We start from the raw sequence: 68637 nt of genomic DNA, 5'->3' as shown, positions 1-68637 counted from the left end.
ATCTGTGATTCCATGGAAAGAAAAACAAACAAACAAAACCCACAAAGAGGTAGCACCCTTGCACTGCTGCATCAAACTCTTTCTTTAAGTAAAAAGAAAAAAAAATTGTGTATTTTTCCCCCATTGCTGAGTAACTGGAAAAGAGATTCAAGTGTGAGAAAAGAAAATTGACTTGGAAGATGACAGGAGAACCAGAATAAAGACAGAAAATCACAGACACTGACTGCCTTGAGAAGATTGTCATGCAGTAGTTCTAGCATTTTCATCAGTCATCTAATATGCCCACTATGTTCATCCCAAATCCATGAGGAAATCTTGTTGGAATCTGTCCCAGAAAAGCTATCCTGATAAAGTTCATCTCTGTGCAGTGTAAGTTCCAAAATAATTCTGGAAAAATCTAATATTATGGATTTGTTTTTGTGTTATGGATTACTCCCAAATTATTTTGCAAGCATCTATCTGTGATTGTATCAGCCCTCACTGAAACCCCAAGAGGAAATGCCAAGAGGGGCTAGAGCTAATTCTTTGTATTATTTTCCTCAAGCAAATGAGCTGTGTTTCTTAAAGCAGTATATGCATATCTCGTGCTTGCACAGGCCTCCCACTATAACACAGCTCTGAAAGTTTGCTGGAACACAGTACTCACAGTGTTGCATTCATGTACAGCACTGAAGACCTAAAGAAGAGTATGAGAGCTTTATATACCTCACAGATTCAGTTCCTTTTGGTTTTCCCTTTCATGAATTTTTCCTTCAGCCTTTAGAATGATTAGTTATTTTTAGTCCATCCATAGTCACTGTTGCCCAAACTTCTGATTTTATCATAAATTTATGATATTGGGTCATTTTAAAGCACCAGATACTGGAATCAAGAACATGAGATTCCTGGCTTCTGTCAAAAAACCCAAACACTTAATCTGTAAGGAAGCAGCAAAAAGAAGCAACCCTATCTAAAGACCAAAAGGCAAATGCAATAGTCAGTGTTGGGACACAATGACTTTCAGGCCTTTAATGTTTATCTCTGAAGGCCAGCAGTTAGTAACTTCTGTGTTGATAAAGATCATATATAAAACTCATGATTCTTAAGCATTTAGTTAAAACTTCCTGTTCCCCTAACTAGAAGTTGGGCTCAATAAGCTCCTAGAAGTGGAAACTCCAAAAGACCTTCAGGTAGAAAGAGACAAGTTACTCTACAGGTGAGACCTGCCTCCCCACACCCATGTCATCCCCAAATTACCTCCTCTCTGTGCAATCACTGAGGGAGGGAGGGCCCATGCTTGAGCTGGGTGCAGTTATCCACCTCTTTGTGTATGGAGACAGGGTCAGCATTTGCTGGCAAACTGGTTGCTGAGTCTTTTTCGGGGGCTCTCACATCCCCCAGGCAGTGGCCAACCCCCTTAACACCTGCCTCTCTTCAGGGACCCTTCAGGGGTCTTTCACCCTTTGCTCTGGATACTTGGCAGAGCAACCAGCTTCACTGCCTACAACAGACGATGTAAATGCAAACAATCAGGACAAATCCATGTGTTCAGACATGCACCAAAATGACCCACTCAGTTATCAGTGCAGGTAGTGAATTGAACTCATCTAAGTTATCATTTGATTACATGAGATGAAGATTAAATGCTGCCCCTCTTTATGTGAAAAGCATATTGGAAATCTTATTTTACTTTACAGTGTAACACAGCAATTAAGGCATCTTGAATTTCAGTTCTGAATATTTTGCTAAAAATAACCATGTAAAAAGAAAATACTATTGTAATATTATTTTTTTATTGATGCTTACAAAATCTAATGCTTACGAAATACAGGTCCCCGATGCTCATATGCTGATTATTAAAACAAATGACTTAAACTTATTTCAAGTCTGACTCAGAAAAAAATGGCTATGAGACTTGTGACAGATATTGCAAGACTTTTGTACCTTAATCAAGACAGGCTATCATCGTCTTCACTTTCTCTTAAGTCTTGAGATTGATCTATTTTTGAACATCATAAGGAGAAAGAATGAAAGAGTCAAATGGAATAATAAATTACCTGGGTTTAGTCTATTTTGCTGTGCTTTTTTTTATATCCTGAAATTGACTTCCCCTGTTTTGAACCTACATCTGAACAACAGCTATTTAACTTAACTTTACTGGCAGGTGATTATTTCTTACAAAACTTAAATATGTAATGGAAGTTTTCCTTAAAATTATAGAACCATCAAGGTTTCTTATTTGCTTTACAGGAAGCAAGGAAAACTTTGTTGTGAAATGCCATAATACATCAGCAGAAGTCCACCAAAATTCCACTGAAAACAGTAAAAATCAGGTGACGAGCTAAATCATACTATTTTCACTTAGATTTCTTGGCATTTTGGGGAACGGTTCAATCAAATTTTCACTATTAATAAAAAGAGGGGCCAGGAGCAATTATTCTTTTTAAATTTAACCACCATCTTCAAGTAAATACAACCACCTTATTACATAACAGGGATGGCTATCTGACTGCATAAAATAGTTATAAAAACATCAGCCCTCCCCCTTAACAAGTGATCCCCTTCCTTTGAACAGTTAACCTGCAATGACAGGAAAGATCAATAATGAGAAAGCTGTGGGGATCTGCAGACCTATCAAACTGGCCCTCCTCTGAAATTAACCCATGGGACTGAAGCCACCTTAATGCTCCTTTCTGGTTAGAAAATTAAATTATGACTGAGAGAAGACTTTGGTATGCCTATTCCTATTGTCTCTGTCTCTTTCAAAGTGTAAAAATCAGAAGAACCCAAACCCTGGGGACTGGAGCACACAATTGAAAGTGGCAGGTACAGCAATTTAATAAGTATCTATTGGTAGAGCCACAGTAATTGTGTTCACACTTGTCCTCTCTAGTTGTAAGGTAAAACGCATTAAGTGAATCTCATTCTGCTGGAATGTATTCTAGTTTGTTTTCCTTCACAACACAAAACAGTCTCTTGGGAATCAATTGGTGGGGGGTTAAACTGTTTCAGATTGAGGATGGTGTTAACTCTATTCCTCTTTCATGGCTGAGCCCCCAGCAGCTAGCAATTATATAACAATTTGTATTTGTAGTCTGGATTCACTTTCTACAAATTCAGTGAGCTGAAATAGCCCAGCAGAGTTTTAAGAGAGAGAAAAGTGGTGTGGGTCTGGACCGACTGGGGGAGCTAACAGCAACCTTGCAAGGTTCCCCTATGTAGTCACAGGAAGTGCAAGAGACCACTTCAGATTTTGGCTCCCTGACTCTCAATATGCTTAAGTGAAGGCTATAAGGAACACAAAGTGAGGAGAAAAAAGCTGCCCACAGAACATTTCCAATCAGCTGTTTTAAGATATTCCCACTCAGTATGCTTGATTGCTGGAAATGTAAGTGCTAAAGTCTCAATTTTGCCAAGATTTACCTCAGCTTTGTGAATTGACTTCCCAAAACCAGAACTAACATCAGCATGACAATGCTGATGACCATCATGCTTGCTTCACTTCATAGACGATCTGAGCCTCAGCCTCTGTGCACCCTAGTTTACCATCTTAGGGCGCTGAGCTACATGGGAACTCCCTGTACAAAGGGAACTGTTAACCCCAACCAATGCTGATGACTGCAAATCATCACTGCAAATTTTGACTCTGATCTTACCACAAGATCTATGGAGAGCTGCTACCTCATCTTTCACAGAGCACCTCTGACTTCAGTAAGGCTTGACACAGACACAGAAGTCATCTCACTCAGAGCTCACACAAGGCTTCATCACCACAAAACTAAAGCACACCTACTATACCTTCAAAAACAAGTGCTTAGATTTCTTCAAGAACAAAACAAAAAAATCCAGCAAACCCAAACTGGCCTGCAAGTAGTGAAGTTAATGAAACCTTACTTCTGTAACATGCACTTTGAGCGTGGTAAGTTAAATCCCAAACCATGCACCCTCCACCAGGCTGGTGACAGTACTGGCTGTCCCTGGTTGGGCTATTGGGTGATCAGAGTTGTCACCTGACTGCTGCCAAACAGGATGGAGGAGGCCCAACCTCATTTCCCTTTACAAGTACACTCAGGTTTTTTCTGCTCTGATTTAGAAAGCATGAACAAAGATGTTAAACACGTAAAATTTTGCAGTTGGTAAAAAAAAAGGGACAACATTACTGCCAGTATGAAAGGGAAATTAACAGTGTGATCACCTGAAAATGCTAAGGATAGGGTAAGCAAAGTCAGCTACATTTCACTACAGCTAGTTGTGTCCTGAATTTGATAACAACTTCATGGACAGTACTAATAAAATAATTAAGTTAGCAAGAAATATTAAAGACTAAGCAAAATCTCAACCCTTAATGCTTCCTAAATACTGTAATGACACATGGTTAGGAGTCAATATGATGACAGAACTGCATTGACAGTCTGAATGTAAAGACACGATGGTAAGCAAGGACAGGAAATCATGTTGTTCTACTAATACGCACTTAAAAGAAAACTTGACAGTGGAAAACAAAATATACACCAGAGCAGTTTGTAGAACAGACAAGCTTTATTTCACACATTCTTTTGTGCTTCAGTGTTAGAAGACCATCATCAGTTCTCAGGGTGAGGGGGCTATGGATTCCCTCATTTTTCATATTGCTACAGTTTACATCTTGAGACTGATACTGTTAATAGTGAAGAATTAGCAAACCCTGGCTTTGGAATGAAAACAGATGTTAAAGGCCTTTTTCCTCTTTCCCTAATGTATAGTCAGAGGCTACAATAGCTAGCAAAAAAATATGAAATATTGTGTTTGTTGCTGCATAAGATAAAAATTTAATATTTACTGAGAAACTCCAGGCTATCATAAGATGGTGCGGTTAGCCACAGGCTGCTGAAGTTTGAAATAAGACAGTTCAATATAAGACATAAAAAGACTTGAGAAGTGAGCAATAAAACTGTAGTTCCTAAATCCTAGGAAGCCAGCAAAAACCCAGCTGTCCAGCACAAAGGGACTAGATGACTCTTGAGTCTCCTATGAGAAGCTACAAAGGAAGTCATGCTGGGAAAGCATGCTGTGGGCTGAGATACTTGCCAGCCAAGCTTTGCCCAATTCAATATTTTACAGCAGGAAGTTTCTCTTTCCCTGAAATTTACTACTTTTTTTTTCTCCTACTCTGCAGTAAATAGCAAAAGTATAAGCAACATGCATAAAAGAAAGACTGGCAACACCTAAGTGGCCCCCTATTCTCCAGCTCGCTATAAATAACTACATAACTGATACTGTATTTGTTCTTAGGGCTGAGGCTGAGCCTCCAACATTTATTAGCTGAATTTTCAATGTTGTTGTTCTCGTCAGATGATTCAAAACCAAAAATGAAGGCTAAAAAAACAGAGCAACAGCGAGATGTTCAGCCTAACAACTGAATGGTGAGATCCTTGGTAACAGCCATCCATTCAAGGCATCCAGCACCTCCTCCAGTTGACCATCTTGCCTTTTCTTTTATATCCTCCATGCTATATACACCGTTCCTCTGTATTTCCAATTTGTAAATTTCTGAGGTCCCAGCACACCCTGTTAAGTGAAATAACATTTTGCTGCCCATCAAACCAATGAGACTGAACACCTGGTGTAAAACTTTCCAGTGGTAGCATTCCTGTTACCTCTGTCTGAACTGTTGCCTTCCCACTAATTACACTCCTCGTCACGAGCCAGCAGCCGACAGCTTTTTTTCTGAGAATCTCCAAACATCAGGAGGTTGTTCCAGTCTCAGGATGAATAAGAAGGTAAGCCCAAATCTCCTACCTTCAGCATTGATCACTTAAATCTATTTTGTGTGATTGTACATAATCTTCCTATTCTGATATGCAATACATTTTAAAGCCTGATAGATATGTTCATCTTTCACTGTTCTTCACAATGTCGAAACCTTCACTGCACTGAGATAGGGCTTAATTTTCTGTCTAGGTTATAATCAGTTTAGATGTGTGCTCTTCTATCAATGTTGTTCATTAACTTAAATGCCTACTCGCTTGAGCTTGACTCCACCCTGCCTTACTGGTTGCTCATAACCCTCTCTTGCATTTGCTTTTCCTAGGTTAATCAGACAAATACTCCCAGCATACTCTTGTAGATAAGCTTTGTTCATGTCCAGTAACCCTCCCAGATGTATTTCTGTACAAGTTCCTCTTTCTTGGACATGATTTATCATTATTGGACACAGTAATGTCTCACCAGTAATCCAGAAGCTTGACTGTATGGATACCACAGTTACATTTGTTTTTCACAACCACATTAAACTGGCAGCTTCCTTTCACTGTTGACTAATAAACCCAGGTATTTCCCCATTACTCTGATGGAGGGTTCCTGGACTTACACTACAAATAGTTATTAATCCATACATGCAGTATCTTGCATTTTGTGCTATTACATGTTCTTGTAGGCTCATTTCCATTACTTGAAGGTCTCGAGTCACCAACAGAAATTAGATTATTCATTGAAACTATTACTCAATTCTGACTAGACTGGCCAGGCTCTGCAGCGTTTACAAAGGGTTTCTGACAGTCTTGTACAAATTCTGTGTACCTCCTTGGTACTGAGTATACTTAAATCGCTCAGACGTGTGTGCTTTCCAGTTTGCTGGTTTTTAACTGCACGGGCATTGCAAGAAGCCAGCAAATAATCTTCTTTCTTCTAGACAGACCTAAACTATGGGCATCCTACTAACATATGTTTGTTTTAAAGCTTTGCAGTTAAGAAAAAAATAATCAAAAATCAAAAATAGACAGAAGAAAAGCCGAACAGAATGCCCAAGCAAAACATTGGAAAGCTTAAAATACTGCACATGGCAAGCATTTAACCAAAAGACTTGGACAGAGGTCAAATGTGCTCAAAAAAAGCCAGAAATATATTTGCCACTGTTAGATTTGGAAACATGAAAACAAGCCAACAAGGAAGCAGAACTAGACTTGCCTGGAAAGCAGGCCGATACCATGGGCCTTACTTCAGATGAAGATATGACAGCACAAAGGGAAGAACAGCACAGTCAGAAATGCAGCACCAGGAGCAAGCTCCTTTTCCAACAGCTTTCGGAAAGCATCTGAATAGCTGACTAACCGTTCTGGCTGACCCTTAAGCCCTTAGTGGAAAGCAAGTCTTTACTCCCTGTATCAAATCATTCCAAGTAGTGATGTTCGAGAAAAAAAAAAACAATAAAAAAAGAAAAGTTAAGGATCTGTCTCATAGCAGAAAGACAATCGTACAAGTGTGAGCATCTTTCCAGAGCGATACTGGTTCCCATGAGGAACTGTGAATGCCATCTCATCAACCATTTTCATTTTCCTTACTGTTTTGATTGAGCGCTTTTCCCAAACTGTACCACCACCTCTCCTGTGCCCCCTCTCTCCGTCAGAAGGGGACGAGAAGGCAGACACCGACTAGCAACAAACACCTCTGGCCATCCCTTACAGGCACGGCCCCGCGTGCCGACCGCAGTGCGTCCACATGATCCAAGGCGCACTGGATCGCTGCAGTGGATTTTATGGATCCCATTTGCTTTTATACCCACGAGCAGGATTCACACGGTGGCCGCGGGCACGTCTGGACAGCCGCCAGGTCGAAAACTGCACGAACTTACCGCGCCGCAGCCGCCTCCCTCCCCCAGCACACAGGGAAGCGGAACCGTGGGAGCGCCAGCCCGCGCTGCCATTGGCTCGTCCCGCCCCCGCGCGTGACCGCCGGTTGGCCCTTCCCGCTTGGAGAGGCCCGCGCGGCGGCGGAGCCGGGCCGAGCACGAGGGGCGGGTCGCCGGTCGCAGTGTCTCCAGGGCGACGGTGCCGGACGAGGGACGGGACGGGAGGGGAAGGGACGGGACACAGACAGCACCAGCACCAGCACCACCGGCATCACGTGCGACCGCCGCGCCCGGGGGGAGCACGGGGCCCACGCGCCACGTGACGAGGCAGTGCCCGCCCCCCTCCTCCTCCTCCTCCTCCCCGCTCTTTCTTCCCCCGTCCCGCCCCGTTGGCTGTTGCCGTGGCGACACGGGAAGGAGGAGGCGGGGCCGCCGCCCCACCCCGGCCGCGCCGCAGCCCGTGAGCGCGGCCCCGCCGCCGGCAGCGCCGCCCAGGAGCCGCCGCGGCGGCCGGGAGCATCCGCCGGGCGGGAGCGGAGCGGAGGCGGCTGCGGCGGCGGCGGCGGGCACAGGGCGGGGCGGCCGATGGCGGGGGGGTGAGGAGGGGCCGTCGGCAGGTGCGAGTCGGGCGGGCGGTCCGCGCTGACAGGAGGATGCGCGAGTACAAGGTGGTGGTGCTGGGCTCGGGCGGGGTGGGGAAGTCGGCGCTCACGGTGCAGTTCGTGACCGGCACCTTCATCGAGAAGTACGACCCCACCATCGAGGACTTCTACCGCAAGGAGATCGAGGTGGACGCCTCCCCCTCCGTCCTGGAGATCCTGGACACGGCGGGCACCGAGCAGTTCGCTTCCATGCGGGACCTCTACATCAAGAACGGGCAGGGCTTCATCCTCGTCTACAGCCTGGTCAACCAGCAGAGCTTCCAGGACATCCGACCCATGCGCGACCAGATCATCCGCGTCAAGAGGTGACTTGCCCGGCGGCCGCTCCTCCGGCGGCCGCGCCCGACGCCCACCTGCGGCCCGGCCCGCCCCGCCGGGGCCTGCTGGCCGCCCGCCCCCCCCTCCGTCCCCTCCTCCCCCGCCCCGGTGCCCGGATCTCCGGCCTGAGGGCTGCCCACGCCCGCTCAGGTGCTTGCCCCGCGGCTCCCTTCCTTCGCCCGCCTCCCTCCTGCCTTCCCCCGGGCGGCAGGACGAGCCCCCATCCCGCCGCCCCCTCCGGTGCCGCGCCCGCAGCCCCAGGCTCCCCGTGGGCGGGCGCCGGCCCGGGGGCGGCAAAGCGGGAGCAGGGGCCGGGGCTCCGGCGGCTTCCGCCGTTTGCCCTCCCCCCGTTCGCGTGTGCGGGGAGTTCGGAGTGCTCCCCTGTGAAATGCGGCGGAGAAGCTGGGCAGAGGCTGGAACTGGGGGGGCGGAAAAGCAGTTCCCCGAATGTTGTGTCGGGTCAGCCCTGGAGTGCACTTCCTTGGGGGACGTGCCGTGGCCGATGTGTAAGGGGAGTACCTGGATGCTTTCGTGCGGCAGACAAGAGATCTGCCTGTTCGCATACCTGCATAGGTATTTCCGTGAACTTCCCACTCTTAAAAGTGCAGGGCGCCAGCCTCTTTCTCAGTGCAAGTGCCGGCTGTGAGCTTTAGGCCTCATGTATGCTGGTGTTTCCCTTAAATTTCCCACGGTCTCGTTGCCAGCCGCTCTATTAGGAGCAAACCCACGGTGGTGAAACACTGGTGCCTACTGCCAGTTTGTTTTTCTGATCGCTGCGTTGTTTAGATGTACATCAGTCAGTCAGATGTCAGCGGCTGAAATGCAGCCGATCGCGCTAAAATAAGGGTAAATGCACCATTTGAAATCATAGCAACCGTTTGAACCATAGCATAGATGAGAAAATGCCGCTGGCCAGATCGTCGCAGACAGAGATCTGTTATTGCCCGTGGAGAGAGGTTGTAATTATATCGCAGAACTGGTTGTAGCTTTGGCTTGGACATCTGAAAGGGAAGCCCTTGTAAATAACTTAGTTGGACCACAGCCGTTGGATTTGCATCTTAATGCAGAGTAGAGCATAAAAGGGGATGATGATGATGATAATAATGGCTAATTGTATGGTCGGGTATGGTCTGTTCACAGAAACTGCCATTCCAGACCAAGGCCTGGGGAAGATGTATTTTGAAATTGGGGAGGAGAGTGAGTAGGGGAAAGGGGAGGGAGGAAGCAAAGCACTGCTATTTTTAAAGACTTGCAACTTTTTCATAGTGGGTATTTCTTAATGTATGTCCAAACTTTTTCAGTTAGGCGATTTCTAAAGACCAATGTAATGGAGTTATTTTGAATTCATTTTGAAAAATCCATTTTCAATGTCGTTGCCGTCCTTACACTGCACATACCTTACAGAAGAACATTTTTTGTTTAAGTATTAGGGTAGACTTTATTCATTAATAAATGCTTTTGGTTTTCCTATATTGAGTCAGCAATATAAATTCATTTAGTCTCTGAATATATATGTGTAGCTTTTGCAGCTTGCATTGTACCTTGCAGTGGAGCATCTGCATTCAGACCCCAGCTGACAAGCTGTAGATAGGTGAAGCAGAATAGAAAGCAAGTTTTACTTCCATAGTTACATTGACTCAGCATTGATGAGAGTGGGTCTAAATGCTGCTCTTATTTTCCTTCTGCAGCTCTTTCACTCAACACTTCAGCTTTAGGCTTTTGGTTAGTTACTTTGTGAAACATATGAGCAACATTGTAATCCTAAATTTCACTTATGCAACTTAATTTAAAAGGCCCTGAAATCCTGAAAGTTTTAGCAAATCCAGATAATTTTAGTTGAGTTGTAGTTGAAAGGAGTCATGGCTAGGCTTCGCGAATGAAGATTTGGGAAAGGCTCTACCCACATTTGTTACAAACACACTAGTGGCTAATAAGGCCAATACAAGATAGACATGTCCAATTGCAAAAGGCTCAGCAGAAAGACTCCTTAGGTGGTATATTCTGCAAGACAGTGTTCTTTCTGCGTTGCCTTTTCTCCTCGAGAGTGATCCTGCGTGCGTTCTCAAAGGAAGCAGCAGCGTTATAGATGGTGTGTCTCCAGGCCTCCCAATTGGAGGCCAGAGTACACCACTTATGTTGATCAATATGGCCAAGGCTGAGATGTTGTTTCAGGGAGTCCTTGTATCTTTTCTTTGGGGCTCCTCTCATGCGGTAGCCAGTGGCAAGTTCACCATAAAGTTGAAAGGAGTATGGTGTATTAAAAAGATGTAGTTTCAGCAAGGGTACCAGATTTTTACTTGTTAACTTCCCTTATATTTGTGGGTTGTGGTGGTGGTGTTACGTTTGGAAAGTTAACTTCACAGGCAGTGTAAGACCTACTGTGGTATAGACTTAAGCTTGCATACTTTTTACCAGTTAAACTTGAAAAATGCATATTTACAGATAAAATATGTATTTGCACAAGGGCTCTCAAATTGTAATTTACGGTTGCACAAATGCATTTAATCCGTTGTCCTAATCATTTAATCATAGTCCTGTTTACTTAGGGATTTTCGATGACATGTACCTGAAAATGACAACTTATATGCTATTCTTGATACAAACCCATGATCTAAAGATCTCTGAACTTTCATTGTACTTGAAAACCAATTGGCCAAGTCTCTAACTGGTAGGTATTTCTGCATTTTACATGTTGTCCTTGCTATTTTGTTTTATTTTTGGATGAAAGAATCCCTGTGTTAATACATAATTAGAGAGTAATTTTAATTACTCTCTCAAGAAGTAGAAAAGCCAGGTGAAAGTCCCTCTTCAGGTTAAGAGATGCACGCTTGAGTCTTCTACTTCCCTTGTCTAACCACCACATACCAGGCCAGCCAAGCTAAGCGAGTCCTTTTCTCCACCTGATGAAGCTGAGTGACCTTAGAGGAATGAATGACATGTTTATGAATGAAAGAGGGGAAACAAGTGGACCTTCACTTAGCTCTGAAGCGTAGTGGTTAGAAGAGATTGAGATCAGTCTTGCCACTATAGTTTCTGTTCTCATTAAATGGCTGTTTAATATTAGTGCATAAATAGGCTTAGAAACAGGTCTGAAATCCAGGTCTCCCAGCTTGTAGAGAATGCTCCTAATGGCAAAACTATAAAGTTGAGCTTCCTTGTGTAGTGTATGTAGGCCTTGCATCCCTTTCAGTTGTGGTGCACAGCTTTATCAAGAGTGGAGGATGCCTCCATAGCTTTTAAACAGGTAATTAAAATTCTTTCATGGGAAATGTTTTAAATGTAAACAATATTCCTCTTTTCAAAGTAAAACATTTTTGTCTAGATCTTTCTAAGAGTGAGTCTGAGTGCTTTAACCATCAGTAAGGGAGCCGTGTCAGTTCTGAGTGGATAGGTGCACCCCCAGCAGCTCTGCCTAGACAGAAGATGAGGAGGAGGGAAAGATTTCAGAAGTGCACACTGTACTCTGGGACAGAGTTTCCTGCTGCGCAGAGTGCTGCTGCTGTTGGATGAAGAATCACAGTGGTGCAAAATCACAGCTGCCTCTCTTCTTCCTGCAGATGCTGTGTCTTAGAGCAGTACCTACCCAAGGAGTGGCTTGGCAGTTGCTTGTGCTGTACAAAGCAGTCACTTCTGCAATCAGCTGTTCTTGCAGTGCCTGCAACTGGCCCTGCTTGTCTGGAACTTGTGCGTTAGAATCAGTATGTGGGGGACAGGAAGCTGGTGGTGCCCTAGGTGAGTGAAGCTGTGGATACCTTGTGTTGCTGGATAAGGAGTGTAATCACAAGGTAGGAGGACAGAGGGATTGTGTCCTAATGTAGATCGGTGGGTTGTGCAGAATGAGGCCAAAGGTGTATGTGCATATAAGTATATACCTTTATATATATAAGTACATATTTAGGAACTTGGGGGTGCCTCCATGCTTCTTTGATACTGTTATCCCTAATGATGATAGCTAAGCAAACAGTTTGGGAGGTCTTATTCACTGTACAATTGGGTGCTTATCTGAAATACATTGTTCCAACCCCATTTCAGGCACCTAATACCAGGTTCTGGACCCTTCTTGTGCCAAATATGTCCATTAAGCATTGTTTCTTCTGATTCTTCCATATGCTGAGGATTTGTACTACTGGGAAGATGGAGTGTACATAAGCATAATATTTTTATGTGGTAGCTTTGAAGCCTACTTACTTCCTGTATTTAACTACTGCTTTATTTCCTCCTGGTGAGGTAATACACAATGTGTGTTACCTGTACACTGGTAGGTGCTGCAGCTCTGGGACCCTTCTTAGATTTACAAGCTTGGCAGCAAAGAACTGTCTCGTTTATGCCGCAGACAGAACTCCCTATAGTTTCAGAATGAGCTGTTTTCTGGAGAAACCTTTTATTTGTGAGAGTGAGGCTAAATTGGATGAGTGGGCCTGTGCCAATGAAGGTCTGCAGTGAAGGAAGAACAGAAGCTGTGAAAAGAAGCAGATTGGAAGTGGTACACCCTAGTTAGATATCAAGGTTCAGAAGTAAGTAGTGAGTATGCAGATTAAGCAGTGTAAATTTTATTTTTGTTTCTGGATAAAGGAGTTGGGTAACTTCTAACATTTTTCTGTTCGTCTCTTGTGTGATTAGAAAGCTTTCTGAAGAGAATCTGCTGATATTTGCCAGATACTGAATTTTAATTTCGAATATGACTTTGCAATGTTTTTCTATTATAAAGCTAAATTTAAACCTCACTGGGTATCTATTCCAGTTGCTTGTGTAGCCTTCAATAATGTAATCACTCAGCTTGTCCTACAGGCATTTACTTTTTTTTTTTTTAAGTTGAACCCCATGAAATAGAGAAGTATTATTATTTCTATTTAAGAAGAAAACTAGAGCATAGAAATAGAAAGAACTCAAAGTTAACTCAGAGTTCTTCACTTGCGGTGGTTTCTCTAGATGTCTGACCAGTGCTTTAAAGACAGGACTGTCATGTTCATGTTTTAGAGACTAACAGAGCCTACTTAAAGCATTTCTCAAAAATACTATTTTATTTCAAGTAGTGAAAAAAACCCCCTTTTCACTAATCTGTTGCTTTTTCTCTAGAAGACAAAGACTAGAAAATTTATTTATTTAGATTGGCTGAAAATGCAGACTAAATTATCTAAGTATACTGCTATGAAATATCACAGAAACATTGAGTTTCTTTGAGTTAAGAATGTTCTTTGTGGTGGTGGAGTTTATTATCAGGATGACAGTCTGCCTCCCAGTCTAGGGATTCTGTGTGGTAATTTAAAACATTTTAAAGTATTGAAATTTATTAATTGTGAAATCATCATCTTCAGTCAGTGGTAATTGATGTATTTAGTGACTTAATGGGGATTAAGTCTGGAAGACTATACTTGAAATTACAAATTGCTTAAAATTCTAGTTGAAAATATTGCTTTCTTAGTAGTATGAAAACTAAGAATGGTTTTTATTCAAAGAACAATTTAAACAAGGTTGAATTTTCCAATTTTCTGAAATTCTATGTATTTTGCATCTTTATTTTAAGAAAATATTTTCTAATTTTGAGAACTGATTAGAGAATTCTTCATAGGCACTGCTATAACACATTCAACCACAAACATGGCTCCAGCCTTCCAGGAAGGAACACTGAAATGTTCAGTAGAAGTGAAACTTAGAAAATTCTATTTCTTTAGTAGTGTACTGTATGTAAAGCTTGACAAATGTCTAGGGACTTTCATAGGTGGTAGCTGTGTGCAAGTGGTAGAAATAAGGGCAGACTTCAATCCTGAAGTCTTTTTAAAAGCAAGTGTTCTTTTTCTTGCAATAATCTTGATGTAGTGTATTGTTTTGAGTACAGTACTCATCTTTACATGAAAAAGGTAATAACCATGGCCCAGTTCTCCATAGGATGCTTGGCCAAGCTGCCAGCCACTCTTGTGCACCCATCAGATGAAATTTAGGACTTCATTGGAAGAGCAGAGTAACAGATTTTAAATCTCAACAAACACTTGGACATATTTCTGAGAAAATGCAGGAAACTGGATGAAATTCTGACATGGTGCAGACTTTGGCCATGGTGTTAAAATATTCAAGTATAATAGAAAAGCTCTACAGGTCTCTCTTTTTTTTTTTTTTTTTTTGTTAAGGGACACCTATTAATGGCTGTTTCTGAGGTGAGAACCTTATCAATTCATAAGAACAAAATGCAAATATTTTAAGCATCAGTCACACATAAAGAGGTGGTAAACACAAGTAGTCAGTCGTACCTCATTGACTGTATAACCTTCAGCTGTCTGGCCACCTCTTGTGTCTTATTGGGGAACTGATACATAGACTGTGCCCTAGAAAGTGTCTGTAATAGAAAGAATGCGACTTAGATTTATACTCTGGTGTTTTCAAAATAACTAGAGACAGAAAGAAGTGTTGTATTGAGTTTAGATTTATTTTTTTTTTTGGTGAATCTACTTTTGTTTTAAATTTAAATTAATGAACTGATTCTATCAGATAAAATTATAGGTTTCTACATACATTCTACAATTCATATATGGACAATCCTCTAAAAATGTCTAAATCAGTGACATTTAATCCTCTAAAACAGTGTGCAGTTTTAAGCTATAGAAGGTTATTTTAAAGATGCTTGGCTTAGTCTTAGATATTTCAATGTGCTTGTGCATCTTTGGAACATATAACCTTTAATGTTTTCCTGTAGTAGCATTTGAATTAAATTACGTACTTGAAGAGATTTTTTGACTCTTTCCCCCCACACACTCTCCCACTCTCACTTTCTTGATAATCTGAAATATTCATAATACTTTGGGTTTCTTTTCAGTGGAAACCATGAAAATTGGAGACAATGCTTGTAGCCAGAGTCTTCTCTGGGATTTTTTTGCATGTTCCCCCCCCCCCCAGATAATTGTATAGGTATTCCTTTCCAAGTTTTACTTATTTTTCTTTGTAAGGTAAAGTGACATGATAGTTTCCATATGTGGACACTGAAAATAAATCTTTTTATCCCCTCCTACTTTTTAGGTGTTCTTTGGACTTTTATTGAAAAAGCCAGGTAGGCAAGCTCCTTTTTATATGTGTGTTTAGTTTAGATTGTGCTAGTTTAGAGTGTAGCTTTTTTTTTTTTTAAATGATGCCTGTATTATTTTGCATCAAATTCTGGTTTGGGGTCTTAATTGCTGCTGTAGCTTATGTTGTTGTAGAGTTATGTGAATAAATATGGATAGTTGCAATTGTCAAATAGTAGAACAGTATGTGGCAAGACTTCTTAAATATGTTTTTGGTTGTGCAGTATTGCTTGATTGTGCCTGTGTTGTAAAAATGCTATTTAATGTGTTAAAGACCAGATATAACAGTGACTTTAATGGCTTTCATAGCTTAGTTCAATAATATAGCATTAATGCTTGGAGTTGAATGTGTTCTGTCTTGCTCTTCATTAAGTTGTTTTGGCATAGATTTTTTCAATGAATATTTGGAAAATTTTATTTTACAAAATCTTTGCTTGTTAGAATTTCTGGTTTTGCTTCTGAATTTCTGTTTTGCTTAGAGGACAGTAATTCTTTAAATACTGTTTTTTATAGCTAACACAGTTGGGAGTAACTTTCATCTTTTATTTCAAAATAATTATTCAGTTTGATAGTGTGTGGATAGAAGCAAATTTAGTTGTTTGGTCAAATATAAAACATTCTGGTTAATGTTATGTTTAGTTAAAACTCCTGTTAGCAGAGATACTTTTTAGACTGAAATTTCAAAAATAGACATTCTTTGGCTATTGAATGTTTTTGGATGAAAATGTGGAATATCTGAGTGGGTAGATCTCCCCAAAAAAATCATTAAATCCATCCCTTTTCTAGTTTTCTTCTTAATAATTGAGTGTCAGGTTTTTATTTTTTTGCACCTAAGAATAAACCTGGGGTTACTGGTTATTTAATTTCTGAAATATTACAAGTGTTGCTCAAACTTTTTTTTTTCCTCCGTGTAAATTGTGTAGGTGGTATGTGATAACGTTTTGAGAGAGAATAGGGAAGCAATTGGGACTGCAGTGCTAAATTATCCTGACACGTAGTGACTTGTACAAAGATTTACGTGATTGTTAAGGTAACAAGAGCTACAGCTATCTGCTTCTGTATGTTCTCTTATTCACTAACTTTCTGCTGCTCTGTTTTTTTGTTTTGAGTTTGTTTTGTTTTGTTCTTGTTTTGTGTTCCAGAGGTTTCTAGTACAGGACTAGTATTCAGTTTTTGCTGCACTAAGGCAAACACTATAATTTAGGTACAGTTTACAATGATGAGTGCAACTCGAACACTTTCTTTGTCAATGGGTTGGATGCATTTTGTTGTCTTAAATCCTAGTCTAGACAAGAGAATTAAAGGTGTGTTATGAGCACGTTATCCTTTCTCGACATTAATGTCATGGGACTCATTCAATTACTTGATGCTGTACTCTTTAAAAATGCAATGGTGACAATATTTTAATTCTTGTCTTGATTAGCCCTAGAGTAGGTGAAGGACAAAAAAAAGCAGTGTGCGTTTTTGGAGTTGATTAGCTTGTTTTGAAATACCACTTTTGTCTTGTAGATAGTGCTTTAACAACTTAAAAAATATTATCTTCTGCAAAAGTCGGGGTAATGAGGCAGACATTGAAGCATTTTTAAGATATTAGAATGTAATAGCATAGAGCAGTGGTCTGGGGTAAAATAAAATACAGCTCTTACTTTACAGAATGGTTTGGGGACTTCCCATTATTATTTGGGGTAACAGGTAGCCAACTTAACTAAAAGATTAATAGTGTTTGAGATTCCCATGCGAGTTTCAACTCAACTACAATTTAATTTGAACTAGAAATGAATTGGATAAGGATGCTGAACTAAAGTGCTTGAATGTTGTGAAGAAGAGCTTTGGTCCTGGTTTTCTGTTTAATTGCAAGAAAAGGCACTCTCAAGAAATAGCCACAGGGATCACTGCTGGCCCTATATGCATGCTTGCTGACTGATGAGCAAGTTTGGGTAGGAGAATGTTTGAATTATTTGCCCTCTTAATTCTAATATATTTTACTGTTTGAAGTATAAGCTAGGACTGATCAACCTGCTTAATCTGATTAGATCTGGTTGCAGTTTCCAGCACTTCTGTGACATCTTTTTAAGTGATGTACAAAATGTTAGTTGAAACATTTTGTAAATGTGCAAATAATTGGAATGCTTTTCTCTTTTGAAAAAACCATGAGCTTTATTAGACCTATTTAGAAATGCATAAAACTAAGTCTTTCAAGAATTTGTTTTCTTTTGAATTTTCCTTACCATGTTTTTAATTTCATTTACAAATTTTAGAAACTCCTTGATTTTTGTTAGAACAAAACAGTGAATACAAAATGTTGGGGTTTTATACCGTTTTCCCCAGAATTTATGAAAGAGTGGGGGAAAAAAAATCTGGTTTTTATTCACCCACCTCTGTATTTAATGATACAGAATCCTGAATGTGTATATTTTTTTGAACTATGTGACAGCAGCCCTTATTTATATACTGCTACTTGTACATTCCTGTTTTTAAGAAGGTATGTTTTCAGTGTGTGGGTTACTTTCTACGGCCAAAAGGACTTGATGTATTAATGGGTTTTCCTAGTAGTAGTCTTATATATCCTTATATATATATCCTTATATATATCCTTATATATCTTATATGACCCCCTTCTACTGTAATAATTCTGCTGAAGACCAGTCACACAGTGGTGTTTTGTGTTTTAGTTTTTTGGGGGGGAGTTAACTTCAGGAATACAATTTCTTTTTTTTGAAAATGATTTGGAGGTCAGAAGATAATCATGTTGAACTATTTCTTCTGGAGCATTTTATCAGATGCCTTTCATACCCCTCCACCCTCACAAAGGAAAAATCTAACTGGTCTGAGTGTTTCTCAGTCTCTGATCAAATCCAGGCTCCCCATCTTGCTGCTTAAAGAAGGCATTTGCTCTGTTAGTCTCAGATGCAGTTAGATTCTTAGTAGCTGACATGCAGGTTACTCCCTACAATGCCTGTAAGACAGAAGAATGACTCACATTCTGCAGGGTTAATGCTGCAATCCACTATCGAAATTCAAGCAATAACGTGGAATGAATTATCCCATTGCTTTTGTCCGTTTGGATGTGGTGTTAGGTTTGGGGGAAAGGGAATGGGGAATTGTGATTGTGGTACCACGTAAGTCTGTGTGATTTTCTTGGGTTCTTTAACAGATAACCTCCTCAGTAAGCAGTGAAGGTTTTGGGGGCAGGAAAGGTTGGTTTTATTTTTGTACCAAGTGTGCAGGACGCAGGCAGACAATCCTGGCATCGATCTTCCAGTGCTCTGGAAGAGATGCCTTTTTTTAATTTTTTTTTTTTCCCCAATGCCAACCTTCTCTTTTCTTGCATTTCATTGAGAAATAAATGAGGAATGAGTCTTGCAAAATAGCTTAGTGTTTCTTTTCTGTGTTATTTCTTTAGGAATCTGCTTTGCTTTGAGGTGTGTATTCCTGTTGCAGCAAACTACTCGAAAAATCAACTTGTATGCAGAATCTCTACTCTTGAGACACAGGCCCACTCACTGGTCAAAACACTTAAATTCTGAAAGAATGGGAGAAAAATGCAAGTCAGTATGTCATCATGGGGCAACATCTGATCTTTCCTGAAATATTGTGGTCACTTGGTCTAGGGGAGTCTTCTGGTGACCACTAACTGTATGGAATACCAATTTTGCATTTTTGCAGTGACTTCTTAATCTAAAGTGAATAAGCAGTTCTGAGAAATCACCAGGTTTCAATCTCTGGTATCTTTCTTCAGCTTGTACATCTGATCTTTTTCTGTTGCTCCCCTGGGATTTGTGAATTTGCTTTCATGTATTTGTACGTACCTTCATAGTGGCTTATCTTCAACAGAAAGATTGAAGAATATTTTCTCAACCTCACTTGTAGCTTAGTGGTTAGAACAGTCTGCTGGAAAAAGCAGATGTGAAACTCCTATGACCAAAGAAGTTGTATGGTGCAGGTCTGTCACCTCAGTGATCAGGGCTGTAGTTGCTGTACTGCTACATTAAATGTGAGAAACAGCATTTGCCACTATTTGCTTTTATTCTCATGGCTTTCTATGGAAGTGATATCTGTTCTGTTTTTGTTGAGTATCTTACTATTGTTGTGTTAGTAGACTCATGGAACAGTGTTTGGTGAATTAGGGCTCTCGAGGGACTTGGCTGCTTCCATGCCTCATCTGTAAGTCCCCAGAGAGCTTAGGTGTGTTTTGGTTCCAGTAGATGGCTCAGCTGGGCTTGCACAGCTGTAGGCCGTCAGACTGCTTGCTACCTTGTTTTGACAAAAAAGCTTCAAGTGGGTGCAGACTTTCAAGAATTTAAGTGGGTAGGTAAGAAATTTCATGGGCCTCTAAATTATTTTGGAGTCCCAGCATATTTAGCTGCCTCAGTTTTACTTTCAGACCCAGAAATATTTGTCATCAAAAATGAATTTTTCTCTTTACTTCCTGCTTCTTCACATCAGTTTCATTCTGTATATTTTGAGCAGTGAATTTCTGAATGTCTTTGTATGGATCTTTTTTGTACAGAATATTGAGTAGACCACAGACTTGATGATCATGTCATCCACAGCATGAGCTTATAACAATTCTTGTACTTCAGATAGCTTCCTTCTCTAAAAAAAGAGTTCTAGGCACACATTATATTATATTACTGTTCGTAACATTTTATTTGGAGTAGAATCTGCTTAGGTGGCTATCCTTATACAAATAGCTGTCTGAGGGATGGCAGACTCTTTCCTAGGAAGAAACTGGAGGAGCAGATGATATCAAGATAGCCTGTTGAGAGTCCATGTAGTTTTAATGTTAAATATCAGACAGGAAGAAACTTTGAGTAGTTTTCCTTCATAGGCATCTCTTCTGTCTATCCTTAGTTTGGTTGTCTGCAGCCTCACTTAACATTAGATGCTGCAGATGCTCAGCAGTCTATTTTCATACCATCTGTTTCTCCAGTAGCTGTTAGAGGTTGGCCATGTGAGAGAATCAATAGCCTTCTGCTCTTTGGCTCTCGATGTTCTAGAAAATTTAGGCATGGTGTCACATTCTAGAATTTCACTCCATTCAAATATTCCTAAATTTCATTCAAACTGTGGAGAAGCTAGGCTACTGGTTGATGTGGTGAATGGGTGGCTATGTTTTGATGGGATTAGGGTTGAAAAATCCTCTCCTGCCTTTAAAGATAACATTATGGATCAGCTGATAATTTTGGACTGGATGACTGGATATCTAATGGTCTTGCCTGTAGTCAGGCACCATAGACAACCATGGTTATTTCATGTGGGGTTGTATAACCTCCGTTATTTACTGAAGTATCAGCCTTATGTAGCTGCTGCAAATTTCTGATGAGTCTGTTTACCATCCAACAGTTTTTAGTCAAGCGTCTTGTAACTCTTTTGAGTGCTCTCTGTAACCAGATTTCATAGCAACCAAAGTCGGATACTTGCCATCCATCAGATCAGTCTGACAACTGTTGGCAAGGAATGCTGTTCCTATTACCACTCTGAGTACCAGTTTTTACTTACAGGTCTGGCATTATTGTGGAAATGGTCCTGCTGCCATCAGGACCTTTGCCTCAGATTCTGCACTGACCACTTAATTGGAGGATTGCTGGACTTGTTCCTCATCTGTGCAAGGGTGGTTTTCAGAAACCATGGTGAGCAAATCCCATCCTTGGATAGCCTCCTGATGGACTGGAGCTACTGGTCTTTTAATCTTTTTGATTTACACTTTTGATTACATTTGTAATTGCCAACAGCTCAACTACTGGACCGCTCTAATGGTTTGTAGACAGGACACCTTATGTGAATGTTTACCCGGACTGCTTGGTCTTAATGCTTTTGTAACTCTTTGATTGAACAAATCCACATAATTTAGGTTTTAGCTACCAAAGTTTACAATGTAACTGTGTTCTGAAAGGAGAAACAAAATATATGGAAAGCTAGAGTCAGGGTACTTGAACTTAAAAAGTCCAAATTGCTTTGGAACATGAAGAAAGAGGGAAGGAGGGCGGCATGTATTGCAGGGTTTACAGGTGAATCCCTAAGCTTGATAGGGGGACACTGAGAAGAAAACAAAACCTCTGGTTACAAAGGTTTTGCCTCTGGGAAGAAATGCTACCTTGTAGACTTCTTAACATGGGAAAGAAGAATGATTTTTTTGAAAAAAATAAAGAGTTTTCTTTCTGTGGCTTCTCAAGAACTTGGTCATTCAGTATGATTTGCTATTTATTGCAGAATAATGCCGTTTCTTTCTATATCTTGTTCTCATAAACTATATTTGGCAAAAAAATATACAAAAAAACGCATCCTTTATTTAAATGAGATGGGCATATTCAAGAAAGAAATCGAGTAACTTAGTGAATGTTGAATTCTCCTTCAGATGGTTTTTAGTCAGAAATAGTGACTGCCATCATGGTAGCTTCATCTGCCAGAGAGGGACAATGGAAAGCTCAGTCTTGGATGAAAGCTGAGAAGGCACACCTTGGAAGTCCCTTATTACTCTAAAATTAAGCAATTGTATTGCCTTCCTAGCTGGGATAATTGGACTGGTAATTGAAGTCTACATTCTTCTCCCAGAGATGATCAAAACGCCTTCCTTTGAAAGACTTTCTGTCTGTCAGCAAGAAATGTGGTTAGATTAAAAGGACTGGGAACAGTCTGGGTTTCACACCCCCGCACATGCCTTCATATTAATTGGAATGGCCTTTCTGCATAGGATAACTTAATGTGGAAAAAATAATTAGTGGACTATTTTCAGGAAATTCTAGTTACCAATTAGTGATTCAATGAAGAAGGTGTAATGGACACTAGGGTGTGTGGTACCTTTAAACATAGTCTCTTTCTTAAAAGGAATCCAACTTTTTCAAATATTTTCTTACCATGATTACTGTTACTTTTGAGGGTTAAGTATACAAATTATCATCCTTTCTGCACCTAGAATGTGACAAGCAGACATGGAAATATTGAGGTAGTATTTTGTCTCTCAGAATAAAACAAATTACATAGCTTTTTAAAAATAAGTTTTTACTCAGAGAGACAGTTAAAATGTACATTCATATACACGAATATATGCATATATGTGCAGAGAGGGTTTTCAGTCTTTTAGCTTATGGGGTCAGGAGTCAGGATAAAAAAAGAAAAAAACCAAAATGCAGGTTTTACCAGGTTCTGCAGTCATCTTCTATTCAAAATCATTTAAAATAGTCTTTGTCCACATGTGAAAATTTTGTCACCAAGTTACTTTCTGAACAAGTTTGGTTAAACCAGTATAAATCCACCCTGTTTCCTACCTAATTTAAGCAGTATTGAAATTGGTGTCCATGGGGGAATTTGCAACATTTTAAAGAAGTTACTTAAGTTGGTCTGGCCTGTTGGTGTTTTCTCCCTCTGAAAAAAAAAATTATGTCAGTAAGAGACATAGCCTCTTGTTTCATTCTTTTTCCCTCTCTCTCACGCATGCACGCACGAGTTGCTCTTTCTGTCAGCCATTGGGGCCTGTCCTCTCCATGAATTCAGCTGAGTAACCATCTCTTTGGGTGACACAGGCCATCAACCAGCACACAGCCATTGGCAAAATGCCGGTGCGGAGGCGCTCCAGTGCCCAAGGGATGCTGACAGCCCAGAGCCTTAGGCTCTGACCCTGGTGCACCCACACTGCTGCTGACACAGCTTTGGCACCGGCCAAAGCAGCCAAGTGCCCAAATCCCCAGAGATGCAGCAGCCTGGTAATGGAGTCCCAGAGGCTGACCTTGCTGGTGCAGGCACAGCCTGATAGCTGATGGGGTTAACGTGTACAGGATAAAACAGTCTCCAGGGTTGACCGAGTGCCACAAAGTGTCTTCATGGACAACAAAATGGCTGTCAGGCAGGTTAGTAAAGGTCTTCTGGGAAAAGGGAACTTTTTTTAACCTAGACTAGACCTGAGGAAATTAACATTTATACAGTAGTTAAAATATAAATAGCTCGACATCTGATATGATAAGTATATCTGAACTCCTCATTCTACCTGGCTTCGTTTTGGTATTTAATCCAATGTTAGACTTGAGATATATGTACACACATGTAAGGAAAAGTAAAATGCTTAGATTTTACTGTTTTCCTAGGTATCCTGTATTTAATGTCATTTTATAAACAAGTTCTTACCCAGAAAATTCTGGTTATTAGAATGTATCCACAACACTGATTTAGAATGAAATCGTCTTGTTTTTCTCTAATTGGTACCTGTCCTATTGTAGAAAGAATGAAAAAGCTCCTAAGAAAATGATTTCTGGAGTTTATGTTCAACACAGAAGAGAGGTTGTAAGTAAATTATTCTTTATATTTGCCACACAGAGGTAGTATGCTGGGAGGTAGTATTTTATATTTGAAGACGAACCAAAATTTCTTTTAATAAGAACAAACAAGTAACAAATCAAACAACCAAAAAAATCCAAACATGACTTCTGAAGCCCTTATTTCGGTCTATTCATCTTCAGATATGGAAAGAGTTTCGCTTAACAAGCTGATGTACTCTTTTTGAATTAACTTTCTAGAATTAGAAAGTTGAGTTGTTAAAGATGAAGGTGACTTCTTATACCTGTGGAGAAGAAAACCTTCTTAGTGCTCTGTTTATTCAAACATTCCAATTATTTATACCAGGCACATAGTAATTAGATAAATTATTCTGTAAGATAAGGACCACCAACTTTCTGAAGTCAAGAATGTTTTTCTTTCCCAAGTTGAAAATCAAATGTTCTGGGAGAAACTCAGGAGGAGTGAGCATTATGTAAAGCCTTCTTGTTGTATGTTTTTAAGATGTGGTTACAGAATCACAGAATATGCCAAGTTGGAAGGGACCCACAAGGATCATCAAGTCTAACCCCTGGCCCTGCACAGGACTATCCCAAGAGTCACACCATGTTCCTGAGAGTACCATCCAAACACTTCTTGAACTCTGTCAGCCTTGGTGCTGTGACACTTCCCTGGGAAGCCTGTTCCAGTGCCCAGCCATGCTCTGGGTGAAGAACCTTTTTCTAATATCCAACCTAAACCTCCCCTGACACAACTTCAGGCTGCTCCCTTGGGTCCTGTCACTGGTCACCACAGAGAAGAGATCAGTGCCTGCCCCTCGTCTTCCCCTCACAAGGAAGTTGTAGACTGCAATGAGCTCTCCCCTCACTCTCTTCTTCTCCAGGCTGAACAGACCAAGTGACCTCAGCTGCTCCTCACATGGCTTCCCCTCAAGGCCCTTCACCATCTTCATTGCCCTCCTTTGGATAGTCTCTAAGAACTTAATATCTTTCTTATACTGCAGTGTCCAAAACTGCACACAATATTCAAGGTAAGGCTGCACCAGTGCAGAGCAGAGCGGGACAATCCCCTCTCTTGACTGGCTGGTGATGCTTTGCCTGATGCCCCCCAGGACATGGTTGGCCCTCCTGGCTGCCAGGGCACTGTTGACTCATATTCCACTTGCCATCAACCAGGACCCCCAGGTCCCTTTCCATGGCACTGCTTTCCAGCATCTAATTCCCCAGTCTGTAGGTACATCCAGGGTTGCCCCATCCCAGGTGCAGAATCCTGCACTTTCCCTTGTTGAACTTCATATGGTTGGTGATTGTCCAGTCCTCTAATTTGTTAAGGTCTCTCTGCAGGGCCTCCCTGCCTTTGAGGGAGTGAACAGCTCCTCCCAGTTTTGTCATCCGCAAATTTGCCTAGTATCCCTTCCAGTCCTGTGTCCAAGTCATTTATGAGGATGTTGAAGAGCACAGGGCCTAAGATGGAGCCCTGTGGAACCCCACTAGTGACAGGTCACCAGTCTGACATTGCCCCATTCACTATTACCCTCTTTGCTCGACCCACGAGCCAATTGCTCACACACCACATGATATGTTTATCCAACTGTGGGCTGAACATTTTGTCCAGAAGGATAGTGAGGGGGCTTTCAGAGCATCTGCTAATGATGCTAGTCAAGGCCTTTGGATTCACATCTGTTCTTTCTTTGTTGGCGACAATTTTTATTTTGGTAGAAGAGGGCTTGATTATAGTCAAAAGGATTTGAAATCGGAATACTATTTCTGAAGTAAAAGAGAAAATTATAGCATTTATACTATTTTCTCCTAATTGGTTCACTGTATCAGTGTGGTCACTTGCTTAGTAAAATAGTCCATCCTCTGAAAAATACCCAGAGCTGTAACCTAATTACTGTGAGGCAAATCTGTCTCAACAGAGAATTTTTTGCAAAGTTTTGTTATATGCATTGTAGGATGTTTTTATTAGCTTGAAGGACACTAAGCTGTATTCTTGTTTAGTTTCTAGGGCAACAAAGAAGTCTGCTTCGAACACGAGTTCTTTTCAGGCTATGCAGTATCATATAAATTCTGGTATCTATCTGCCTTATGTTCTACGTGGGGACTGATGAAAGAGCAGAAATTTAGGCCAGGTTGTTTGCCTCTTAGTCTCATTATTTTTGTTTTAGTTTTTCTTAAGTTTTAGTTACCTGAAGCTAGGTTCAATGGAAAAGGTCAAATTCTTTAAAAAGCAAATAAATAAAAGCCACTATGGAAATGCAGTTTATATCCATACATAAAGCTTGATTCTGCAGACCTGATAATGGCAGTCAAATTGTCAGAGGTGAATTTTTTGATCTAGGCTTGCATTTGTTTTCAGAGGCCAGATCTGGGTAGTGCTGAAAGTCAGGAGCACAGACTTCTTGAGATAAGAAGGTTCTTAGCTTGACATGGAGTAGAAACTATATCTTTCTGTGTGGTTCTGATTGGACAGCATGACACAGTCATTCCTGAACTCTAATCCTTTGGAAGCAGGGGATGCTACTAAGAAGGTTTTGAATTAATTGTTAGGCCTATTCTTGAAGACTGTAAAAATGTATTAAACTATTAGAATAGTTTAAACAAGTTTTGCAGTGGAATTTTTATCAGTGATTATAAATTGGTTAAAGTGATATAAGAGTGTGTTGGCTTTGAAGAGTGAACCAATATCTCCCAGGACTGTAGTCTTCTGGCCCTTTTAAAAAGCATATGCAATTGGCTAGTTTTATTAGCCAAAGTTTTTACTATACTAAAAAGTTTCACTTTCTATAGTTTAAACAAACAAGGATAAAGAGTTTGAAGTTGTCATTAACTTATACTTGAGCTTTAGTTAATTCTGTAAAATCTGGTTAGTTCACTTTGCTTTCAAAATTCTAAGATATATGTCTATCTTGAGGTCTGTAAGTATGATTATCGCTTCCTCTACATAAATGAATAAGTATAAATATTTATATAACTTTGGCATTTGTTTCTCAGCCCATTTTCTATGTAAGCAAGCCTTATGCAACTCAGTTGTCTGCTTCTGTCATCTTCCTCCATTACCTGCCAGTAAGTTTTGAGGTCTATAACAACGTTGAACTAAATTTAACATGAGGACAAGTTCCCCAAGAGATAGTGGAAGGCCTGTCCTTGGAAGTTTTCAAGACTGAACTGTGCATGACCCTGAGCAAGCTGGTTGAGATCTCCTGGCTGACCTTGCTCTGAGGAGTGGGTGGAACTGGAGACCTCCCAAGTTCCCTTCCTACCTGGTTCAATATCTTGAATGAATTAGAAATCTAAATAATGATTAAGCTCTGACAGAATTATTGGTGGGAAAGACATGCTGTCAGTGCTCTAGTTGTGGAAGAAACTGGCACATGCTTAACCCTAATTATGGACTGGAGAATGGCGAGGGGAAGAATTGTAGGCAGAAGATAAAACTAGAGCTTTAGATAGAAGCATTGATAGACTCTACAAGAAACTAGATCTACCATTGTTTTCATAAATTACTTTACAGACTCTGCTTTATAAAAGGGCTGGACGCTGTTTCAGTTTTTTCAAATGAAATATTAACAACATCTAATCTGAAGGATTTTTCTTTAACCCAGCTACAGGCATAAAATTTGATATATCTGAATTGGTACAAATCTGTTCGGTCACTTTCTCTTCCCCCACCTTTGTCAATGCTTGCTTCTACAGGAAGTTTACAGCATATTTTAAAATATTACAGTAGTTCATCTAAGCATTTGCATGTCAAGAGAGATGCTTGTGAGAGAAATTTCTTGTGACAAAGCATGTATTGATAGATAAATGGTAATGCATGTTAAGGTCACTGTTAAGTTTTTTTGAACACAACAATGTAATAATTCAAAACTATGAAACAATTAGAATCCATAGATTTGTATGATGTGCAAGAGGCTTACATTGCTTTTAATAGATATCTACATTTTTCATTGCCTTTGTAAGGGTACCTATTCAGTCCCACAATCACCAGAGTAGGCAGGCTTTGACCTTGTAGAAGTTTTGTACAGAAAAGTGAGGAGGAGGAGAAATCCCTCAATGTCAGCATATGTTTTAAGATATTGTGAGCCTTTGCAGTTTCTGGTCAAGCCAGCGGTGTTGAAGTGAGGTAACAACCTCGACTTTGCCCCCCAAGCTGGTGTTCTTGTTTCAAGGCACAGCTTATCCAATAGCTTTATTCTTTCTACTGACAGGCTTATGTTGGCACACAATTTGCCCTAACATATCTGTTCTCAATACTTGTAAGTAGAACCCAAAGTTTTGTGGTGTTACATAGCGTATTGCTGAGAATAGCTGGGATGCAAGATCCTTTTTCACTCGAAGGAAAAGCAAAACTGCTAATGCATCCTTCAAGAAGTTCAGGTTGCCTCCATCATTAAGGATGGAAGAACTCAGAAGTGTTTATGTGCCATCAGAGGTTAAAGCTGACAACTGTTTTCTTCAGATGGAGAGTGGAGCTACAGAGTTCAAGGTACTTGCTAGAAATTGCACAGGATGTCTGTAACAGGGTGTCAAACTCAACCCGCATCTCTTAAGTCGCATGTCAGCACTCCTCTTGCTTGATGTTTAAAGTGTTTTCTGTAAGATATCAGAGGATAAAATTAAATTATAAATGGTTGTGTCTGAAAAAAATGGTCATTTAAAGGGACTGTCCTTAAGATTTCAAAATACAAATAGAAGATAGATGGTAGTCTCTTTAATTTTAGAGTCTTCCGTATGTTGTACATTTGGTACGTACTGAAAGCCTTGACATACCCAGTCATGCTCATTGTATTGGAGTAAACATTAGTATATTAGCATGGATATGGCCTAAAAATATTTAAGGTAAGAAAACTAATATGGTTATTAAGAATAATTTTCAATTATGGATGCAAAGTTTAAATACTGAAATGTGAGGTGTAATTTTCAAGATGTTGAACCATTCCTACAGCTAGTAGCAGCAATTTTTAAAAAAAAAAGAAATCAGATGCTCAGCTTTAGTGTCTGGAAATTTTGAGCAAGAACTTTTTTACATGTAAGGAACTATAGCATGCCTCATAATCTGTTCATAGTTTTCTTGACAAGGAGACTTCTTTCAATGCAAACTGAGTAGAGAGATTGGAGCTAAGTAAAATCAGTGTGCCTGTGAGAATCTCAGATTTTTAGAACATTCTGATTTTCCTGTTGCTTTTAGAAATGAGAGAACTAGTCATGATGGAAAAAGTCAGGTAAAACCTTTGCCTTGTATGTTATTGCTTCTTAAGCTACACTAAAGAACAGAAAATTCCTATTTGAAAATTCTAGTGTTTCTGAGTTGCTAAATGTGGCAAGTATTTCAGGATTTCAAGAAGATGATGTTGATGCTCAGTTGTGTAAGACTAGAATTTTGATTGGCATAGAGAGGGAACTCAAGGATTAAAATCTTGTTTGGATATGCTCACAGCAAACCTGCTGCTAAGCAGGTAGATTTTATATATCCCTTAGAGTCTTTTCAGTCTTGATAATAGACTTCAGTGTTAGCTATGAATTTTAATGATAGATACTAGGGAGAAGCGTCCTGTTTAAGGTGAAAATTAACCTTGTTTGTGAAGGCTTTTGAGCATCTGAAATGGCAGTAGATGAGAACCGCACCTACTTATGTCATTGGCTCCTTGTTGTCACCCCCAGCACTCAGTGTTGTTTGCCTGTCACCTGTACCAGAGCCGTACTTCCAGGGGAACTGATAGTGTCATGGGACGTAGTTTAAACATTCATGGAGTTCTGCAAACTTAATGAGAAAACGTCTCCCTAACATCTTGATGATATGGGATTCTTTTTAGGACTTTAGTGAATAGTGAACCCTTCTCTCATAGGACATGTTACCAGGCCTTTGAATTTTCAGGTATTCTTGCCATTTTACCTTTTAAACTGGAGGCAGAGCTGAAAATAGACTGTATCTATAATGACTTGCAGAAGCAGACTGAAGGAGTTTATTGTTGTTCTAGTTTCTCTATGAAATCTTAGATGTGGAAAACCCTCTATAGATAAGAATTTCTCTCTGAAGTGATTGGAAATGACCTTGTAAAGTTCTTTCATGTCCTTCATACAGAAATTATGTGCATCATCCTGTTGCCTCTGTTTCAGCAAGGGAATGTAGGTTTACTAGATGGCCTTTGAGTATGTGTATTGTGTTGTACCATCCATAGTTCTTGTCCCTTGGAAGGTCTTATCTGTAAGCTGCCTAGAAACAATGTGTGCAAGTGCCTTGATTGAAAACTGCTAATTGTAACAGTGGGGAAGCAAATATTTATAGTGCTTCATTATATTGAGGTTTGTTGTTGTTTCTTGGGCTTTTGCTTGGAAGAGAACTATTTACTCTAGTTTCTTGCAAGCACAGTACCAAAGGTGAACCAAACTGCACTGGCTGAGACTTTTTCTAGACCTTGAAGCAAACTGGAAAGTGTAAGCCAACTATAAAAACCACAGAACTGAATTGACTTTGAAGTATTTTATTAAAGCTGAGGTGATTATCTCCAGAAAGTTTCATATACAAGAACAAAGATCGTTTCTGAAGCTTCCTCAAAAGTGATATGGTGTGGTGTTATTTATTATTCTAATATTATCCTCCAGGTTGTTTTATGATTATTATTTAATTTGCTGTCCTATGAGTAAGTACAATTATTGTGACATTATACCCCAATCTATCCATCTGAAGAGTTTGTTTTCCCAAAGGCTATGTAAGGAGTTCATGTCAAAGCCTAGAATAAAATGTTAGATTCCAGTCCTGCAATTAGGTCATACACTGTTCTTTATAGCAATCTAATTCATGACTCAGCCACCTAATTGCAATGGGAATTCCAATAAACTCTTAAACATCTACTCATTTATAAAAATTATTTTGAGACTACTTTTTTAGTTGTGAGTTGTTGCTTAAGAAATTAAATCATTACACAATATAGCTCACAAAACTAAATAATTAATGTAATTAATTACTAAACTGGAATGACTTGTTTGCATCAGAATGGTGAGGGTTTTACAGCTGTTCTGTATGGACTTACCTGAGAAGCTGTAATAATTTTGGTTAGAGGGAAAAGTGCTCAAACTTTGCAGAAACCTACTTATTTTTAGATTTGCGTATCTATCTCTGTCACATTCTATACATGTATACAGGCATAGGCACGTCTTCATTCACGTATATTTGCAGGAGTCCATGGAAACAAATATAGCTCTGCAGACTGAGCCTCTAATGGTAACATTTTTTAAAGCTACAAGAATAGAAAGAATCAGGGTTTGGAAAAAATCAAATGTCTTCTCTGTCTGAATTTCTTAAGGCAAGGTAGTAATAATTTTAGAAGTATGTATATGTTTTTCTTCTTTGGTTCAAGAATTGGTAGCTTTCAATAAAGGGTTAAGCTTGTTTTCTCCTTGACAGTTCTGTGGTATTGCTTCCTCTAGTCCTGGTGTTTGAGGGGCTCAGAATTAGGCTGGGGAACATGGTGTGTATTTTTTTATCCTCTGTAGCTGATGTGAGTTTTAACTATTGAGGATTCTGCATTAAATACCAAGTAATTATGTGAAAGAGATAAAAAGTCTTGATAGTTACGCTTGGAATATGTTCTTCCTCTAGAAGAGGAAACTGCTAGTTCAAGTTATGAGAGATATTACTGCAGGCAATCAAAGTTTGCAAGTTATATTACAAAAGGATATTTAGTTATATTTATGTGTGAATTTTTAAACAACCCAGGAGATTTAACTGTCATCTCTGATACTTTATTTCATATCGCCCAGAATTCTTTTGTGTTGTATTTTGACAGGATTCATACCATAAATTTTTTATAAGTCTAGAATGAAGAATAATGATTTTTACTGACTTTCTGATGTAATTTGCATCATTGTAGCATCATTATAATCACTAATATGTTTATCCCTTAAACTATTTTCCTTCTTGAAAAACTATCAGAAGTGCCAGAAATGCATTAAAAAAATAAAAAAAGAGGAAGACACTCTGCGTGTAGAAGATGATAATGGTGGTTTAGTTGTGGAGACTCCTTTTGATGATCAGGAATAGTTGTCATGGATAGATACCTTTTGCATTTTAGTGATCCCAGTATTTATTATATAAAGCTGTAATCGTACATCTTTCCAAAAACTTCAACAGGACTTAAGCTACTTGTAAGAAATAGTCTCTAAGAATATATGGTTTTCTCTTAATTTGTTTTTATTATGCAGAATGTTTTTGCATTTGGTTGAACATATTTGGATCTGGTATGAAGCTCTGGAAAAAATTCTAGAAAAGATACAATACTTCCAGAATGTGAAATTAGAAAGCAGGAACCTGTTTAAACTTTTTAACGTCATCTATACTGACTAGTACAACATGCTTCGTGTGCACACACACACATACATATATTGGATGTTGGACAATCTCTGGCACTGTCTAAGGCAATCAGATCAGTTTATTAGCCTTGGTGTGTGTTTTGGAGTTTTTCTAATTCTTACTCTTTTAGTCTTCATTTATTAAATTTTCACTGCACATTGTCTTTGTTTTTGTCTTTATCCTATGACAACTCTAGCCAGAAATCTGAGAAGTACCTTATAAAAGATATTCAGATGTGATGTTAGGTACTACCTGTGTTTTTCTCTTTCTGAGTATGATTGGAGGTAGAACAAAATGGGAGGTAAAAATTTCTGAAGATCATTTATATGCTGTTCATCTTAAAGCTTCCTAAATATTTTAAGCCATTATTCAAAGTGTACATACTAACCTAAACAGAAATGTGGATGATGTGTATGGCGTGTGAGATAAGATAAAATATAGAAACTATTGCTATGTGGCATGTAAGGCTGTGTGGTCAGTAGTGCATAGCTGTGTATTTATTGATTTCGTGTGGCTACGGTGCCCATCCTCAGGAAAACAGAGGGATTTACTGTGGCCTGTTAGTCCCAGATGCTCATTAAAGATGGATGAGTGGCTTTTAGCATTGAATAGTTATCTCAGACTGAGAAATACATTCTGATTGCCTTTATGGAGCAATGTACCTTGCTAGTAGTGATATCCTAGATATGATGGCATTTGACTCTGCACCAGTGTCTTTCATAGGGCTATAAATGACTACAGTCATGTTATCTCTTCAGGAGTCATCACTGTTCAGTATCTGTCGTATTGGAGCAAAAGATAGTGAGATCATTTAAACAGGGTGAAGTGCCTTGTTCTTTAAATGTGTGCTGCAAACGTGTAATTGATCTTGCAAAAATTTGTTTCTGAAAAGGTCTTGAAAAGTCAAGCCTTCCCATACTACATTTGAGTATTTCTTACAGGCTCTGCTATGATGTTTGCCCTAGAATACATACTGTGCTGCTCTGATACTGACAAAAGTGGCAGCAATTCTTTTTTTCAGGTGGCCCTCATACTTTTCTTTAGGATTGATCAGTGCTGCTCAAAGCTTTTCAGCCATACTGAGAAAATGGGATTTTCCTGCTCCAGGAATAAGGAGCAGAACTGTTCCACTTTTCCATTGCCAAAGGGACAGGCAGGGGGATATCAGCTGCACCAGAAGGCAAAACTTCTGCCCAGCTCCCACCACAGTCTGAGCTGCCCTCTCACAGATCCTGTGATGGGAGCAGAAATCTGGCTTTTCAGGACTTCAGTATAGGTGGTGGGGTTTTAGCCTCTTTTGCTCTGCTAAAAGTATTTGTAATTAGGTTAGATCCTACTAGAATCTTTTGGAAGGATTTGTGAATTCCTGAGTTTGATTTCTGTGGTTGTACGAAAGGTTTCTGCATTGCTGCTTGGGCATCGCAAGATGGCTCTTTTTTTTTTTTCCTTTGTAGAGAAGCTGTTTTCCTTTTGGGTCACTGAAATTCAACAGGGTGAAAAGCCTGTGAGGAAAAGATGTTCTTCTTCGCTTCAAATTTCATTGGAATCATGTAATTCCAGCATATCTGAGAAATCGCCCTTTTCCTTAGTGGGCCTGTGCTGTTGCACACCACCTCAGAGGTGTCTGTGTGGCATGGGGCAGTCAAAGCTCTCGTGAATAGGGAGTGGAGCCTCCTAATGCAGGCAGGAGTCACCTCTGTTGAGATCAGCATCTGTGGTAAGGAGAGCATTGAGCCAGGGAACTCACCCATACTCATCATAAAAAAATAGCCTGGTATACTAAGGCAGGAAATTCTGGCAGTGTTGGGAGGCAAAGCATGGAGACCTAGCTTGGACTTCAGAGCTTGTAGAGCTTGATTTAGTCAAGAGCTAGGTTTTCCATGAGTTGTTACCTGAACTCAAAAACTGGGAAGTACAGTCCACTTAGGGAGTCTGAATGAAGACAGCCCTTCTGAATGAAGGGCTGGAACCATAACATGGAACCATATAGATTGTGTAAGACCTTCTAGTTCACCTATGGCACTGTCTAACACACAGTCAGTTCATCATCATCTTGGTACTTGGAGAATATAATGCACAGAGTCTGATCTGACTCTCCCATACTCAGCTTGGGTCATACTGAGCTGGACGTACTGGCAGGACGTACTGAGCTGAAGCTCATAAGCCCATACTGGAGCTAGTCTTCTGCTCAGTATCTATGGACAGTTTTCCCATTATTTGCTGTATTCTAGGTACTGCTGTATTCTAGATTCTAGACACTGATTTTTCCATGTAGAAAGACAAGTTGCATGACTCTTGATTGTGTATATAAATATTATATACAGGCATAGATATATATATTAAAAAATATATATAAAAATACATATGACACACTATATATATGTCACACGTAATATATATATATATAAAATGTAAAGCTGACTACTCAAAATCTAGGTAGTACATGGAAGTATTCTGCAAGAGCAACTTTATTTTTGATAAGAACACATAATGAGAGTTTTGCAGAAACACTTTTCTTACACAATTTAATGTTGTAAAGTTATTGGTTATTGAACAAGTCTGAATTATAACGTGAATAAAGCTATTGACTGTAGGTTCTCTTTTTAGGTGGTGAAGGTAGGTAGCGAATATGGTAAATGCAAGAGGCAAAAGCAGGAAAAAGCAATACAGAAAATTGCTTCTGTCTGTTTCACCTAAGAGTTCCTAGATGGTCCTGTGCAAATAAATTAAATTAGGCTTTTCACATCTTTCCTGTCACCTCATCAGTTCTTGTTTCTGTTCTGCAGTATGAAACTTCAGTATCTCCACTGCTCCATTTCCCAGATGCTGAGTACTCATAGTATACAGACTCTCAGGTATTTAGTTGCCCAGCTTTTCTAGGGTTCCTAAACCTTTTTAAGCACTTGAATACTTCAGTGGAACTGGCTATAACTCTGCAGTGTGTGTGTGCTTCCTCATATATTTCTCAATAAATTGGAGCAATCTCACAGAATTACAAGAGGTGATCTTGTGTTTTAATTCTGGTTCATCTGCTTCTTTACTGTGTGTTTCTCAAGTACATGCTTTGAATTTCTCAGTTTTACCAGGGGGAAGAATTGAGAAGATACAGAATGCAAGGACAAGCTAGTGAGGAGTGAGAGGAAGTGTGAGGTCCTCAGATAGCAAGCAATGAAGTGAAGGTGTACCTGATTTCACTTTCACTGAAGGGGTTCTTGTGCTGTACAGCAAATACAATAGGACACATGCATCTGAACAATAAAGATAAGACAGTAATTCAATATTTCTTTTTATCTGTTGAATGCCATCCATCTTATGTAATTAAAGACTATGCTATCTTGTGTTTAAACGCGGGAGGACAGATTTCAAGATGCTTGTGTGTATTTTGGTACTTAATTAATGGCAGCTTGGCTCTCACAAGAGTTTCAAAGGTATCATTGTGCTAAATACTGCATATCCACAGACTGAGAAATGGATTGTGTCTTTCAGATGGTAAATGAGCCCAGGATAAATGGTGAAAGTGAGGGGAATTCTCTGCAATTACTGACCACAGCCCCAGACTGTGGATTAAATTACATTCCCTTAGTTAGCAAAGAGGTGTAACAAAGTTTAGAATTTCAACTGCATCTTACGACAGTTGGATGAAGTTTTGACACTGCTCTGGTGATGTAAGAGTTGCTGAGGTGGTTTGAGATGCAATTACCCTTTTATCCTTTCTGACTCTGTGGGAGGCCACAGTTCCCGCTGCTCAGCCTGTTCCAGTGCAGAGTCTTGACAGAAAGGGAAACAGGTTGTTTCCCTCAACCAGCTGAGGCAGATGCACCAGCACTGCTCTGCTGCCTTGCCTAGGAGGCAAGGGGGACAGGTGGGAGGGATGAAGGAGATGTAATGGGTGGCTTTAAGGATGGTGTCATCTTCAGCTGCTGCAGGTGTCCGCTATAACTTTTGTCTGTCCACAGCTCAGTCTTACTCAGGTGATTTGACTCAATGCAGTACTACTAAGCTAATATGAAGTAGAAAATCAGGTTTAAATTAAGAAGGAAGCATCTTGCTTCTCTTAGATCTTCGTCTGGTTTAAGTGCTAAAAGTCATAATCAGTTTTTCTCTCAGTCCTTGTTGCTTTCATGAGAAAACTCGTGTAATAGTATTTTGGAAATAGGCATAGTGTTTTCTTCTCTCTTCTTTTCTCTATGGCAAATATGTAAATTTAAAACCTGATGGAATACTTAGCTAGTTTCATGTCTGAAGAAGGATTTATGCATGTGAGGAGAGGAAAAAAAAAGGCATTTTAATTTTTTTTAAAAATTTGGCAAGGATCACCTCACAAGGAGGTGCAAAGTAATGAGTTCCTTCATAGCTATAAGATCTGTTGTGCTGTCCAAGTTGATTATGAAGCAGAACTGTGACAGCATTGCATGGAACTTAATTCTTTTTTTTTTTCCAAATTGTTTAACTGGCATAATGATGTGAATGCTGCAAGGGAGAGATATACATTCTGTATTGTCTAATACGTGTTTTTATATAACAATACTTTTATGTGTATACAGTACTTGAAGGGGACTACATTTCCTGAAATTTGGAATTAATTTACTGGCCCTTTGGTTTTCTCCCTTTTTATTGCTAATCAGAAAGTTCCATATGTATTGACCAAAGAAAAATGTACCCTTGAAAGGAGAGTGATGCATCCTTGTCACAAACAGGAGATACAACATATCTGTTCATGGAAAAGGATGATGTAATATTGAAGGGAGGGTTTGACTTCCATCCTGTTCTTACACACTATGATTGCAAACACAGAAAATAATATTATATTCCTTATTTTTGTAGTGTGGAAGTATTCCTGGCAGATTTCCTGGTGAGAAGGAAAATTCAGAGGAGAAAGCATTTCATAGAACTCTTGAAGCTCTGAGGGGAAAGAGATGCGCAACGAATCTCTAGAATGCGAAATATGCATTTTTTTCAAATGTAAAATTTTAAAATCATCCAAATGTCTCTTTCCTGTTGGGTCTGTACTGTTTGCAAATAGATTTTTACTGTAAGAATGTTGCCATTTTTTAAAATATAATTATTGCTGTTGTTTCTGTTTTTAAATTTTAGGTATGAGAAGGTGCCAGTAATTCTGGTTGGTAATAAAGTGGACCTGGAAAGTGAGAGAGAAGTATCATTAAGTGAAGGCAGAGCCTTAGCTGAAGAATGGGGCTGCCCCTTTATGGAGACCTCTGCTAAAAGTAAAACAATGGTGGATGAGCTCTTTGCGGAAATTGTTAGACAAATGAACTATGCAGCACAGCCAGACAAAGATGATCCATGCTGTTCTGCATGTAATATACAATAGCACTAAAAATGACCTAACTTGGACTTAATTTGCAGAAATTTTGTAAGGTGGTAAAACTGTCTACTTCACTTCCTGGTTTGTGGGTCACTTGAAATACATCTGTAGTGAAGTAGCAACATTAACTCAGAGCTGAGCATTGAAAGTCAATCACTGACTCTGAATATAATTGGGTTAAATGACCACATCTCACCCGTTTTTTCCCTTTGAGCACCTGCAATTTTATGGCACAGTCAGTTGATCTACAGGGTCATTCCAGTCGAACATACGTGTGTTGTTGTATCTGACAGCAACAATAGCAACTATTTCCGAAGAAGCTGGAAAACTTTTGGAAATGGGAAATGGAAGCAGCTGAGAGGATATCTCTGAAGACCGTTCACAACTAGCATAAGCGTGAAAAGGAGAGCCAAGTCTTTCGGTGTCTAGTTACCGTGCTTCAAGACGTGTGCTATCACGTGTGGCCAAGTTTGTTCAGTCAAATATGTTGATTTCACCAGAACTTGTGACAGTGTTGGAGGAAAAGGCTACCAGAGACCCATATAGTTTGGATTTTTTTCAAAATCAATGCTATTATTTCTACACTTTATCCCACATCTTGAAATAGAAAACATTGAATCAGTGTGTGAAATGAGAGGCGAGATCTGGAAAAAAAAGATGGGTGAAGAAACAGTCTGGCATTGGAATGTTTTAAATCTTTCATTTTGCTGCTCAAAAATGGAGGTTCACTTCAGGTTTTGGTCTACAAAAAGCCAAACAAACCCTCTGTTTACAAAGCAGGAAGCATCTTTATTTTCACTTTACTGAACCAGGAGGAAGCAACTGTGATGAAAAAAAAATTTGCTGAGCCTTACTAACAAGGAACACTTTAATAGATTAACTAGTACCATCTTGTAAGGAAAATTAAGCCATGTTTCATCCATATGTTCCCTTCTGCAGAAACCTCGTGGGACAGTATGAACATCCTGCATTTTTAAGTTTGTTAAAGACAACAGTTTTTCTTGCCTTTAAGGGCTACGTTCTCTGGTGTGATCCCAAACTAACCTTTGGAAATCCAGTTTGCTATTTGATAGCTTTAATGTTGAAAACTTAAATTGAATAACCATGTGAAATCATTTGGTTCAGAGGTGAAATAGTTACAGTTGTAATTCCTTAGGTGAGTGTGGAAATGGCTCTTTAATTGCCTGACACACAATTCAAAGGTTGCCCCAATTATTGGAGTGTTAAATGGTGGGAGCAAATATTTTATTTTGAAAGGATGCTCGAGCTCTGACTTGCTAGTTTCATAGCAGTGAAGTATTTATCATTTGCATGACTAATGGCACAGAAATACCTATTTCGAAGTCTTACAATCAAAGTATAGAAAAGTTTTCAATCGCAATGTTTAGATTTTAAATGCTGGAGAGATTGTCTTGAGCTGGATCTTCTATAGGTAAAATTGGCCATAAAAATACAGTCACTGAGCCTGTGGTCTAAATAACACCATGCGTTTATTAGTTTTCAATCTTGTGCAGTAACAGTGTAGTTCCTTGTGTTTAAATGAGTGAAATCAGGGGTGCTGGTGTGTGTGTGTGTGTGTGTGTGTTGAGCGTGTATGTGTGTGTGTATATGACCCTTAGAAATGCTGTAATTGGAGTTAGGTTCGAGAGTTTTGCCTCCATCTGCAGAACTTCCTAAAAGCCCTCTCATCTGCTACAAAGGACACTGGAGTACAAAAACTTTGCAGATTTTCATACATAAATATCCTTAACATTTTGAATTATAGTTCAGTGGATGATAACTAAAGGAAATAATATTAATGGAAGAGAACTGGCCAACTCTGCCCTTAATCTTTCAAGATGTTTCCACAACCAATGTATCAAAGGGCATTAGATATCGCAAAACATTAAGCCTTACTAGAACATAAATGTAGCCCATTTCCCATCTACCTTGCAGAGCTTATGTTACTGTACTTTATTCTCTTAGGGAGATAGGCACACCATTTATTTCTGGCATCTGAATGCCCATTTTGGGTGCTCTGAATTGCCCTCCTAGAGGCACCTACCTCTTTCCATTCACTATATAGCAAACTTAGGCTTTTAACTTTGGTCCTCCGAGTCACACAACTTACATGCCTAAACTAGATGGTATGAATGTTCTCTTACCACTCCCCGTCTGCCAATTGTGTTAGCCACCATGCTTAATCAAGATGTGAGATGTTGGATTAATGATATTTCAATGTTTAAAGTAATCTAGATTGGGAAACAGTTTACTGAGCAGCACAACCTATCTGTAAAACAGCTTGTCAGTGTGAGATCCACAGCATAAGCACTCAAAAAACAAAACCCACAGAAAACAAACCAAAGCCAAACTTGAAACTGAGTTGGAAGTGCATGTTATGCAATGTTATTTACAGAGATGTTAAAAGTCTTACCTCACAGATTGTTCATCAGCCAAGAAAATGGCATGAAGTATAGTATGAACAGCCTAATATGAAGTTCATAATTTAAAGCAGATAGGTTTTAAATGTAGGAAAAATTGCACAGTAAATTTTTAACAGAAAATATTAAAGAAAATATCTCCCAGTCTCATTTCTTCATCACATTCTTACATTTTCAAAAGCATAGGCTATATGTAAACTACCATGCAACTTGGCTGGGGGGGAGGAAAGCGTAAGTGTTGTTTTTCATTGTATAGTTCTGAGGAAGTAGTTATGCACTATTTGTATTTCCACTAATGTGAAGGTAGTGGAGCTTGAATCAATGACAGTTGCACTCAACAGATTTTTCAAATTATAGGGGGAGCAGAAAGGGAGGAAAGCGAGCCACATGGCGGCTGTGTGGCCACTCTGCAGGATTCATTGGTCTTGGGTCACTGTTTCATTTGTACCCTGATAGGATTATCAATTATAGTATTTGAAAGTTTCTTATAACATGCCTTAAAATATTATGATTTGTTCCAAAGACCCACTTTTCCTTTGGCTGTTCTTGTAGAGCTTTGTACTTTTCTACAAAAACAGCATTTCTCCAGTTTTGTTGGTTTTTTTTGTTTTAAAAATAAAAGTTGCAACTTTTATTCTTTTAAGCTACGATAGTGAGAGCAACTGTTTCCTCTTTCCCTTAAAAATAACATAAAAACTAGTAAAAGCAAACAAACCAGAATTAGATCAAGAGTATTAAAAATAATTTGTATTGGATTTTGTTTGTTTTTTTCTGTTGTGTCTGTCCCTCTGCCCAGCCCTTCAGAGTATGAAAAAAAAATTTGATGACATTTTCTGTTCTGGTTCTAGCCTCTCCCTAACCCCAGTGCTACAGTTGCCATTACTTTTCTGTGGGAAAACTACTGGTATTTGCTTTCCTGTATAGAATGTTGCCTAAAGATGTCAGCCATTTGGTTGGGGGGTTTTGTGCATGTTTGTTTTTAATTTTTTATTTTTTTTTATTACCAGTGTGCCCTCAAAGCACTGGTTAGGCTTTAATTGTGAAACTCCGCAACAAAAGCAAATGTTTGACAACTGCAGGAGGCTTTTATCTGCATTGTTGTGCGTCTGTTAATTCTTGATCAGGGTTTGAAGAAAGACTGAAGTGGGTTCTGGAGTCAGACTTAATGCTGTTGATTTGGAGTTTCCTAGGGATGAATTAATGTATTTCGCAGTTAATTGTTGAGCTCTAATACAACTGGCAACTTAAAATGGGGCAACAGTTTGTTTTGTAATAATGTCAGTTGTTTAAACCTTGATGTTTCAAATAAAACAAGAATTGTACATAGAACTCAATGCAAACTCAGCAGTTGTATTTGGAGTTAAATTATTTTAACAAATAAATTTATTTAATGAAATCTCCCTTGCATTTTTTTATTGTCCACTTTGATTTGATCAAAAAGTTCATCCAGGGCTGATGAGGACTACCCAGTGATTTGAAACAACACTGTCAATTATATTCAATTCAGCTAAGTATTTCCTGCTAAAGTGCTCTTCTCATACAAATTAAATGGCAGTAAGTAAAAATCAAATAGACTTTAGCTTTTATGGATGGATGCATGTTGTGATTTATGAACTTGATAAAGAACAATAGCAATGCAGGTGGGTTTTTATTCACTTTTCTTAGAGGCATATAAGTTGACAACATTCAGTAAGACTCAGTATTTGATAAGATACAGCTCTTGGTATGGCAAAAGAATAGTGCTTATTGTAAAATATAACAATTTTTTTATATTTATTATATATAAAATAAAATTACTGAATAAAAACTTGGTCAGTATATTATATAGTTAATATGCAGAATTACTTTTATAACATTGAGGCTACAAAGGGTTAAAAAGGGATTGTTTGTTATATCAGCTGTTCAATTGATGAGTGTTTTGAATGCTTTCAGCACCACACAAAAGGAGTTAGTGTTAGAAAGAACTCCAAATACAATTAGAGTTGCAGAGATTTATAAATGAACAGTTGAGCTAATGCTAACAGGATTATTCTAGCTAATTGGCACTGATCAGCAGTTGCATTTTAGTCATGCCAGTATTGCTCAAATACTCTGTTTTCAGTAATGATGGGTGCTTGGTAGTCTACTGTTTTCATATCATGCATGCCTTAAGGAGCAAGAAACCTGGGGCTGGCACACCTTAAAAAGTTGTAGTTCTATGGATCATATAGAAGGCTGACACATGCTGCTAATTTTATGGTTTTGATTTGCCCATTCATTCTGTAAATCAGTTCCAGGGGGACTTTCGCTGATGGATTCTTCCAATCCCATGAATTTAATAATATCCTTTTGTTTTGTCTAAGATGATACCCGTAGACGGACAACAGGAATTCACTGAGCTTTTCTGAACAGTTGAAAAAAATGCCAGTGTGTGACATGCTCTTTTCAAATAATTGAACAGCTAGAAAACTTTGAATTTTTTACTCCTAGCAAATGCTTTCTCTGTCCTGCACCCTCCCCCCTTCCTTTTTTCTTTCTAGCTACTGCAGGAAGCTTTTTAACTCTGAGAAAGCTTTGTAAAATATTTTGGTTGGATATAAATATCTTGTTGTGAATCCTCCACAAGCATCAGTCTTACTGGATAACCAATCTTTGGTCACTACCTCTGTTGCTTGACCAGGGAATCACTGGACTACATCTTCTATCTCAAGTTACCTTCGGAAGTATTCTGTCTCTTGCTGTTTAGCTGCTGCCTCGTGCTTTCTTCTCCATTAAAACAGCATCTTTTTTTCTGAGAGAGGAAGAATGATTCTGAAATTGCTGAAAACTCTGTTTATTGCTCTATCTGGCTCACACAAGTGTACTCAGTATGTAGTCATGTCTTCCTTTTGCAGGCACCATCTTGGTCATTCTCTTTTAACAAAGAGATTTCCAACTTCCAAGGACTCTGTTTGATTGCACTACTGCCCTAGTCAGTTGCCTTAAACCTAATTCCTATTTTACCATAAAACCTGTAGAAAGAACTTTTCTAGTGTTTTTGTGCTAATTGACAGAATTTGCAGACATTTGGAACTACAGGTTTCTTTTCTTCATACTGAGGTCAGTTAACACATCTGGATTTTGACTCCGGTTGTTAGTTATTTGAGCTTTTGTTGTCTGATGTTCAGCACAACATGTTTTTCTTCTCACAGTGGAGGTGAAAAGTATTGAGTTAGAATCACAGATTCATAGAACGGCTAAGGTAGAAAGGAACATTAAAGGTCATCTAATTGCAGCCCCCCTGCCTTAGACAGGGACACCTTCCACTAGACCAGGTTGCTCTAAGTCGCATCCAGCCTGACCTTGAACACTGCCAGGGATAGGGCATCCACAACTTCTCTGGGCAATCTGTTCCAGTGTCTCACCACCCTCACAGTGAAGAATTTCCTTAGAAACTAATCTAAACCTGCCTCTTTTCAGTTTGAAGCCATTCCCCTTGTCCTATCACTACAAGCCCTTGTAAAAGGTCCCTCTCCAACTCTCTTATAGGCCACTTTCAGGTACTGGAAGGCTGCCAGAAGGCTCCCCGGAGCTTTCTCTTCTCTAGGCTGTGGGTTGCATTTACAGGCTGGATTGCAAGTGGGTGGAAGAAAAAACCATGTTGATGTGAACCAGGCACTGTGTAATACTGGAACTGCTAACAGCAAATCTTCATCCCACTCTGCTAGAACTGTTTTTCTGTGTACTTTCAAGCACACACTTTATGGTCTGACTGGAATATGAAATAGTTTGTGGAGCACTGAGAATTTATTTCAAACTCTTCGCAGTGCAGTGACCACATAAGTAGGCAACTGGATAACAACTGGGAGACCTGCCTCCTCTTCTTAGGAGTGTTTGCAAGGCCAGACAGCCACATAGGAGTCTCACTGAAGAATGGAAAATGAGGTGGTTAACTGGCCAAAGTGGAGGAGAATGGGGGTGGATCTAGGTTAAAGAAGTGAAAATATGAATCTGAAAGACTGTTGAAGACAAATATGTAGGTAGACTGAGTGTTACGTTGAATGGTAGAAGTACAGTATTTATCACAGACCGAGATTAGGAGTATTCTTGCAAAAAATTGCTTATTAGGTTGATCAGAGAACTGAATCTGAAGAGTAGCCTTCTACAAGACATTTTGTTTAGTTAAATACTAAGCTGCTTCTCAAGATGTAAGGAAAGATTCTGAACACTTAGATTTTTTTCTTCTTTCAGAATCCTTGTACAGTTTAGTAACCAAAAGACATTAACCCCAAACATCATCCCCAGATACTTGAGACATGGCACCTTAGCTTTCCAGTTTAGAAAAACAAAAAATGCTTTCATTCTACAGCCAAGAATATACTCTAGATCACAGGTCTTTTGGTTATTACATAGGCTTCATTTTACTGTTCACTCTTTGCTCTTGCAGATGGAATAATCCAACTGAATAGAGGTCGCCTGGCACTTTCCACTATGAGACAAGGTGATCAGGTTTTTCTGCTGCCTTCCAAACTAATTAGTTGAGCTCCAGTTTTCTCAGGATGATCTATCTGTCCCAGATTTGGGGGTGGTTGGTTGTTCTCTATTTTTTAATGGTTCAGCTGTGTCTAAGGATAAAACAATGGAGGATGCACCATTCTGCATGTGCTGAATTCTTGAAAACATTCTGTTAAGACCCGACACCATTCTGGTTTGAACTACTGGGAAATTGCCCAAAAAGCCTACACTCTCAGGACATGGGTCTAAACTTGGCAAAATTATAAACCTCTGAAAAAATGGTTTACCCGGTATGAAGTGGGATAGAAGCCTGCATCCAGACTCTTCAGCTGCCACTGGATATGCTTTCTGCTCTTTGTATTTCATATGTAGTAACTGCTGGGTGCAAGGTACAGTCCTTGTCTGTACACACTGGCTAAGAGCTAAGAAAGAGTGGGCAAGAGTAGGAACGAGGCTGTTCAGTAGGGAAGATTTCCAACTGTACATCTTAATGTTTCTTGCTTAAGAAAGACATCAGCTCTGCTGACAGTCTTCTAGGAGTAAATTCAGAGGAGAATTAATTAACACCGATGGTGAAGCACTGGTCAGAATGCAGGAACCTCATAACTTGCCTGATGGCTTGTGACCGATGCAGTGACACAAGAAAAAGTTTCCAAAAGTGTTAGTGTGATTTTGCTTTGAAGTGTTTCTCCCTCTAAGTAAGGCAATAATAAGTTAACCTTTATAATATTTGCTGTGTGAGATTGTAATTACAGGAAATAATTGATTAACCCAAAGAAGATGGGATTCTGCAAATTAAAATGAATGACACATAAGTGTCCTATTGATAGTAAATGGATGAGAACACTCAGTGCAATGCGAATTAATGTGCTTCTCAAATTCTTCATGAAGCATCAATACTTGTACCTGGTGCTGTTGTAACAAGGTAGGATTCCTTCCATACCTGTTTATTTCTCTAACTATTTCTTAGGTAAAGCTTACCTTTCTCCTGCATGCAGCTATTGTAAATTCGTTTTGGGGAGGGCAGCCCTTAAAGTCAGATGCACTACTGATTTAACATAGCTTTGTGTTTTAAGATGAAGGGAGATAACCAAAAACTCTTCTAGTTCTGCCTCACTGTCAGAAGACATGACTGTGAAGATTCAAGGCTTTCCAGAAGTCTTCATAAGAATTGGCACCTCTTTATTAGGTGAACTCAATCAGTCTTTCTTGATGAAGGTGGTATTCGTGGTTATTTCTGGGAATGTGCTTATTCAAGCAGTCAGAGATCATGAAGTGTGGGTGTGAATTTACAGTGTGTTGTCTACTTGTTCCCCTTTTCAACCAGGGAATGCTGTGCATGACATGCATGATAGTTTACTGAGATAATTCCTAATCTCTGCATTTAAAGTGACAGTTAACCCATCAGGTGGCTCTTAATCCAGGAATGCAACATCTACCTGGAGACAAGTTCTTTGTCATGACTGCAGAGAGGGGGCTCTCATCTCTGCTTTAGATCTAAAGCAAAATGCTCATTTTCCTTGTCATTTTTCATGGTTACAAGTAATCTGAAGAGCAATAAACATTGCTTTCTCCCCATTAGGTGGAGGCATCCCCAGTTTCAGAGCTCTGTGGTTTGTCCAGAAATGTACATTGGTAAAAAACTGTGTTTGTCAGTATGGAGGAAGGATGGTGATAGGAAAGATTTATTGCTCATCAAGGTACATGACTCCTCGCCCTAGGCAAGTCACCTCTGCCATTGGGTGAGAATCATGTTCTCATGTTCAACTTTTTTCTATGTGGAAAACAACTTGTTTCATGTAAGACAAGATATTTTACCCCCTTTATTCCCCCACCTTTTTTTTTTTTTTTTTTAAATCTTGTATTCATTTTGCACATAGCAGCCACTCTGTGTTCTTCAGTCAATAGTTCATGGCCGAAGCCGCCTATCCCCTGGTCTCGGGAGACATTCTGAAGTGTACAGAACCTATGTATCACTGAAACTATAAACCTAGGTTGCTTATTTGTAAGTGGTAGTTTTCCAATAGTTTATGTGCACCACACTTTCAAAAAGCTTGTAATGCTGCTTCCTCATTAAATTTTTTCATTTTTTCTAAATTCTGGCATGTTTGTCAAAAGTTTAAAAAAAACCAAATTAACAAAAAATACCAAACAGTAAAAACCAAGCAAACAAGATGAAAAAAAATACAAACCCTATTCAGATTTCATTGTCTTGGTAACTCCAACAAAAAAATTTTCAGCTACTATTTGTCACCTTTATGTGTCCAGAAACCTATAAATGCAAATTAAAAGAAGGGAAAAGGGAAGACTCGGTGAGGGGGAGAATTCTGATTGCTCAGTGAGATTGGCTGGCAGTATTAAAATAATCCATAAAGTTCTCTGATCAAGTATAAAAAGATGATGATGGAAGTAGGTGGTCACCTGTGGCTTGGTAGTAGTAATGATAAGAAAAGTTCAATAAAAAGAAAGTTCACTGTTCTCTACACATACAAGTCTCCCTGTAAGGAAGTCCTTGAATGAACAGGGTCTGCCACATAGTGTGGGTGCTTAGTGATGAGCAGCACATTCCTACAATGGTGTTGTGAGCACCAAGAAAGCTGGATTAGCATTGCAGCAGCTGCTAGATTCACCTTCTTTAGGAAAGCTTCCCTGCAGACCACAGCTGGGACTTAGTATATTTAGAAATACACAGCTACTTTAACTGACGATATAATTGCTCCTAAATCTGCATTTTCCTTAAAAAACAACCCTTCATTTCTGTCCATCACAGAGAAAATGTTGAGTGCCATCCTTCTCTTCCACGTGTTGGTTGGGAACGGCACAACCAGGGCATGCTGAACACTTGCTCTCCCTTGTGGAGCCACCTGGGAGGACACTTCCAGATAAGCTGGGCTAATCGCTGTGATTTCATAGGTCACTGCTCTGCCACCCTGTGAGAGGGCTATGGCCTGTGTCTCCCCCGACCAGTGGTGTGTCAGTGTGGTCCCAGCTATCTCTGCTACTGGATTTCTTCTGGATCAAAAGTCTTAACTGGTGGAGTTTTCTGCCACATCACCCGATATGTGCTGTAATTGACTGACCCTAAGACCATTTGGTAGCTCTTTTTGCTCTGTGTAAGAAATAATCTTGGAGATCAGCCCTCTTAGACTAATTAAGCAGAGATCCCCTCTAATCCCCTTAGAGCAGACCTCCTATTGCCTTGGCTTTGTGTGGACAGACTCCAGAAAAGCTCTGGCTGTTGCCTGATTCCTGAAGCAACTGTGGACTGGCTAAGATAAATATACTGCCAAAGGTGTATCGGCAGGGCAATTCAGCATCTGTGCTGTCAGGTTTGTTAGGATATTTGGATGCGTTAATATCTCTGAGTGACACCAAGAGCAAAGCAGCTTGATGCCCCAGGCTGTGAGGTCCTGCTTGTGTGGGTTTTCAGCGCTGGGAAATGCCCACTGTACTACACCGTGGTCACATTGCTAGCTGGCTTTCTCCAGGATATGCCTTCTGCACACCACCCTAACAACAGTCTTAAACAAAACCCATGTTCTGCTACCTGCAGGGGAACTGCAGACGAGGCCACCTCGCTGGGTGACTCGACCTTGGCCCTTGGAATGCCTGCCCTGCCTCCAAGCCAGAACTGAAGTGCTTGGTGCTGGAAACTTTACGTCACAGTCTCAGGGGACCCTCTCCAGAGTGACAAATGAAGTAAGATGCAGAAGTGAATTCTCTCCTGAGATTTTCAGGGCATGAAGAGAGGACTTGGCCACCCACAAGTCACTGAAGGTACAGGAGGTGATTAAGACACCTTGCATCAGGGCACATAGGATGTTTTCCCTTTCTCTGAATGTCTGCCTGCCAACACACCTGAGGTTCTTGAAAGGATGGGGTTTTTCTTCCCTGTCCATTTTTCAGGAAGCACAACTTACTGCTGCCACTGGCAAAACACTCAATGTTATGTCTTCTAATACGGACTGAAGCAACAAGATGAGAGCACAGTGCAGGAGCTTTTCCTGTAGTTTTCTGAATAGTCAGGGAAACTGAAAGATTTCCTACAGAAAAGCCAAATTAAAATCAAACAAAACTTGTCATATAGCAATTACAGTACACTAACATTTAAAATGTTCTGCCAGGACCAGTCCGACACTGATGGTAAAGAAGGCTTTTGAAGGCCTATCTTAAAAGTCAGTAAAACTGTCTGTTGAATGCTTTGAAGAAGGTAACAGTTGATAATCAGGTAAAGCAAAATTAGTTTCCAGCTAAGATTAACTTCTGTTTTCTGCACAACAATTTAAAAATACTTTGGAAAAGATTAGCACTTGGTTTTTCCTCAGCTGAGTGCCTTGAAGTTGAGTTAAACTTGAGACCGCAGAGTTGGAGGATCTCAAATGACCTGTTCACAGCTTTTCTGGGTTGAAGCAGGGAGACACCTTTGAATGTGTGCCACATTCAATGCTGGGAATAAGAAATCCTTTCCTCTGCTGATGCTTGACAGACCCTTTACTAGTAATTTATCCAAATGTACATGTAAGCTTTACCAGCAGCCTTTTGTTTTAATGGTCTAACAATCTCTTGCAGTGAAATAACAGATTTTTTTGTCTTCTCTTTGTTGAGTTTATAGTCTATAAATATATCCTGCTCTCAGGCAATGAGCGAAATATACGCATTATATCCTCATTTCACACTTGTAGAAAGGAAGTCGTAGAGACTGTTATTCGTTCTAAGGAATGCACCATAGCACAACAGATCCCCAGATTCCTGTCACTAAAAGTTACTACTCTGTAGTAACAATAAATGAAAATAAAAATTAAACCCTGAAACTAAAAAAAAGGTGAAAGACCATTAGTTCTGAAACCACTCTGCTTCTAAGTGCATCAGCATATACAGAATGTAAAGCAACAAGAGAGGAAATTAAGTTTGCATTATTTTTGTTTGTTAAAGGAACTTGGAGCTTCAATCTTTCTTTTCCTGTGTTTAAAAATCCTGATGTAGTGAGAAGTGACTCTGTAGATCTTGTGCTTATAGAAATAGTCTGGGTAAATATAAACTCTGCTCTAGTCCTTTTAGTGCTGGCCAAAGACACAAAAAGCATTTCAAGAGCTCGAATGGGGAATCTTCTGGAAAGGGACAGCCTGAATAGAGCTGGCCTTTGTGATGTGAGGGAAACATGAGGTCAGGCTTAGTAAATTGGCAGGAATTATTTAAAAGAGCTGTTACAAACTGAGAAGGGTACATTTTTTTGCAATAACATGTTTCTGCTCAAAACTGTAATCGTCAGAGGGAATACAAGATGCTTTCTGTGGGGTATCTGTGCATTCTGGCTTGGTGGACAGAAAACAAGGAAGTGAGGAGGGAACTATTCTCTTCTACACATATCGATTCTAGATGCTGAATGCTTTTCCGGATCCTCAGCTGTTGGGGGAGAAGGTAAAAAACAGAACAATGCTTTGTGAACCTGATCTTGGAGGCCAAATATGTAAAAGCAAGCTGGCCGGTCTGTTTGGCAGCGTGGTAGTGAATAACAAACCCCTCTGGGGACTCTTCAGACCCCACCAAGGGAGACAGATCTTCCTACAGCCAGTTATTTAAGCAAAGAGTGTGGTACACTCCAGTTTATGAGTGAGTTCATGGGGTACCCTGACCGGAACAAAGAAACAGTGATTCCACAGATAGACTTCTGTTGTCATGCAAAACCCAGGAGAAACAAGGAGAAAAGTTTGTAATAATAGCAACTGCTTTTACTGATAGAGGGATTTGCAGCTGGAGAGAGAGCAATATGCAAAGAGCTCCAGGAGAGAAATCAGTATGTGAAATTTCCCCACGTAAACAACGGCAATCCAACAAAATCCATGGGGGAAAAAAAAAAGCTAGATGTTCATTCTTTCCCAAAGAGGAAAGCAAAAGTGATAGCTGAAATGCCTGTTCTCACTATCAAAATTACCTGTGTCTGAAAGCTGCTCTGAAGGATCCTTTTGAGGTGATTCGAACAGGCAGTCTCTGCTGACATGTACCTATAGGGAAATGCTTTCTTAGAGCTGCTAAAAACAATTTTGAAAAACCTCTACATTTTCAGTCTGAGGACAGCTGACATCTCCCAGTAAAATTAGTTTTCTGAAATGGCCTCCGAGGGGGGAGAAAAAAAAAGGAAATTCAATATTTTTTCAGACCTACACACCTTAGAGTTGGGCAAGGAGGAGGAAGGCAGACACAAAAGCATCTTCCCAGATGAAGCTGCCAGGGAGTTTGGACACTGTCAAATGAGGGCTAGTGGGAGCTGGCTGACCCTCCAGAGGAAGAGTTTGGCCCTGGCCTGAGCGAAGAAGATCAAGTGATAAAGGGGAGGAAACACCCAAGGAATTGTGGGGTCCCAGATCCCTGGGGTGGGCCATCACCACAGCAGAACCAGTGCCCCTGTGGAGGCTGCTGGCCACCTCTGCTGATCAGAGTAATTGTGGAGCAGAGGCCTGGGAGCAGGGCCTCCTCCCTGAGACTGTTTGCTGAGCTGCAACCAAGGGGCACTTGTCCCTGCTAGTGGAAAAGGGCTGGTAACCAGCCCTCTGCACCTCCATCTGCACCAGCGCTTGGTCTCTTTTGTGGGACACATGCTAGCATTCTTCCTTGGCTGCCAAGTGGAATTTTGTTTGTAACCTGTTAAATGAAGGCTACAGTCAAGGAGGCTCTTGTACCTGCATCCCATGCCATATGCTCATTTTGCAAAGCATGCCCATGTGTCCTTCTTTCTTCTTCATTAGCGAAGAAAGACATTCACTTTTCAAGGGAGAGAGCGAGTTCAAGCTCCTCCGAGGCCGCATGCAAAACCTATGCTCACCACCTGTCATGCAGGCAATAATTATCAGAAACTGGAAGAAGCAAAGCATGGCCTCCTTGCCTGACCTTCCTCAAATGCAGTAATCGAGGACAACCTTATGAGGGTGACAGTAGCTGGGCTCTTTTACTTCACTGCACTCTTTTTCTCTGCATATTTTTGAGCCAAAAGCAGTTTTTATTGAGGGCCTCACAGACTCTGTCACTTTCTCCTTTAGACAGGTGATAAGTTTTAGTGACAACTTGCTCTCTCTTCACCCAACAGCTTTGAATGAGCTGTTCCAGCCCAGGAGATGCTCTTTTGATGTTTGCTGTGAGCATCGCCGGTGCTAATTGAGATTCTCGGCACTGAGGCAGTGTTGATGGGATGCAAAGTCCTGAGGTGTATCTATTCCCTGATTGAGTGTGGCTTTTGGAAGCAACTTCCTTTTGCCAGTGCTTGATACAAATTTGAAATTCACTTCCAGTGCCTGTCCTGCAGGCATTTGAAATTCACTGTTTTGCAAGCTTTCCTGCTGGTAGTAACAAATGTGCTGTATGCCTTTGCAGGCTGCCCTCCTCTCCACGAGCCTCTTCTATGGCTGTGGGATGGGTAGTATCAAGCATTTCTCACCTTTAGCTACCCTGGGCATTCATGAAAACAGTTTAAGTGGTTACATATCTTCAAGGCTGGCTGTTGGACTGTTTGCCCAGCTGTAAACATAGGAAATAGTACTGCTAGTACTGAATGGGGGCTACACTCAAGTGCTTCCATGAAATGCCATCCTATTTACGCCACAGAAATCTGCTAAGTTTATCTTCCTACAACTCCCCACTCTGCTCAGAGATGGGCACCATGCCCTGCTGGGGCCCTCTTCAGTCCTAATAGCTTCTCTGGGATTTGGTCAGCAAAAACTATCTAGCAGAAGTGCTTGATGGTACTGTCAAACTTGTCATGCCTACTCGCTTAGCAAAGGTACTCAAGGCAAGTACCAAAATGGCAAGAGTGGGCAAAAGGTGTTTCTGATTACCAGCTGAAACAGACAGGAGACAAAGGACACAGGAAAAATGATTAATTTTAGTGCAATAAGAGGTGAGGAATTGGGTCTGCTCTCCTTCCAAACTGGCAACAGTGATTAATAGAGTTGTTAATGATCTGGAACATCAGTGCAGAGGCAGAACTGTTTGGTAGCAAGATATACAACTAGCTTCATAAATACCAGGGAAAACTGGGAGGCTCTGGTGCTAGCTGGGAAAACTAGATACATAGCACAGCAGTGAGTGGAAATCCTTTTTGAGATGCATGTGGAAAGGAAAGATTTGAAAATTTTCATTAGGACTATATGTCCTAGACTAACTCAAGTTACCTTGATCCAGGTATCATTGCATTTCATTGTGTTCAGTAACCTGGACTCAAAAGAGATAGCAAATCTGAAAACTGACAAACTATTGAGCTTTTTTAGAAAATTATTGTACCCCCACTTGAAATATTGCAGAGCGTTATTAGCATGCCATTTCACAGCATACATTAGAAAGAGCAAAGTGAGCCAGAGACAAGAACAAGAATTATCAATACACAAAACTTCTGCAGTCAGCAGTGTAAAAAAGAGAATTGTTCAAGATAGAGATGAGACTAATACAATAAGACTAAGAAGTGAAGATGTGGCAACTAGTGAGTAGTACAGTGAATGTAGATCCAACAGAGTCCGTGCACCTTCTCATACAACACCAGAAGAGAAAACATCTGAAGATAGCACAAATACAAGGCAGTGGACTTAGTGCACAGGATAACCACATTTGGGGAATTGATAATGCTGAAACTGATACAACACTTAAATGCATAGTGATGGGAAAGAATAAAAGCACAGCAGCAGCCATAGTACTCCAGAGCTGCTCAAACCAATGTCTTGAAATTTCATTAGCCACTGCTGGAAATAGGGGAAAAGACAAAGTCCATCAAATAGTCTGCCTTGGATGGGATGGTCCAGTGGAGTCGGTCATATGTTCATTATATGTTGATGCCAGGAATGTCTGCCCTTTCTGGTGACCTCCTCACCCAGTGGCACTGACAGCGCAGGTATGGTATGAACATGATGAACAGAACCTGAAGGAGGGTGAAGATCCTTCCAGAAGCACCATCCATGCTGGATCTGGATCCTGTAAGAAAAAGCAAGAGTCAGTAAGGCTGAGAACCCTGGCTCATTCTGGAAACATAGTTGATGCTCTGCATTTAATCCTGCTATTATTAATGATTAAAATACTCTGCCAGCTGGTGGGTATCTGGCAACCTGCATGTCTGAGTCAGATCTCCGTGCAGCACCCGCTCCAAGCTGGCAGCAGCACTGAAGCCATCTCCTTGTTGGAAACGTCCACAGAAGAGCCAGCCAGAGGAGAGACAGCAGGTCCTTCAACTAAAAGAGCTGTTTCTTGCAAGCAGGTTGGCTCAGTGCTGGCTGTGTGCAATATGCCCGTCCTCACCCAGCCCTTGCAGTACTGCGGCATCCTCAGCAAAGCTCAGGTGGGGACCCACAGGCAGTGGCAGCTGAGACAGAGGGCAGAAGTTTCCTGGGGTCCTGACACAAATGCCTCACCACTGTGGAAGTCCTGTGTAATCGCGCATTGCAAAGTGCCTGAGATGCTTACGACCCAACAGCTGCACCGCTGCCTGTGTGCCTCTCCTGGCACTGTTTCCCTGGCTTCAGAGTCAGAGGAGAATGGGATGACAAAGCACACACCTGTGCAAAGACAGGCACAGAAAAACAATGTCAAACCCTTAAATTACAGAGATCTTCAGAGTCTGTGGGTCCAACTTGCTCAACAAAAGGCATATTTGGCACTATAAGAAACTGCCATGTAACATTAGCTGCATAAAGGGGTAAGAGAGGAGCAATGGGATGTTCAGCATGATGAAAATCAGGATTTTTTGGGATGCATATCCTGCATCTTGTCCCACTAAAGCTGATGGGAAAGCATCCTGTGTGTAGCAACAACTCTTAGAGCAAGAAAAAGTATAATAATGTATTCTTAAAACTCATCTAAAAGTATTCAAGTATTTGCACACATGAAACCAGATTTCACTGCCAGCCCTTTCTGTAAGCTGATCTCTGACAAGAGCAACAAAATGCATCTAATCTTGAAATGCAGCTTCTTGATAAAGAGGCTGGGGCTTATTCTGATGTATGCCATATGCAAAAGACAACACTGACCTTGCGTGCCAAAAGAGGCTCATTTGAGCCTCACATTATACTGCTGTGCTTACAGGCAAATAAAGATAATTTCTCTGGATTGGTACTATTTGCTTTACCAGCTGTCTCTCAAAGCGCTGAAGCAGATAATCTGAATGGCCTGGCAGCAATTCTGTTGCAAAATCATTGCTATCCAGTTAGCTGCCATTAACAGCAAGCAAAGATCAGCCCTGCTGGACAAAGGTGAGCTGACCATCACCTCAAATATCCCCTCAGATGGTTGTCTGTGCACAAGGGAGAAGGCTTTTATGGTGGGAGTGGGGACTGGTGTAAGGAACACCTGTCTCTTCAGGGAAGGGGTTTTCAGCACCTGGCCTGTTCTCAGTGGTCCAACCAGTGCCAAATGGTGGGCAAATACAGGCAGGCACAGATCTCTGCAGGTTGTGCGGTGAATTCCTGGTATCAGCACTACTACCCTAAGCAATGCTGCAGGAGGACATTGCCTAGGATGGCAGCTGATGCCAGGTGTCTGCTCAGGGCAAAAGAACCCCAGAGAAGTCCTTTAGCCCAAACGGTAAATCAGAGGTTGATGCTGCCTCAGTTTTCACTCCGAGGCTGCCTGAGTGTTTCAGTGTGTTTGGGCAACAGAGGATGAGCAGACAGTTAAGGAAGGCACCCAGACCCACTTCAGCACATCACCGAAATAACCCATGAATTTACTGCCTGTGAACTGCGCTTTCCCCTGCAGTGCACAGTGGCATTTGGCGAGGCGTGGGGAGAGGACCGGCAGTACCCAGCACCATATGGCCTCATACCAGACAGAATTAAGAGGGTGGCGTGGTGGTGCCTTCGTGAAGCAGCAGATTTTTTTAACTTGAGTTCCCGCCACTCTCCACTCAATGCTGTGTGAGATGATACATTAAAAATAGCACTGTGTACAGAAACAGGCAAAACAGCAGGGTTAGCTGCACTCACTGCTTTTGCTCCTGTGAGAACAGAAGTGTCGTATTCAATGTACTCATAGAAAAGGTGGGTTTAGCACAAACACCCAGACCTCATCCCTTTGGACCTATATTCTGCCTCCTTCCATTCCCATCCCCAAAATACTTTAAAAAGATACTTAAGAAGTAATTTTTCAAGAAAAGAAAATTAATACTGAAGAAAAAAAAGCACACCACTTCTTCTGCTATTCAAGCACAACAGGGTGACCTAACTACTGTTCCAGCAACTTGTGAAGTTAAAGCAAAACCTATTTCCTTCTACCTCTAACTCCAGCTTTATGTCTTAGAGTTAACATTGGCGAAATGAACGGCTTTTCAGAAGAGAATTTTGTACCACTGGAAAAATGTGCCTGGCAGTTTCCCCCAAATCCTCATCATTTTTAATACAGTGTTCATGTTTGTTTTCACTTTCCCCTTTGTTAAACGTTTCAGACAACTCAAATTAAGCCCTTGCCATCAAACGAGCCTTTTAGCAGTAATGACATAAATTACATTGTTCTCCTGGGCTTGCAGCACCCAGCTATTAAATCTAACCATGGGAATTTGGCAAATCTTTTCATGCATGAGGCAGCTGCTTCCTTTCTCCCCTGCTTCCACCCTCCACCCCCTTTTTTTGCCTTGCATGAGCATGATGTGCACTCTGAGGGACATACTGTACCCAAACCCCTTTGCTAAAGGCACTCTGCACAGAGCCACAGGTCTCCCTGAAATACTTGGTGCCCATGTAGGGTGCAGACCAGGTCTTGGTCCCAGCCTGTCAAAATCCCCCAGAAGCACAACCTCAGGTGCCCAGAGTGGTTTCATGGCACAGAGCTGGCTGAAGCACCATGACTTAGACAACAACCTCCATCACCCAGGGGCAAATCCTGGCTCCTACTGTTGGGACACCCCATCTCAGTGCTGCATGGTTCTGGAACTGATCATACCAGTGCTTGGAACATGCTGCCAAGAGTCTGTGCTCAGTTAAGAAATCCTGAGTGTTTCTTTGTTTTCCTCAGGGTCTGCTGGACGCATTTTGATTTGTATTTTCTCAGCATAGTTGTCTACCCGGGTTGGACTACCCTAGGAAAGCCATCAGCTTGCAGAAGATCTATCTATGCCTATCCTGCTTTAAAGAGCACTTATTTTCATTCTTAAATTGCCCTGCCATCAATGGCAATTTTCATGCTAGGCACAGTTATTAAATGACAATACTCTAATGTAGGCTAAAAGATTGTTAATTTGCAATCAGTGCTGTTTAATATACACATGCAAATGGTAACATGCCAGTCACGTACTTCCCCTCAGGATGGTTGTTTCCCACAGGGATGCATTGCACATGGCCCTGCTTGGCACCCAGTGCAGCAGCATGAGCTGGCTGGTGCACAGGCCACTCCTGGTTACCCTTGTCCCCATGTGGCTTCAGGACAACCTGCCAGATGGATCAACATGCCTGGGAAGACCGACCTGCTACCCACTGCCATCCTTCCCCAGTGCTGCTGCTGCATCACCGCCAGGTGGTCAAGAAATGGATGGGAAGCTCTCTGTTCCCAGACAGCATCACCCAGAGGGCATCAGCTGCAGAATCAGTGAAAAAACTGAGGAGCTCTGTGAATGGTTTGGGCCTCTTTGAAATGAAAAAAATGAAACCCAGACCCAAACCTATTTTTCTTCAGTAAGTTCTGGCATGAACAGAGTCTTTTCTCCTGATTAACTTTTTTTTTGTTGTGCAACAGCAACTTAAATAAAAAGAACAGCACTCAAATGGGATTTGTTAGTAGACAAACAAGGTTAAACAGGTTAGGCTGTGGAAATAAAAGTCTCTGTGTTCATATCTTAGAGCAAATAAATGCCTGAATGTTCCTGTGAGACATATTTGCTGCTGCTGTGGTGCAGAAAGACAGGCAGTGCAACCCTTTGCCTCAACAAGCCAAACATACCTGTGCTGGGCAGGAAGGGAAATGTTTTTCCCCTTGACTTTCAGAAGTTAGTTTTGAAACAGAGATCAGAGGTGGCAGTAATGGCAAAGAGAATGTACCTCCCTTGCAGTTTAACTGGACAAAAGGAGCAGCAGCAGCAGTAAGCCATTCTGCCTTGACTTAGAGAGGAAGGGGTGGGGCTGCATGTTGACATGGATACCATTCTCAGACCAACACATGCACTCTCTCCAAATACTGAATTGCACAACTAATAAAAAGGAAATATTTCCCAGCCACTTTGTCTACCACCCAACTGTTTTGCTGACCTGCCCCTGCTGTGGCACAACATGTGGGCCATGAGAGAAGCTGTCACTGGTCTCCTTCCAGCTCTAGCACAAGAGACATGAGATGAGGACTGGAGTAGCTTCTCCAGTCCAAGGATGGATGCAGAAAGCATGTGATGAGGGGATAACCATTAGTTTTGGCTGGATCTGTGATTGACCTTGCAGAAAAGCCTTCACTTGTTTACCAATTGCCTGGGTTTACTGGCATAGTGATTTAGGAAACCTTTGGAGATGATGAAGATTTTATCAGTCATCGAAGGTGAGATTCAGCTTCAGTCATTGGACTCCTAAATTTATTCCTCTCACCTTCCGGTAGATACCTAGATCTGATTATCTGAGTCACTCTTCAGGCTCCATTAATTGCAGTGGGATGTTTGTATCTGGTTCATCTTTAGTCACCTATATTTAGATGTGTATATTTAGGTGACCACTTTTGAGAGGGAATCCCACCCCAGATGTTCATTACGTCCCCTTGATGGGCAGCCACACAGGTGGCCTTATAAAGGATTGTGTGAGTGCTCCCACTCCGTTTCAGTGCAACATCCCCAGGGATTTTAGCAAAATGAAGGGACACCACAGCAGCATGATAAGTGTTCACATGTCTTGTGGTAGGGTCCTGCTGTCATGGTGAAAATCCCAGCAAGTGGGGACTACAGTCAGCTGCCAGGGGGTATGATGACTACTCAAAGAGCTCAATCTATGTCTGCAAAAGCCTTTTGGCCTGAAGGCTTGTTTTGACATTATCACACCAATTGGATTTGCTACTGCTCTCCTTGGAACACTTCTTTCCTGCCAGGTTGTGTCTGGCAAACCCAAGAGGTGCAACTGTCCATGTGATTCCAGCAGGAGTCAGTGGCACTTCTATCTCAGCATTTCCAGACGCAGCCAGGGGGCCAGGGGGCAAGGCAGAGAAGCTAAGATGCTGTCTTGTACATCTACTCCTGCCTTGATAACCTTAAAAGATAAAAGCAATGGGCACCTACAGAGGTGGATAATACACAAAGGTTTGTTCACAAGATGAAGTAAGCAATCTTCAAATTCAGCAAATAACTGCTGAAGAAGTAAACTCCAATAAAAGCTAAATGAAAGTGAATTAATGCAGTTAATCTACTTTTCAGCTTGATTAACTTGCACCAAATAATCAGCAAATTCTTTTAAGTTTTTGATAATAATGTTGAGAAGGACTCAGGGATCCAGGACAAAGAAAGCCCATTGCAGCACAGCATGAACATAACATCATCACATTCTTGATGTAATAACAGGCGTTTCCAGCAACAGGACTTCTCTTGGCAAAAAGGCTTCACTTCTCCCATATGCCTAAGCTACCAGTCTGGTGGGATAAATGCTGACAAACCTAGAAATAGAAGAGTTTAAAAAAAAAGATTGAGGGGAGGAGGAGGTTGTGTGAGACTCAGAAAGGTCATGTACTTGATTTTACTACAGAGACAGAGAAAAGTAATTTAAAAGCAGAGGTATCTATGGACCAAGGAATAAGAAAAAGAAGGACAGAAGGAAAACCCTGGTGTTGAAAAAAAGCTTTCAGACAGTCTGAAGCACAGAGGGTGAAGGGCTGGGCTCGATATAGGTACATTATGGGTAAGATCAGAAACACACAATTGCAGTGTTTGCAAACTCGTTGGGGAGCAGGTCACTGAGTGATCAGAGGGAAGAAAATGTACAGATAGTGGTGGAGCACTAGGATAGTTCTACTAATAGCAACCCCAGGTATTCTTGGATGCAGCAGCTTACTTGTCATCAAGCCAAACAAGGGTGATATTATCTCAACCTACTTTGTTATCCATACAGAACAGAAAAACTCTAGAAGATGACCTTGGACCAAGTGGATGAATTTGGGTTAAGTTAATGGAAAGATTACAAATGCAAATTATAAAATTATGGAAAAAGGGTCTTTGACTTTCTGTGTCATGGCTGTTGTATCTTGCCATGTCTCTTGCTCCTGCTGTGTAGCACCTCTCCCATCACACTGATGCAGGGGGTTGTATGGTTGCATCATGGCCCTGGACCAGGGAGATGTCACAGTGAAGAGTGCTCAGCAGAAAGTGAGAGGCTGGTGAGCCTGGCTTGGCTGTGGCAGGTAGCAGGGGTTGAGGAATGGCACATGGCTGCTGGAGAAGGCATCACCAACACCAGTGCTGTCCCTCTGCACCCTGTTCTGGACAACCCACCAAAGGACACCAGAAAATGGTACCCCAGACAGGAAGGGCAAGGGGCACGGAAAGACTCCAGGGCACATCATAACTGTCTCATAAACGCTCTTATGAGCAGAGACCAAGAAAGAAAAAATGGAAAGGAAAAGAAAGAAATCACACATTTGAGATCAAACTGTGAGATCATAACGCCATAACCCCATAACATGTGAGAAATAACCCCAGCTGGGGTCTGGTTAGACCTTGCAAAGATGAAAAAAGAAGTAGCAGAGACCTCTGTAGCTATTGCATCCTGCTAGGAGTGTTTGGCAATGTGAAAATACTGTGTACAACTGGGGCAAGAAGAAATATCCTACTCTTTCATAAAGAAGGAATCATACAAAACCTGGTTATTGGATTGCTTAACCCATGTGGAAATCAGCAGCTTAACCTTTCAAATAAGGGGCTTAAAAGAAGCCGCTAATGACAAAATTTTCTCAAAGATTAACAAAATGTTGTGTGGAAGCTTGTGTGCTTGGACTGGAGGCATTGCAGTTGGCTGCTGGTGGGATAGGGTGGCCAGAGTGACAGTAGCCCCAGCTCTGTGGGAAGCCCAGCCTGGGCTTGGCTGCTCCAGCACCATCCATATGGGCTTGGGACAGGCAGCCGGGAACCCCTCAGAGTGTTTTGATCTGGACTTTACATCTCCTTGCAAGCAAACAAATAAAACTTCTTCAGAGCCACTTGGTTCCTCCTGTTGATTTACATTCCTAAATGAAATTATCTATGAGATCCTGACATTCAGCTTCCTGCTCAGATTAAAGGAGTAACAATTTATTTAGGTCTCAAAAAATAAGAGACTAGCATGGCACTGAAATTCAATAAGAATAATTATCTAGACTGCAGGGTCAGAGCCAGGATGACTAATGGAAATGTTCAGAGAAATGGAAATTACCCCACTACAGATGGAAGCTATACTCAGTTTAATATATTCCACCTAAAAAGACCAGATAATCTCCATCCCCAGTGCTGAGGGAACTGGCCCATGAAATTGGCAGTCTGATAGTAAGGATTTCTGATCTATCAGATCAGAGACAGATACCATAACACAGGAACCCAGCTAGTAAGAGAAACAGAAAGGAGAGTATGATCCAAGCTGTTTACACACTCATTAATCCTACTTCATGGGTTTACAACCCTATAAAACAAATTTTGAGTGAACAAATAATTGAAGACATGACAGAAAATGAGGCTAAAATGTAGCACAAGCCAACCAAAGGTCAGGCAGGCAGGCTTTCTGGCTCACTAGTGATAGACCTGTGGGATAGCTACAGGTTACTTGTAAATACAGGAGTGAACTTGCTGTCCTTGGACTCCTAAGCCTCAGTGGCAAGGCAGGAGGGTGGTGGTAGCACATACCTTGCTGCAGGGAGGCAGCCTGGCATTGCTGGAGACCAGCAACTGAGGGGCATGAGACTAGTAACTGAGACCACCTAGAGACTGAGGCCACCTTGACCACCTTTAGTGTGTTGCAGGTATGTCACCTTGTGAAAACAAGCAGTGCCCTTACTCCAGTAACTCTGGGCCTAGAAAAAACAGCATCCAAAAAAACAAAGCAATTTGATCAGAAACCTCATGAGTATCTTGAACTAGTGGGTGAATGCACAGGCATTACTTCAAAGTCTGTGAAAACAACCATCTAAAAGGTAATTTCTGTTTTCGAAGAGCAGAGGTACTCGGACCCTAGACCTGCATTTGTAGCAAGCAGGCAACTGTACAATCTCAAGCTCATGCCCTGCTCTACAATCAGGCACCTTTCTTTATTTGTAGTCTCAGTAACTCAATTTCTAACACCTTTGTTGATATATCCAGTCTTCATTTGCCAACATGAAAAAGCTATGGATTTTGCACACAAGCCTAACACAAATTTTAGCAATTCTTTCCTTCCTTCCACTCTAAAGAGTGATTTTTCCTTTTTCTTTTTTAGAGGCCACTGGCAGACAGCATTAAAAGAGGCTTACTCTTTTAACATGGAAATTTTGCCTAACTTAACTTTTTTAGCTGTGTTGGGTTGACCTTGGCTGAAGACCAGGTGCCCACCAAGCTGTTTTATCACTCCCCTTCCTGGCTGGACAGGGGAGAGGGAATAAGATGGAAAACGCCTTGATGGTTGAGATAAAGCAATTTTAAAAAGCAAAAGTGAAAGTTTGCGCATGCACAAGCAAAGAGAGAAAAAGAAGGTTTATTCTTCACTTCCCATCAGCAAGGGATGTTCATCCATTTCCCAGTAATCAGGGCTTCAGCACACGTAGCAGTTGCTCCAGAAGGCAAACATTGTAAATAATGAATGACCCCCTTGCTCCTCCTGTTCTTAGCTTTTATGTCTGAGCTGGCATCCTATGGGATGGAATATCCCTTTGGTTAATTTGGGTCAGATGGCCTAGTTCTGTCCCCTCCCAGGATCTTGCCCACCCCTGTCCTACTGATGACATTAGCACTACCTCCAATTGGCTCAGCCTTGGTAGCACATCCATCTTGGAGTCGCCTGGCATTGGCTGTGACAGACATGGAGGAAGCTTCTAGCAACTTCTCACAGAAGCCACCCCTGTAACCCCCCTGCTACCAAAAAATGGCCATGCAAACCCAATACAGCAGTTTTATAAACGTTTTCTCTGGTTGGTCTCCTATGAGACCCATATCACTGGGAGGCCACACAGACATCAGTGCTGGGAGGTGGCAAGCAGGAGTGATGGGGTAAGGGCAGGTAGTGAAATAATGACAAACTGCACTCTTCCTGCAAAGTGTCCATTGCTTGGATCCCCAGATCCCAAATCCCACCAGTGCTACACAGAATGCCAGGAGGCATTTTCAGGTTTTTTTTTCTGCTATTGCCCAAGAAAGTCCCAGTCTGAACAGAAAATTTTCCAAGTCTTACAACTATTCACAAGAAAGCCTTGGCTGAAAATGGTATTTACAGACTGACATAGATGTATGGAGACTATCAGTATGTCACAACAGTTTTGTGGGCTGATCCTTTCGACTGTCTCACATCAAATTGTATGTTAGTGCCAAAATACTTTGGCCCTTGCTCAACAAAATGCAGACCAAAATGAGCTGTGCAATCTTCCACTGCTACATTAGTCAATTATCTCTGAACTCCATGACTCTGTCCTAGCTATGCCATAATGCCCCCATGGACTGCAGTACTGTGGCCAATATGTATGTAGACAATTAAAGATTTAGTCCTGCATTAATTATACCAATAAAGACAAGTTAGAGTAAGATCAAGGAAAAGAAGTAGGAAAAAGTTTGAAAGTGTTGCTATGGTTGTTTTACCAAACCTGCTTTTTTCTGGACAGACCCATTAACTTAGAACAAAAAAACACAACCCCATGCAGACATCTCCACCTCCATAAGCACACATACACCATTTCCTTGTGCAGATATGGACAGCCCTACTCAGAAGATGGCTCTCAGAGGAATTGCTTTCCCATATCCCTTCACTTCCTTCCCTTGCTCCAGACACAGCACTTCTCAGAGTCACTGCGCAAGTTCTGTAAGACTTTTTGTGCTTTTGCTACTTTAATTTAACAGCAGAGCCCCTTTTACACCAAAGCTCAAGGAGCTCAGAGGAGTATGCACGCACTTTCCAGAACTGCTTGCCAAAGCTGTGTGCTTATTGTCAAGGTGTCTGTGTTATAAGAAATGTTCTATTAACTTTTGACCTCTAAAAATTGTCTCCCACCTCTGTGCTTGGCCAGCTCCAGCATCCCAGAGAGCATCAAGGGCATCATTTACCTCCCTTACGTCTGCAAGAGCAGCTGTGGATTGAGGTGGGACTTGGCTGAGAGGTTGCAGTCACTTTTTCCTTGCTGAAGCTCCCACGGCTACCACGGGGACAACCAGGGTGTGCCACTGGAGCAAGGAGCAAGCCCCTACAGAGGCTTCAAGGAACTGAAACCAAGTGAGAGTCATTCTGCTTGGGTATTTTATGCCCAGAAGCATTTTGATAAATCCAGAATATCCTCTTAGAACATACTGGGGGGTGGTGGTGGTTGGTTTTTTATTTGTTTGTTTGTTTTAAATGGAGGGAAACAAACATTTGGAGTAGCTTATGATGTTACCTCCTAACATATTTTATTTTAATATGGGCATATGTAGAAAAACAGACATTCTCTGATATATATTTTCTAAATAATTGTTCCAAAATATTTTTCCGATGAAAAAGATCCCAGTTTTAAACTGAAATCAGGTTTTTTTCTGATCCCAAAGAGATTCTTTTTCCACCAGGAACATGGTCTATGGGGAAATTTCAATCTGGCTTTGATCTGGAAACAATGTCAAAAATCTTGGAATCTGTCACAAGCTGGAAATTTGGAATCCCACCAGAGGAGTTGGGACACTTCTATTGCCTGTGAGCAGGCTGGGTAAAGAAGGTCTGCTTTGTTCCACAGCAGTATATGAGGTGGAAAAACAGCCCTCAGTGCAGGCTCTGGGGGAGTTGTGCCCACTCTCACATCCTGATGACAGGACCCAAGTGCATCATACTTCTTGGGATAGATAAGCACTAATGAGCCATGGCTAAGAGCCCTCCCTAACATGCTGGATGCTCTCACATAGATTTCTGAACTGGTTGAGGAGTGAGTGCAAGTTCAGAACATCCTCTATTACATATTTTTTACTTATACTTTTACACAGAGAAATCAGCTAATTTTCTTAATTCAGAAGCTATGTGCACACACAAAAAGACCTTACCAATAGTTAAACTACCCACAGTACCAGCAAATAGCAACATGTACTTTCGAAGGTGAGTTATAATCCATTTGATTGTAGTGCTATCAAAGTCTAACTACGTATATATTTGTTTTAATTTCATATGTATTTTTAATATAAATACAGATTTACACACTTTTATATGTATGTATACACACACACACACACACACACGAGTATGCTTATATTTACCTATACATAGGTACAATGCAGGGCACCTGTAGTTTTAAGCACAGTCACACCCTTAGCAAGGGCTGTGTCATGAATGGCCAGGGTGAGTCATAGGCATCTATGTACATGAATACACTTGTATTTTGTCTGACCTCATTAGATACCTATTCCAGGCATGATTTTACAAAGGATGGTGCTAAGCTAAAGAAAGCATCTCCCTTACAGCATCCAACAGAAATACAGGCCTTTGAGTGAAACCAGAGCAAGAAGAACAGCATAGGCAACCAGATAAAACTCAGTGAGTATTTCAGGCCACTGGACAATAGCCCAAAATTTGATATTTCACATAGGTATGGTGTCCACTTGGCAGACACTGATTGTCCTAGGGGGATGTCCAGCCCCCTCCAAACAGTGTCCTCAGCTCTCAACTGGTCCCATGCTGACCAAGGGGGAAATGTCATCCTTTGAACGTGCAGTCCTGATGGAACACACCTATGAAAACCCCTTCACCTTTCCCTCCCCCCAGCTGCCATGCACCCCTCAGGCAATGATTTGGCAGCAGTGCCATGCAGTGAGGCGATGTGGTTTGGTGATTCATGCAGCCAGGTGCCAAAAGGCACAACTGTGCAGATGTTTGATGTGCCCAGGAGCAAGCCAGGCTCTCAGTTAATGGTGATGTTAAAATACTTGTCTGTCATCTGGAAGTGCCTCTTCTGCAGAGGGGGCAGGAGCACATGCTGCCCATATGAACAGAGACCAGAACACAGTCTTTGTGCAGTTCTCTTCCATTCCCAGATGATGTCCGAGGAGCAGGAAAACAATTCAGTGACTAAGAGAGTGGCTCACAGGAGGAAGAGGTCATTAAAATCCTGTGATTTTTAAGCCCTTATGAGGCCAATGTGAGATTCTCACACATATTTGCTACCTGTTTGACCTTAAAGTAATATGTTTGTAATGTTTGTAATATGTTTGTAATGCTGGAAGTGCCATGAGTGCACCAGTGTATGGCTTCTTTTTAAGTAATACCATGTTTCCTGAAGAAGCCCCCAGGACGGGTTTTTCAGATAAACCCAAATAAAAGTATTTCTTGAGGTTTAGCCCCTTATTCTCTTTGTATTTACTGAACAGCTCTAAGGGTTCTTTTGGCCATAAACACGCTGCGTTTTGAGGCACCCTTGCTGTTTTAGGTCCACCAAACAGATGACAGCACAAAATGCCAAGCAGTTTGGAGTGAGGCAGCATGGGGTTATTTTAGCTTGCATGATCCCATTTCAGACCAGTGGCAATTTGTGTAGAATCCCTCCACAGGGTTTCTACTAGCAAGGTGTAAGTCTAGACCCATAAATTATCAAAAGTTTTCAGATATTGTAATTTTTTTTCTTTTTTCTTTTTTTTTTTTTTTTTTTTTTTTTGTTCTCAAGCCTGAAAAACACACACAAATACATTTAGCTGAATGCAGAGAAATCCCTCTGGCTCCAGTGAAACTAACGACACTGCCAGATAGCTGACAGCCATGATAGGCAGTGCATCATAGTGGGTTTTGCCTCTCTTTGTGAGGAAAGGTAGAAAGAAACAATATAAATAAAGCCCAAACAATGACTATACTGATAATCAACAGAAGGATTTTTGTTCTCAGAAACCCAGGTTTAGAGTTCTGTGAAGAGAAATTACATCTATTAAAAGCAGAGCTGGAAAACAGTTGTTTTCCAAGAGGATGAACTAGGAATAAATAATTTCAGGAGGGAAGGGGCTTCTGTAACTGATAGGAGTCACATGTCCAGAAGGAAATATGGATATAATGAACAAAGAGAGGAGTAGAATAGAACACAGGGAATATGCTCTGGAAAAATTATTAAACACCACAATGGGGATTTTAAAGCTCTTTAAAACTGACCTGACCTCCTGCAGCAGAATGGAAAAAAATGTGACCTCTAAAGGAAAACAGAAACTCGAGTGGAGCAGCAGAGGAGTGTTTCTGTAAGCCCAGCACAGACAGCTTTGGTGAGTATGGGATCCGCTTTTCTTCGTTGTCTTTCCCAAAAGCAATTTTAAGGTTAAGCGGCTCTTCCTGAAATTTCCCTGCTGGTGGGCTGATGTGCGCCCTCCACAGGAGCCAGGCCCTGGGGGAAAAGCAGCCACAGACCCACAGCCCCCCTGCCATGTCCTGGAAACTGCAGACAGACTCACCATCTTCTCACTCTTTACCACACTCCAGAGGAGGAAGAGAATGAGTGGAAAACCACATCCCTCCAAGGGGCAGGACACTGACATGGGTTCAGCGCAGGAAGCACAGAAAGGCTCTACAAGTGCTTGCTCACTCCGTCTTCCCTGTCATCCCTGCTCAGCTCATGGCTCCCTCCACCATGAGCTCAGCAGCACAGCACATGTGGAAAACACCTGTGGTGCTCTTCCATTCCTTCAAACCTGTGCTGGTAAGATATAAGATGGAGGGGGCTGGACAGTGCAACTATGGAAAATAAATGTTCAAAAAGCCCCTCCGTAGTGGTAAGGAGGTTGTTTTCTTTGCTGTGGCTGCTGTCAGTAGTGAAGATAGGGATGGTATGAAGCCTGTCTGTTCATCAAAGCTCAAGAGTAAGGGGAGGAAGGAGCATCAAATGTGCCTCTGGAGAGCCTTTCCAGACCTGCAGGTTCCCAGGTCAGAACTGGGATGCTGGCCCAGCAGTAGTGTGTTGTGCCTGAGATGTTGATCCATCCATCTACAAAGCACAGCCTTGTTCTCTTACCCAAATACAAGCTCCAAGCCTGGAGTCATGTTTTGTGAAGAAAAGTAGGAGAGTGATGGCCTGTGTTGTGTGGACATAGGTACAAATTTGGGATGGGATTTTCAAGCCATCTGTATTCTGGGAATGCTTTGCTCTTCTCGCAGGTTTATTAAAATGCTGACATTACAAACAGGTAAAACAAGGAGTTCAGCTGATGAGCCCGCTGGGTTGGTTAGCCACTGTGCTAGCATCTCACACCAGTGGTGAGCCCCAGGGCATCTCATGGATTAAAAGAGCTACCAATTACAGAAAACTCCCATGCTCCATCTAGTTTTGTTGGACAGGGACTAGGCACCCATCTCAAACATGTTAAAAGCATATGCCTCTGCTGTGGACTGAGGAACACACGCTGAGCTTCCCAGCCTTGACACACATGCCTTGGAGGACAGCGCTTTCCTTGCCCCAGACCTGGCGGGCTTTAACTGTGGAACCATCAGAATTAACCTGCTGGCTGTCACCATGGCAGCTGAGGAAGCAGGTTCACAAGAAAGCACTCACAAAGTCACCAACCTTTCTGCTATTATAGCAGTTTCAAAAGAGGACAGCAACATTATCGGTATATTTTATATGTATGTATATTGTTATCACCACAGTGCTGATGACATCAAAGACAAGTAGCTTTGCTGCATGGACAGGAGCCAGGCAGTCCCTGGGGGCAGGAGTTGCTCCTCTCCCTCCTTTATCTAGCTACTGTGTTTACTAAAACAGACAAGCATCAGCCTCACAGGCTGTCTAAAATAGGAGCATGAGAACCAGCAAATGTAGGGACTCGGCAAATATGGACAGTTTGGGAAAGAGCCCAATCATCTTCCACAAACTCAGAGAGAGTACTTGTTTCTTTGCTTCAATCTCATTTCTCTAACTGAACTTCAGAAACATCCACGTTATCATTTTGCCCTGTGTTCACTGGGGCTGGCCAACAGCTGTTTTTGTAGGAAGGAGCAGAACAAGCTGCATGTTCTCCTCCACACCCTTGTACAGGCGTGTTAGGATCTGCGTAGCTGAAGCATTTCTTTCCAAGGCTCTGTGCAGAGGTTACCAAGTCATTTGGGCATGAGGGCAGGGCAGGACAAACTTGGCCAGA

At 41.0% G+C, this 68637-nt stretch overlaps 1 protein-coding gene across 1 annotated transcript; it reads left to right on the top strand.

Annotated features, from left to right (window-relative positions):
- Nucleotides 1-8154: 8154 nt before the first annotated feature.
- RAP2A (RAP2A, member of RAS oncogene family) lies at nt 8155-41390 on the top strand. Its single transcript, XM_051780677.1, has 2 exons — nt 8155-8552; nt 37332-41390. Exons 1-2 carry the CDS (start codon nt 8239-8241, stop codon nt 37567-37569), a joined length of 552 nt encoding a protein of 183 aa, XP_051636637.1. The 5' UTR covers nt 8155-8238; the 3' UTR covers nt 37570-41390.
- The last annotated feature ends 27247 nt before the right edge of the window (nt 41391-68637 follow it).

The sequence above is a fragment of the Manacus candei genome, unplaced genomic scaffold (assembly GCF_025592945.1).
Source record: "Manacus candei isolate 608988 ecotype Guabito, Panama unplaced genomic scaffold, ASM2559294v1 h1tg000014l, whole genome shotgun sequence".
Lineage (NCBI taxonomy): Eukaryota > Metazoa > Chordata > Aves > Passeriformes > Pipridae > Manacus > Manacus candei.
This window is presented reverse-complemented; position numbering and strand designations above follow the sequence as displayed.

Coding starts and splice junctions, on each gene's coding strand:
- RAP2A (XM_051780677.1), top strand. CDS start 8,239: ATGCGCGAGTACAAGGTGGTGGTGCTGGGCTCGGGCGGGGTGGGGAAG. Junction 8,553..37,331: donor CAGATCATCCGCGTCAAGAG/GTGACTTGCCCG, acceptor TTTAAATTTTAG/GTATGAGAAGGTGCCAGTAA.